This window comes from Symphalangus syndactylus, chromosome 12 (genome assembly GCF_028878055.3).
Source record: "Symphalangus syndactylus isolate Jambi chromosome 12, NHGRI_mSymSyn1-v2.1_pri, whole genome shotgun sequence".
NCBI lineage: Eukaryota > Metazoa > Chordata > Mammalia > Primates > Hylobatidae > Symphalangus > Symphalangus syndactylus.
The window spans coordinates 36,537,838-36,609,926 of NC_072441.2; the positions used below are offsets into that span (position 1 = coordinate 36,537,838).

General features: G+C 35.1%; 1 long non-coding RNA gene across 1 annotated transcript; it reads left to right on the plus strand.

Annotated features, from left to right (window-relative positions):
- Window positions 1-11,539: 11,539 nt before the first annotated feature.
- Window positions 11,540-49,483, plus strand: LOC134733687 (uncharacterized). Its single transcript, XR_010117320.1, has 3 exons — window positions 11,540-11,620; window positions 11,815-11,903; window positions 49,432-49,483. It is a non-coding gene; the product is annotated as an uncharacterized lncRNA (long non-coding RNA).
- Window positions 49,484-72,089: the final 22,606 nt, after the last annotated feature.

Here is a 72,089-nt window from a genome sequence, read left to right on the forward strand (position 1 = left end):
ATATCTGGGTAAATTTGTCCGTGGCCAGGCATTACCTTTAGGCCATGTAGGTTTGTTTTTCCTCTTACGGGTTTGTGAGAATCAAACAAACAAAACATGATTCTTAAGCAACAGTAGCTGACACTTATATGCTACTTACTGTAGTGCTAGGCACTATTCTAAGTGCTTTACTATTGGTGCCAAAAACAAATTCATTTTATAGATGAAGAAACTGAGGCACAGAAAGTAGCTTGATCATAATCATAAAATTAGAAATTGGGAGAACTAAAATTCAACTCATGGCAGTCTGGTTCTTACTGCTCACATCCTTAGCCCCTACTCTACAGAATCTCTCTAACCAAGAGAAGCCTTCTAACTTTTAATGAAAAAGATATTATTACACTGATATTATACAAAACAGCAATGATAGGTAAAAGTGTCTAGAGACTTTTACAGTGTATTAGCAATTCAACTTGTCTCTTTTTCTAGCTATTGAGCATCAACAACAACAGTCTAGCCACTATTCTCCAGACTGTGTTGGACAGTAAACTCAGAAGATCTACTATAATGGTGAATTGACTGTTTTATAATGACTATCCTTGGTGACCCCAAATGTTTCTGCACTTGAGTTCATTTTATAGCTTCTAAAGAAGTGTTAGGTTGGCACTCCCATTGGTACCTGGACATTTATGCACTGATAAAGCATATGCCGGTGATCAATTGTAAGCAAGCCAATAGATAACATTGTAGTCAGCAACTGGCTGAAGTTCAGACAACAGGAAAAGGCTGGGATTAACCATTTTCTAGCAGGAAACGGCTGGGATTAACAATTTTTAAATTGTTGCGATTAATTTGAGCATGAGCATCATTTTTGTAAACTTCAGAGACAAACTTCCTGGACTGGCTCCAAGCATCAGGCAAGCAGTTTCCAGGCAAGTCTGGCAGTGAATCACAATGTCAACCTGCAATCCTTCTGCTGTCAGTGACCATGGTCTGTCACTACCAGAGGCTGCCAAAGTAAGTGCACCATGCCAAAATGTAGGAATTGCACAAATATCCAATGGGCTTCATATTGATCATTTTTTATAGTTTAGTAATGGCAAGGGCCTTTGAAAACTGCTATTGGCAAACCAGCTCTCTCTCTTTCTTCCCCTTAATAACTGCAACTGAGTGACACTCTTCAAAATTGCAAACCTAAGATATTGGAAAAAGTTCTTCAGTGTGCTCGGAGTGCCTGCTTCCACAGACTGCTGAGTTCAGCCATGTTTCAGAAGTACCCTGGAGATGTTTCTCCTGCCCATGGACATGATTTAGAAATGATTAATAGAGAGAGGCTGGAGACCACAGTGGCTTTAGCAGAGTTAAAATGTTCAGTTCTTAGAATAATTATTTCATTAAGACTATAGAGTTTGGATATAGACCTGTCACTCCAAAATGTGCTTGCTTGACTGCTTCCACTCTGATGGGTCTTTGAAAGGCTTCCCTTCCAGAGCAGGAGAAGAGCAGAGATGCCGCAACGATACTTTAAAGTGACAGATCTGAATATTTAGTGTGAATGGAATCACTGTATCCTAAACCCCAAAGTAAATGTGGGAGCAGGGATGAGGTATTCTGTCAGTCTAGGCTTTCAAATAAAATTGTCACAGGGAATTGCCCAGAATAGCCCAACCTAATTACAGAAAAGCACTAAAGCAAGATTAGGGAGGTATGAAGTAAGCCATTTATATTCCATGAACCACTGGTCAGCAGAGTCTATCTATGAAATACTGAAGGTGTTGTCCATGATTGATTTAGCATGGAAATTGTCTTCTATTTGTTTTATTTGATTCTATATATATTAGGCTTGGTTGCTTTATTGAATTTTGCAAAAATTCGCATGTGGAAAAAAGTACAAAATCTCTATATAGGTTATACACAGGTTTTATACAAGTGGTAACTTATTCCATGTAACTGAAAGACTAAGACATAATTGGTGTTATTTCAGGTTTCCCACTAAATGTGTGTTTTTGGGTAGAGGAGGTATTATAAAAGTCTTTCCCGTGAACTCATACTACAAGGTAGATTTTCTTAACATTCCTAGGCACTACTAGGTCTGCATTTGGTTGACACCTATGCAACTTTGCCACATCTATAATAAAAGGGGAAGTGTGGAAAGGCAGGAGTTTAGAAATTGTTGCTGTGTAATAAAAAATCATTTTTATGCACATAAAAGAAAATAAACTATTTTTAGGGATAATGTGGAGGTACTGGAGGGCAGGAGAATGGATGGAGAACTTGAAACAACTTTCATTTTCATTTGTGAGGGATTTGCTACTTCTTTAATGACTGAGAATAGAAAGATTATTGGTTGAAAAGCCTCTTTCATACTGGTGCGTTTTCAGGATTCTGTCCTATGTTCTCTTTTCACCTTATTTCCACCTCAACAACCCTGTCTAAATTCAGTTTTAACTCCATCTATTTGAAAACACCACACACACACACACACACACACACACACACAATACATATAAAATACATATATATTAGTTGCTATATACACACACATAAATGTATTATATATAATACCTATATATTAGTTGCTATACATATATATATATATATATATATGTAACCTTATATATATATATATAAAACCTTGGACTCTGCTGAACTCTAGACCCCATATGTATTGGGGTCTACTACTTGTCACCATCTTAACTTACATGTCATCAAGGCAACAGACAACTCTCAGTATGTTTAAAATTCAGCTCATCTTTCCTTCTCCCAAAATATCTCCTCCATTGTTGTATATTTTATTTATACAAATAGAAACCTAGTTATTCCTCTGAACTCCTCGTATTCCTTTCCTACCACTCCATATGATTTCTCGAGTGTGTATATTCTATCTTCCGAATATCTCCTGAATTTACACAGTTCTCTCCAACTTGGTTTCAATTTCCTTAGTTCACAGGCCCTTCATTTCATGCCTGAAATGCGGTAAAATTATCCAATTGTTCTTACTAAAGCAAGCCTAATCTCTGATATCCCTTTGCCATTCTATAGAGGGTGATATTATAAAATACATATCTATGATCACCATAACTTTAAGGATAATGTTTTTTCAGTAAATGTAATCTCTGCCTACATTACTATTCTCATTTCCAACATCTTCTTTCATATATGTGTTACGTCAAACACATAGTTTGCTATTTCATGCTTCTGAACTTTCATACATGTTGCTATCTCCTGAAATATCAGGTGCCCATTCAGCAACTAATAACTTTTTAAACAGTCCTAGTCAACTTCATCAAATATGGCTCACTAAAAACTTTCAGTCTGATTAAAGTAAACTCTCTATACCATGCATTGTTCAAAGTTCTTGTCTTTTCAAACCATACTCTACTCCTATCATCATTAGTTTGCTTGTCTATCCCCCCAATAAACTGACGCTGCTTTTTATTTTAAAATACAGGCTTGCATTTGGTAAACCTATTCGAGTAATTAATCAATGTAACCAAATAGTAGTTCATTAATTATTTCTTAGATAATATAATTATGACATATATTATCAGGAGCTGAAATGATCGATCAAGTACTTCTAGCCCCTCTTTCTCCTCTTACCTTCTTGAACCTGCGAATAAGTAATCAAGGCTTAGACCCTGGACAATTCTGTTTTATTTTTAATCACACAAACTCATTTGTTGATTTTATCAATTCTCATGCTTTAAAATATAATCTGTATGTTAATGGCTTCCCCCAAAACCTCTCTTTTCTATCCTAGCCCCATGTATTGTACTGCCTGATTGACATCCCACTTGGATATGTTATACGCATTTTAAACTTAACATATCGTAAATTTATCAAATGATATATCCCCTGAACCAGTGTCTCGTACGAACTTTCCCATCTTAGTAAATAGTGACACCATTATTTCTGTTACCCAAGTCCAAATACTTGTTTGGACCCCCGTGAACTCTTCGTCTCACATGCAACAACTGGACCATCAGGAAATCCTATTGGTTCCATCTTCAAAATGTGTTACAAATTCAACTACTTCCCAACACTCCATTAGTATCATCTTTGTCCAAGTTTCTGTTGATTCTCGCCTGGATTAGTTCCATTGTCTCTTATATCATTTTTCTTTCTCAACACTTGTACCCATATAGCCTGTTGTCCTCCTAGCAGCCCAAGCAATCCCTTAAATATGAAGTCAGGTCATCTTACTTCTCTGACAACATTCTTCAGTAGCTGTTTGTCTCAAAGTGAAAGCACGGACTTATAAGAGCCTACGAAGCACTGTGCAATCTGGTGCCCTTGACTTTGTCTCCTGCTATACTTCCTCATACCCACACACTCTGGCCACAGTGGTCTCTCTGCTCTTCCTTCAACAACACAGCCAGGTTTCTGGCACAGGGACTTTGCACTTGCTGTTCCCTCTGGTCAGGTATCCTCCAGATAGCCACATGGTTGGTTCTCTACTTCCTTCAAATCGTTATTCAAAATTGACTTTCTTAGTGAAGTCAATCCCACAGATCCAATTTACAGTTTCAAATACCTCACCCCCCACATTTCCTACTACATTCACCCCACGAAAATAAAACCTCCAGGTAGGAATTTCAGTCTGTTTTGTTCACTGCCAGCTTCCAAGTGCCAAGAGAATACCTGAGAGTAGCAGGCTTTAAATGAAAATGTGTGAAATGAAAATGAGTTTAGAAGAAGAAAGTTTACTTACTAATCTACAAACTGAGAAACAAACAATCCCAAAACAACTGCTAATAGTTGACAGATTTCCTTGTACTTATTCTAAATAACGAACTTTTTAAATGTAGTGTTGACAGAGCCTCCACGATAGAGCTATGAGTCCTTTGATTCTCAAGTGAATCTTTATAAAAGTATTTGGTAGACATGGGAAAGGAAAATGAAACATTTGTCAGATGAGTTTTTATGACTCAGTTTAGTTCGTTTCCGATATGAAAATCATCCTTTTAATGTAATGACCGCTTTGCCTTATAGCAAACCTTGAGATTAAATGTATTTAATCTATTAAAACATACATGGTTTTCCTAAGGAAAAAAAAAAAAAGTAAGGAGAAATGGCCAACGCCTCTTTAACTAAGTTATACAACATGTATCATAGTAAGATTGTCATTCTTGACCAGAAACTTTTAACTTCTGTGTCCTAAGGCACCATCTTCTTGTTATTTTTAGGTATATTCAACAAATTTAATGATTCTTAGAATTCCTTAGCTTAGAATGCTGTATTTTTTCTGAAAATTCAGTTTTTTTCTTTTTGGTTTTGGACCATAAAAAATAATTTTTCTAGTTTTTTTTTTTTTTTTTTTTTTAGCCTCTGAGCAGGTATTGTTTGTTTTTATTTCCAACCTGAAGTCAATATTTTTTTCAACGTTGAGGAATTTTATCAGACTAAGCAAAAAAATGATTCTGGATTTACATGTATAATTATATTTTCTTTATAACAATGTATTATTATTATTTATTTATTTTTGAGATGGAGTCTCGCTTTGTCTCCCAGGCTGGAGTGCAGTGGCACAATCTCAGCTCACTGTAACCTTCACCTCCTGGGTTCAAGCAATTCTCCTGCCTCAGCCTCCCGAGTGGCTGGGACTACAGGCGCGTGCTGCCACGCCTGGCTAATTTTTTGTATTTCAGTAGAGATGGGGTTTCACCGTTTTGCCCAGGCTGGTGGCGAACTCCTGAGCTCAGGCAATCCACAGGTCTCGGCCTCCCAAATTGCTGGGATTACAGGCGTGAGCCATTGTTATTTTTAAAATATCAGGCAATGAAAGTGTTTTAAAGTCATGGTATTTGAAAAGCTGACCTCAGAAGATGAAAATATATCTCTATTGTAATACATTTACGTGTATGGCTCACATAATTGCAGTATTAAGGTATTAAAATCTTATGCACAAATACGTTATTCATTACCATTTTAGAATTCAGTTAGCTGGGCGCGATGGCTCACGCTTGTAATCCCAGTACTTTGGGAGGATGAGGCCAGGAGATCACGAGGTCAGGGGATTGAGACCATCCTGACCAACATGGTGAAACCCCGTATCTACTAAAAATACAAAAATTAGCTGTGCGTGGTGATGCATGCCTGTAATCCCAGCTACTCAGGAGGCTGAGGCAGAAGAATCGGTTGAACCCGGGAGGCGAGGGTTGCAGTGAGCCACGATCTTGCCACGGCACTCCAGCCTGGGTGACAGAGTGAGACTGTCGAAAAAAAAAAGAATTTAGTTGTAAGTTATGATGACAGTGGTTTCCACTGCAGGAAAAAACAAAAACATGCATAGACCACATGGTGTGGATAAACAGAGAAGAGAAACCTACTGTGCATTGTGAAATTTAGGGTAAAACTTCCCACGGTTTCAGCAATAATGAGCATTGATGGATACTATTTAGTAAAACAGCTTTTCTTTTTGTGAAAAGGAGGGTAGGGAACATGTGACATTTGAATAAAGTTTTGCATTTTGAGCAAGTAATAAAATTAAAATTAAAGGTTACATTTCTAGAGTCATGATTGATAACAATTGCTTGGTTTAACTGCATTTTATAGGTTAGGTAAGCAGTTTAAATTAAAAAGTGACCTACACAAATATGCAGTCTTGAAAAGAAATGAAAATTAATAGCTTTTCTTTGCAACTCTAAGAAACCTGATGGGATTGTGAATTTCTAGAGATTTGAGAAATTAGAAGGATATATTTTGTAGTGCCTTCATATGAGACATGTTTGAAGATTTGTTTTTCTTGGAATAATGTTTCTGTTATGACTACTAAAGCATTCCCTTGGATTTTGCAACATGTTTGAAATATAGTTTATTACAATCAATTATATTGTAAGACACCATAGATTGTCTCTAAGGATGTGTTTGTAAAATATACCCTCCTGTCTATTGATCCTCCACAATTAAAAATCCCTCCAGGGAATCACCTGCTTACCTCAATTAGAAGAGCCTGTGATGGTTCTGTAACTCTGAGACAACTTAATATGGTGTTAATATTCTGTGGCATAAAGTTTCAATTGTCTGCTTTTAAGTTGTAGATACTTCAAAATCTAAGGTATTATTTCCATCATGGTTTGCTTAGACTAGTACTACGTTGAACTTGCATTACTAACCAATTATCCTACAGTTTTGAAGGAGGTAACCAGAAGTGAACTAAATAATAGTGCATCTCTCTATATAAATTGTATATTTAAAATCTGTGATGCAGGTATTTATTAGGTTTTCAAAGGGTGTCTCAACATGCCATTTGGCCTCCAACCTTTTTACTTGTTCCTCAATACTTACGCAGATTTCAATCCTCAATTACCAACCCACTTTTTGAAGAGTTTTAAAAATTTTTTTGTAGTTTTATTTGTAAGCTCAACGAACACATTTAGACATTCTGGTATAACTGGATTTCATAAAGGGTGCACATCTTTCTCCAAAGTTAATTAACTACCAAACAAAGCAATTGAGAATGCTGCTGAGATATTAAAATAAAACTATGGTTTGTTTGTAAAAGTTAGACATTTTCCAGATGAATTACCTAAAAAAATTCTGTTTTAAATTGAGTATATTTAAGGTGTACAACATAATGTTTTGATACACATAGTGAAACTGTTACGATAGTCAAGCAAATTAACATACTTGTCATAGCTACCCTTTTACTTTTGATAAGAGCACCTAAAATCTACTTTCTCAGCAAAATTTCAACATACAATACAATATTATAGTTATATAATAATATTATTATAATAATTATAGTTCTTATGTTGAATCTACAGAATTATTCATCCTGTACATCTGCCTGCAACTTTTATACCCTTTCCCATTTCAATCTATGTATGAAAATGGAATCTGCTTAGACTTTCTCCTTCATTCATACATTTCAGGAAAGACACACACATCTCAGATTAAACAAAAGGAAAAAGTGAATTATATTAAGTGGCTCATTAGGCCATTAATTGATTTGATATGTCTGACTTTTTTTCATTTGGGCATAATAGTAAGTACTTGCTTTTATAACTAATTATTGCACACTGTACCTCGTTTTCTTGTATGTTTACAAATGTGTACATATATAATATTAACGTAGATAGTTGATTAATTCTTGGGTCATAAATTTTTCTTCTTAAAGTAAATAGCATGGTCCCTTTTTATGTATTTAATAAAGTCAAGTATGTAAATCAAAATTTTGCATAATAAATTTACTTTAAATGTACTGCACCATTCAGTATTTAAAGTCATCTTATGGTGAACATACTTGTATGACACTAAGTCCTATTGTGTCTTGAATAATTCATATTGTGAATTATGTCTTTTGTATCTTTGACATTTCATGTCTATTACATTCTTATTCTTAAAGTGAAGCATTTCTGTCTGAAAACAATGGTAGAAATAATTTCACTTAGTAAAAACGCTTCTTGATCTTGAAAATATTCAGAATATCTCTAAAAAATTTTCCAAAAGAAGTTTAATATACTGAGCTTTCTGAAAAGCCTATATATGGGAAAAAGGAAAAAAAAAAAAAACACTTAGAAAAAACAATTCCCTTTTTATTTAATGTGGCACAGGAGTTGAAAATTTTAGTTTTGTTTCAAATATGATATCTTTAAATTTTTTAAGAATGAGGAAGTGAATATGTGCCTGAAAGTTGGCAAGTTTTAGTTAATAATTTAATGTAAAATATTATACTACTTCTGATAAACAGCTTTCGTATACCTCCTCTCTACCCCCAAATTAGGAGCAATTCCTAATCTCTCTAGTCTCTCTTACCCTGTACACACTCTTTTCTTGTCATGAAATGATCCCCTAAAATTGCATCCATATGTAGCCTAGGTAGGTATCTGGAAAATCAGAGATGTATCTAGGTTGTCCTAATTAACTAATTAATTTAAATAGTTTAAGGATATATCCTTACCTAGTGTGCACAATTGATCTGCATAAATGATTCCCAGTAGTACCTCAGAAATAGCCATGCTTCATAACACATGCTTTCAATGAAAGCATGCATTTACACGACAGGTAAGAATGGCTTCACTACGTCAAGTAAACAATTTCATTTGTAGAAGTCTTTGAATAAGCATTTATGTGGAATTATATTTTATACAATCCCAAATTTGCAATTATATGGTAATGCTAATTTTGATAAGTCCCTAGATATATATTTGCAGAACAATATACAGATATTAAACTGCAATGATTTGGAAAAGGCATCAGCAGTGTTTATGGTAAATAAATATTCTAATGCAACATGGACTTGTGATAATCATTTCCAAAGTTTAAAATCTATTAAGAAGGCCTTAGAGAAATGAATAACTTTTAATGTAATACAAGTTTTAGGTACGAAAAATAGATTAAGAGCAAAAATCTTGCATAAATGATCCCTTTTAGCATACCATACACACTCTTCTAACACATAGTTTTCATATGATATTCTATATTGAAGATCTTTTTATATCAGTGCACAAATAATGTATTCTTTCCTTTTCATGGATGCATAATATTTATTGTATTTATTTTACTAATTTCCTACCGATGGACATTTGGGTTGTGTATAATCTCTGCTAATTCAAAAAATGATACACTAAAAATTATTGTGCATATGAATTTTGCACGTATTCTTTACCTAATTTCACATTTAACCTTCTCAAACTCAGTAAAAATGTAGACATTATTATCTTCCTCTGTAGATCAAGAAATTGAGACCCAATTAAGTTAAGGAATTTGTCCACATACACATACTTCATAAAAGATAAATGTTGTAGATGGGCCCACGTCTATTTTATTCAAGGAGGGAAAGCTCTTTTCACTGGAGAATAAAGCAAAACAAAATCAGACAGGAGGAATAAAGGTGACATGGTTAATTAAAAGCTGTACAATATTACCACTTTGTATTTATATAATGTATAGGTTATTTTTACTAACTCTTAGGTATTCCAATATGGGTATATTATATGTATAATTGATAGAGGGCTGACTTAGTGTACATACTTAATAAATATTAAATAATGAAGGAAGATACTCATGCATGTATCAGATCAGAAACTTCTAAAAGTCTCTCAATTTCAGTGCATTGCTATTCATTTTAAAAATATTCAAGTGGGAGAAATAATTTCCAGAAACTCCATTATTTAGAAATACTCTAATCTCATTTAGTGTTCATGTGTTTTCTCCTGGGAAGATGCTTCTCAATTATATTGCTAGGATTTAAGATTTTCAAGTAGTTTTCTTAATATAGTTCTGAATATGATAGCTGTTGCTGTTTAAACCTAATCTACATGAATAATTTAATTGTAGTAATTTACTCCTCCAGAATACAGAAAAATAATTTGATTAATTAACTCTTCATTAAATAGAAGCTTTCACTACCCTGGAAGAACATCAGTTATATTTGGAAACATATATGGCTTTTTGCTTTGACAACTGCCAGAGCTACCATACTCAAAGGCTTGATGATCTACTATTGAATTTGAAAGGGAAAAACACAAAAAATTTACAAGCACACTACAGAAAGTGTCAAAATTTCCCAGAAGAGGTAGATGTGACTGAATAGTTTAAATGCACAGTCATGAAATTCTAGACACATCGAACTTAATGCAAACGAGTAAACTCATGAATTGGAATGAAGTAACACTTCTTTAAGAATGCAAATTAAAAAGGAAACATCAAAATAATGAAATCTGCCATTTTTTTCTCCACTGAGAAAATTCTTTACCACATCTCAAAAACAGGCCAGGCTCTTTGGAAAACAATGATAGAAAAAAAGGTATTTGATGTAGAAATGGGTATTGAGAACACTCCCGAGACACTCCGGTTAGTATTTTAATAACCTTATAGGAAAACTACTGTAATTAGTTGTATTCATTATACATAGTTAAATATTCATTAAATCAGAACATATTGTGGAAGAAAAATAAATTTATTTTCAGAAACATTGTACAACTCAATGTCACTGTTTTATTGTCTCCATAGATTGGAATAATTCTTTTGTCTGAATATATGTGTGACAGTTAAACTTTCAATCAGGTATAATAGATGTTTAAGACTGCATATTTCAAATACTTAGAGAAATTTTCAAATTTAAGTTTAGAAATGTCTTAAATAACTTTTTTAAAAAATACAAAGGTAACGTGTACATTATTGGGAATTTGGAAATCACAGGAAATTGCAAATAAGAAAATAAAAGTCCCATATTACCACCACTTATGAGTATCCATCCTTAGTAAGTTAAATTTTCTTCCAGTATTTCTTCTATATATGAAATATCGTGATAAATTGAATTACCATACTATCTAGCACTGTGACCAGATAAAAATCACGATTACGATAAAAAATTTCTATGTAAATTTTTTAGCATAAATCAGTTTCTATTTCCCTAGGATAGATATCTAGAAGCAATTTTGGGGGGCGGGGGCAGTTGGAAATGCATGCATGTAGAGAGGGGTAAAGTAGGTAGTGCAGCCTTGCAGTGTCTTCCTACTCTTTATCAGTTGTGTTCTTGGTCAGCCTGAAGCACTGACTTTCTTCTGTTTTCTCGTTACTTAGCAACAATGCATTCTGTGCCAGTATTTTCTAAGGCAGCATCCATCCAACCACCTATGTCAGCATCACCTTCGGCACTTCTTCAAACACAGATTTGAAGGTCCAGTCAACAAATGTGAGAGTGCCATAGTTTCATTAATATATGGTTTTTCACAAGCACCCTGGATGTTCTCATGTGATGTAGAATTTGAGAACTGCTTCTTGATTAATGGGAGAAATCTGGAGCTTGATTCTTCTTCTTATTATTATTTTGGTCTCTTTTTAACTCAGAAAACATGAGAACTCATTCAGATTTGCTTGGAATAACAGATCCACCACTAACTATATGGCCTTAGGCAAGCTTGTTTGAATTCCTGTGTGTCCAGATGAAGATGACAACACTGGCAACATCTACTAGAGTGAGTTTTGTAAGAATTAAAAGGAATAATGCCTGTGAAACTTCATGGTACAAAGCCTGATAAATACTAGGCACTTAGGGAATGTTAGTCTCCTTACTTCATTAAAAGTGAGAGAGGATTTTAAAAATCAGCCAGACTTATCCTTAACTTTGCACATGGAGAAACTGAGACTCAGAGGAAAGTTGGTTGCTAAAAGTATCAACAGATTAGTCTGTCACTCATAAATTATGGTTGAGATTAGTTATATTGACTCAAAAGTAAAATTAAAAAGTGTGTTTGGAAAGAGGGTTCAACAACAACAACAAAAATCTATCATATGTGTAAGGTAAGTTATGTTGAGTCAAAGTGAAATGAAAATGTGTGTTTGGAAAGAGGATTACACACACAAACAAAAAAAAATCATTACTTGCATTCTATACACAGTGGTAGGTACAAAAAATGTTTGTAAACCACCTGATGGTACATGAATTATATTTATTTTATTGAGTGTGTGTTCTTCTATGAAACAGGTGTGATATACGTGAGACTACACGTTGCAGGTGGGACTCAGAGGCTGCACTCAGAAACCTACTGTACCATTTCCTCTGAGATCATGCTTCCTTCAGGCTGCCAACAGCCAGTGGCTGCATGTGGCAGGGACAGGAGACCAGGGACTCCTTTTTCCTCTGACTGGCTTGGGGAGCACCTGATAGCCTTGTTGAACCTTCCTTATACACCTGGCAATATGCTTCCACCCATCATTCCTTTTCTTGATACTTCATTAAGGTTAAAACTACACCCCAGTCTGATGGTTCTCCCAGCCTTTTAAGGCTCCTTCCCCAGTTCACCTCATAGACATTTTCCCTAATAAAATCCTTACACAATTAATCCCATCTTGGCATTTGCTTTTTGAAGGATATGAATGAGCATATCTCCGCAAGCTCCCAACTCATCTCATCTAAACTAGAACACAACCTTCTTGATGTCAATAAGAATCACTAATAAAATTGTATATTTTCTGTATTTAGGAAAATGCATATTAGAGATTCATTCATTCATTAAATATTTATAGAACAGCACTACAGCATGTAGTTGATAGTGAGTAGATGAAGATGTAAATGATATAAATTCACTACTACCATAAAATCTGTATCAGATGTTATTTAAATATTGTTAGAACAAATGGAGTGTATGTGTAGATACAGTGTGTATGTATAAAACGGTAGAAAAATATAGTCCAGTTACTAGCGAACTGTGGCTCCAACAATATTAGCATGAATGAGTTCAGGTGGGCAGAAGAGTGAGGAGAGGTAGGAAGATAGAAGCGGGGGAGATGGAACCAGGTGATGCCTGCTCAGCTTTTCACAGAGTCAATACATCCTCATTGCTCTAGGCATGCCTGTAGACTGAATACACAATTGGATACATATACAAAGAGCTTTGTCCTTTATGGACAATGAGGTTATAACTAATGATGATATGAACCAACAATGGTAGGATTCTTTGCCCGTAAGCATAACCTCAATTAATGGATTCTTAGAACAACTATCATATGGGAAAAAAAATAACCCTTTGAAATTAAAAAGAGATTTTCTTCAAAAAGTTAAAATACATTGGGAAACACTACAAGCAGATTAGAAATACAAAGAAAGGAGAAATCATGAGTGTATATGAGGATGATTTTCAGGAGACAATGAGATTTGATCTGGGCCCTTAGAAATAATTAGCACTTGTCCGGGAATAGAAAAGATAAAGAGATATCACATGTGGAAGTACCATGGATGAAGTTTGAGCCCCTAAGTGCTTTGTGAAGTTCTAGGTATTTCATATGATAATTTATGTACCTGTTATAACACCAGTATGAGAATGGTCATAATATCTCTATTTTAAATCAAAAATAAAATAAGAGAGCTAATTTAACACGTCCAAGGTAAGAGACCTATTAAACAATGAAGAAGTATAACTGGGGCCAGTAATAGCCCACATCTCTCACCTATCCCAAGCTCCCCAGGTATTGGGGGCTATATCATTTATTATCAGGTCTGTTGGAGGACATTTGTTTTCCTAGGATCCAGTTTACTTTGTTATCCTCATTCTTATTATTCAGTCAGAAAAAAGAAAAAGAGAGCAAAAAAGAAAAGAGAAAGAAGAAAGACTCATCAGCAGTGCACTTAGTGCAAGCCATGGCTCTATATACTGTGATAAAGTATATATAACCTGGGATTATGGGTGCTTTATTATATCCCTTTATTCAAGAAGCAGGAACCCAGCCATGGTGGCCCTGTTCACCATGTAGAAAAAATATGTGCACGTATCTCAAATGCAGAATAGAGGACAATAAGTTCAATACACATACACATATGTAATATTCTATGAGAAAGATTAAATGACTTCTGATGGAGAAGAAGGAGGAGAGACATTACAAAGAAATGATAGTGATTTTAAAATCCAGTAATAATCCAGAAGCTAGACTCAGCTATACCTTAAGCAGAGTATATAGGGCAGAGTTTTCTTCTCGCCAAGTTTTCAGAAACTTTGGGGTGCAGGGATGGGCAACTTTTAAGGTACAGAACATGATAATAAGGATAAATAAAAATAAACAGACAAAACCCAGTTTGGATATAAAGGATTTATCACTTGGAAGTGGTAGACTTTTCCAGGGCAACAACTCCTGAAATACCTTTTATTTAAATGGTCTACCTTTTATTAAAAGATCTACCCTTTCTTACATTGTTTCGGCTGTTTGTAAGCAAGAGCTTTTCAGATTGCTCAGGTTGGACCCACAGTTCCTCAAAACAGGACAGTCCTTTAATCTGTCCCCATATCAGTCAACAGCATTTACTAAATGACCCACATATGAAGAGCAAGAGCCCAGTGCTGCTCTTGAGGAACTTATGGCCCCATGAAGGAGACAAGGTAGACCAATAAAATCAGAAACTTGAGTGACAGAAACATCTGCCAGATGGAAGCTGTAAAGAGACGTTTATGTAAGTGTTCAGTATTCAGGAAAGTGGACGGGAAGAAGTTTAAATGACCGAAACTAAAAGAAGCCAAGTGGGGTTAGTTTGGAGATAGCTTCCAGAAGGAATGCACTTTTTTGGCTTGGTTATGGGAAACATTATCTGGTTGCATAAACTTTATTTCTTTGTAGCATTCCCCAGATGAATACTCTATTAAGCTGATGTGATTATAGTTGTCTTTATTTCCCTTCTTCCCACATTTCCTGTAGAGGACAACCTGGTCACAACTATATTGGCTGAATACTCTATCCCAATAAGAGACCTGGATCACAGGGCTGTCCATTCCAGTCTATTCCTTAGGCTGTAAGGTTTTCACTCTGTTTGCCTTATACCTGAGCCTGCCCTCATCACAACACTGAGGCATGTGGCCAAGTCTCATCTTCTTACTGTTAGTTTCTAACACTAAAAGCCATTCAATTTTCTCTTCTACCCTTAAACACCTCAAGAAAGGATTTAAAAAATATATATATTAAGAATTGCTACTGTGATGGAATTGCATTGTGCAACTTAAACTAAGCTGAACTATATTTTTCAGAATTACTTAACCTGTGTATTGTGGGTATGTGTGGGATTTGGAAAAGGAATGTGAAGCAGCAGCCATATTCATTGTACATTTGGAAGGTTGGACAGGACATGAAACTGTGTTGCAACTGAAAGCACATTCTCCCAGGCCTCCTGGCTTACCCTGTTGATGCAGGACAACAGCCATGCCCGCAGATTCTCCAGCTCTCACCTGATCATCCATTAGTTTCTCTGAATCCTAGGCAAGGTGTGTGTTTATCTCTGTGAGGAAGTGGGCCAACTCTTTCGGTAGGTCACCGATATCATCTAAGGTGGAGGCTTTGAGAAGCTTAGAGGAACAAAGTGTACATTCTAAAATCTTGGGTTCTATCTCACTTTTGTGAGTTGCAGTTTGTCTTTGCTGTTACTTATTTCACATCTATCTTCTCTTCCAAAAGACCTGTTTTACACAGAAGACAACAGCTTCTCACAGACTGTTACACCAACTACCACAATTGTGTAAGTCAAAATCTCCTTAATAAATTCATGTCCATATGTGTATATGAGGATATATGTGCACATACACATTTATATGCATGTATGCATGCATATGTGTGTATGTGTGCATGAATGCATATATTATATATGTGTGTGTTTGTATATGTATATATGTGTGTGTATGTACACACACATATACACACTCATGCACACATATACACATATGTATATATAGTTTGGCTGATACAAGTTCCTCAGATTGTGTTCTAATTGCCAACACTTTATCTTTTTAACCTTGGTCCAGATAATTAAAAGATTACAGCTGTGCTCTCTGTGCCTGGCTAACTCCCTTCCCTTCATTCAGCCTGAGCTCATTGGTCTCTTTCCTTGAGAAGTTTTCCCCAAACTCCTTAAAATTCTTTCAAATGAAATTTGTTCCTTTACTTCACAGAAGTTTTCAAAATTTATATTGTGCATAAACATAAACTGAATTTATTTAATATCAATTTTCCTCAAAAGATGGTAAGTCACAAAAAGACAGGAAACACACCTGTTTTGCTTGTCGCCATCACCCAGAGCCTAACTCAATGCCTAGAATGTATTAGGTGTCCAATGTAAGTTTTGAATGAAAGTTTATTGAAAGTCTATTCATACTCTTTCCTTTCATCATTATCCTCTCTCTACCCTTTACTGTTGGTCTAGTAGATGCATCCATTGATATTCCTCAAGGCATTTGTTATGTATATTCATTCTGTGCCAATAACTGTTCCATTAAGCATAGCACCTGGAAGCTGGTGATTTTTTTTTTTTTTTTTTTTTTTGAGACAGAGTCTTGCTCTGTCGCCCAGGCTGGAGTGCAGTGGCACAATCGTCACTGCAAGCTCCACCTCCTTGCTTCACGCCATTCTCCTGCCTCAGCCTCCCGAGTAGCTGGGACTACAGGCACCCGCCACCACGCCCGGCTAATTTTTTCTATTTTTCAGTAGAGACAGGGTTTCACCGTGTCAGCCAAGATGGTCGTGATCTCCTGACCTCGTGATCCGTCTGCCTCAGCCTCCCAAAGTGCTGGGATTACAGGCGTGAGCCACCGCACCCGGCCCAAACCTGGTGATTTTTAGAGCAGCTTCTTGTACACCCTATGTAAAAGCCTTCCTCCTTCAACATCATGCTCTCCAGCTATAATCCTCTACCTCTCCTCATCCCATTTATTTCCTGATCATCTGTCTGCTCCCCAGTATCACTTTCTGGAATTAGACCTTCATCATGCTTTCCTATGTTCATTTACACATGCATTTATTCAACAGATATTTCTTCAGGGCTTATGATGTGCCAGGCCTTGCGATAGAGTAATGAGGGCCTAGATTTTCCTATTTTCCTGAATCCCAGAGAAAATCTGGAGCTGTTTCCTTTTAATCCAAACAAGGAAAAGTGCTGAGGACATTTCCTTCCACACCAGTACTGTCTTCTCTGGTCATGTAAAATTCCTCTGACTGATTCTTGATGCTTAAGGCATTAGAAGTGTTGGAAGTTGCTGGGGTTTGAGTAGAGGGTCAATTTATATGGCATTTAGATGAGTTGAGAAAGCCTTGAACACTCATACCTGTGAGACACTACAGAGGTGAGATGCAGCTGACAGCTCATATGGTGCCTTTGCCAGAGAGCCTATAGGCTCCTGCCATAGCCCCTCAGCAAGGCACAGCTATCCTCATACTGTGCTTGCTTGTGTTTGCATAACCCAATACTTTATAGGTTTTCTTCTTATTCTGCTAATACATTTTGGTAACATGACAGGCTCTTACTGAATTATGGTTTTCCATTTGCAAAATGGCTTTGGCGGTTGTCCTCTTACTTAAAAGCCCTGCTTTTATTATACAAAATTTGTCTTCATTTTCAGAACTATCTATTTATTTTTGAAATGAGCTTCAAGAGCCTAATTTTAGGTTAAAAGGCTAAATATTGATTCTTTCTTTTTTTCTCTTTACAACCTACTTATCATCACTTGTAGGTGTCTGCCCATTAGGAAGACTGTCATCACAAAGAAATTCTCAGAAAGAAAGAACATCAATATATTTTTAAATATGGTATCACTACACTATATTTGATGCATTGTACCATAACTCCAGCTAAGGTTGAAGGACATGAATTTGATGTAACAAAAATCTTTAGGGTTTTGAGAACTCTTCTTGCAGCACTCAAGATCCTGCATAGGGATGGTATAGTTTTGGATGAGTTAGGAATCAGGTCTTTTCTAGATAATTAGGCTTAAGGATGAACACGCATGGTTATTGAGTGACTGAAATGATAAACCATGCAGTCTAAGATGGATAGAGAAGTAGGAGAGGCCAAGACCAAGCACAGCTGGGAGGGAATAAGGCAATCTATAGGCTGAATGTCTCCATAGATTTAAGAGAATACGAGAGACGATGAAGGAATGAGAAAAATAAATGAATGTCAATGAACTGGAGAATAACAGTTAAAATTTCTGGCAGAGAACAACTTGGGAATCTAAGTGTATGGTCAGGAGTTTGAGTGGCTAAAGTAGAGTAAAAAGCATGGTCATTGCAGTTCAGAAAATAAACTATGAAGTTAAGATGCATGATTATTATTGTTTATTTACCTTTCTCTTAAATTTTGTGAAGAGAAATACCATGCTTGTCTTACTCACTGTAATATCCCTAGTTCCAACACAGTGCCTAGTAGAGAGTTGACACTCAATAAAAATTTGTTGGAGCAGTATCCAGGTCTGGCCATGTTAAAACATGCTTTCTCTTACCAATAGGATTTTGCAGGATCTTTGTCCTCTGGCTGGGGAAAAAAAAAAAAAGTGTCCAAACTTTATCTTGTTAAATCATATAATCATTTGGGTCTCAGCTTAGTCATCAGTTCTTATAGTAAGTCTTTCTTATATCACCATGCTTTAGTTATATATCTTTTCTTTGAATTTTCATAGCACCCTGGACTTCTTCTATTCTCAGACTTATTCAACTTGCTTCAGTGTAACTTCTTTTTAATTTTCTGCCTCTTTCAATAGACTGAAATTTCAGCGGATCAAAGAGAGTGTCTTATTCATCATCATTTTTCCTCTCATTATAAAAGAAAGAAATAACTTACTATTTTCTTCTCTCCTGCTAGTGAAACAATTTAACTTTATGTATTGCCCAGTCTTTATGAGGAAACTCAGTAACAAATTCACAAACATTGTAGATGTGAATGTAGATTAGTGCGTATTTGTAGAGGATAAGTTAGCACCAATCAAAATTTAACATAGAAATACTGCTTGATGCTAAATTTCAGTTGGAAAATTTGTCCTTCAAATGTATGTACATAATTAAAACAAGAGTGAAAGACTTTGCAAGCTTTGTTTGATTATAAAAAACAATGAAAACCACTTAAATGGCCATCAATAAATAACTGGATATATAATCACTATGATGCATCCATATAATGGTATTCCATGTCAACATTAAATAGAGTGTAATAGATATCAATATTTTTCTATGTAAAGTTATGGAGATATTGGAGATGTATATTGTGCTGCTATTTGTGTCATTTTTAATAGTACAGTTTACTTTTGAAAAACAAAGGCTTGAACTATGTGGGTCTACTTATGTGCAGACTTTTTTCACTAAATATATTGGAAAAATTTCTGGAGATTTGTAACAGTTTGAAACAACTTGCAGAAGAACTACATAGCCTAGAAATATCAAAAAATTAAGAAAATTTAAGTATGCCATTGATGAATAAAACATATGTAAAAACTAGTCTATTTTATCATTTACCATAAAATATACAAAAATCTATTATTAAGAGTTAAAATGTATCAAAACTTAAGCACATAAACACAGACTATACATGCCACTAAACACAGGCAGGAGAAATATAAGCAAATGTAAAAATGCAGTATTAAATCATAGTCACATAAAATTAACTTCAGTACATACTGTACTACTGTAATAATTTCATAGCCTCCTCTGGTTGCTATTATAGTGAGCTCAAGTGTTGCGGGTATTTACCCAAAACACCATGTGACACTAAATCATCTCTGCTTGAGCAGTTCACTCTCCAGTAAATTATCACAGTAAAAAATGATCTCTAGCAGTTCTCATGTATTTTACATTGCGTTTAGTGCAATACCATAAACTTTGAATAAAACCATGGAGAAAAGTCATGACATTACAAGAAAAAGTTGAATTGCTTGATATGTACCAAAGATTGAAGACCACAGCTGCTGTTGCTCATCATTTGAAGATAAATGAATCCTGCCTAAGGACAATCGTAAAAGAATAGGATATTTCTAAAGCTGTTGCAGCAGCTATGCCAGCAGGTGGGAAAACCTTGCATTTTTTGTAAAATAGTTTTTTTATCTAGTACTGAAAATGAAGCTTTTATGTGGGTGTTCGGTTGCTATAAGAAAGGCATACCTGTAATATTATTTGAGAAAAAGTGAAGTCATTATATGACAACTTAAAGCAAAAAGAAGGTAAAGAATCTAAAGCTGAAGAATGTAATGCCAGCAAAGGATGGTTTGATAATTGTAGAAAGCGGTTTGATTAAACAAAAGTCAACATAGCAGTAGAAGCAGGTTCTGCCAACCAAGGGGTGGTAGATGAGTTCCCAGATGCCATTAAGAAAGTTGATGAGGAGAAAGGTTATCTTTCTGAACTGGTTTTTAATATAGACAAAAGTACCCTGTTCTGGGGGAAAGAAAAGAAACAAAGGACATTTATTAGAAAAGAAGAGAAGCAGCCGGGTGCGGTGGCTCACACCTGTAATCCCAGCACTTTGGGAGGCCGAGGTGGGTGGATTACAAGGTCAGGAGATGGAGACCATCCTGGCTAACACGGTGAAACCCCGTCTCTACTAAAAATAGAAAAAAAAAAAATAGCTGGGCATGGTGGCAGGCGCCTGTAGTCCCAGCTACTCGGGAGGCTGAAGCAGGAGAATGGCATGAACCCGGGAGGTGGAGCTTTCAGTGAGCTGAGATTGTGCCACTGCACTCCAGCCTGGGTGACAGAGCAAGACTCCATCTCAAAAAGAAAAAAAAAATAAAAACAAAAAACAAAAAGAAAGAAAAGAAGAGAAGCAAGAGCCAGGATTTAAGGCAAGTAGGGACAGGCTGACTCAGCTGTTTTGTCAAATGCAGTTGGATTTATCATCAGTACTGCCCTTATCTAAACAGCTTCCAACCCATGAACTTAAAAGGAAAAAGATACACACCAACTTCCAGCCTTTTGTTTGTACAACAAGGTCTGGACAACAAGAACCCTTTATCTGGATTGGCTCCAATGATGCTTTGTTCCTGAAGTCAGAAAGCACCTTGCCAATAAGGCACTCCCTTTTAAAGTTTTTTTGATATTGGACAATGCTCACTGGGTACCCAGAACTCCATGAGTTAACACTGAAGGTGTCAAAGTGGTCTACTTACCCTGAAACACAATGTCTCTAATTCAGCCTCTAGGTCACAGGGTCATAAGGACATTTAAGACTCATTACACATTGTACTCTATGGAAAATATTGCCAGTGCTTTGGTAGAGAACCTGATAGAAAGAACGTCGAGAAACTCTGGAAGGATTACACTTTTGAAGATGCCATCATTGTTATAGAAAAGCTATCAAGCCTGAAACAATAAGTTCATGCTGGAGTAAACTGTCCAGAAGTTATGTGTGTCTTCAGAGGATTTATGAAAGTGCTGATACAGGAAATAATGAAAGACTTGGTGAATATGGCAAAAAAAAAAAAATAAAAAAGATGGGGTGGGGAAGGATGAGGGGTTTTAAGAGTTGGACCTTGGAGAAATTAAAAAGCTATTAGACACCACAGCAGGGAAATTAACAGAAGATGACATGATGTAGATGAGTGCTTCTAATCAGTGCCAGACAATGAGAAAGAAAACACAGAAGAAGCAGTGCCAGGAAACAAATTGACATTAGACAATCTGCAGAGGAATTCCGATTATTCAGGACTGCTTTTGACTTCTTTTAGGGCATAGGCCCTTTTTTGAAACTAAAGCAAATGATGGAAGAAAAATTTGTCTCAATGTAGAAACATTTTCAGAGATACTAAAACAATTAAAAAGTCAGACAGAAATTACCATGTATTTCTGTAAAGTTTCACAGATCATCCCTGCCTCTCCTGCCTCCCCTTCCACCTCCTTCAACTCTTCCACCTGTCACCCCCAATAGAGCAAAATCAACTCCTCTTGTTCTTCCTCAGCCTACTCGACATGAAGACAAGGAGTAAGACTACTTTGATGATCAACTTCCATTTAATGAAGAATATATTTTTTCTTCTTTATGATTTTCTTAACATTTCTTCTAGGTTGCTTTATTGTAAAAGTATAGTATATAATACATATACAAAATATGTGTGAATCAGCTGTTTATGTTATCAGTAAGGCTTCCAGCAAACAGTAGGCCATTTTTTTCTTTTTCCTTTTTTTTTTTTGAGAGGGAGTCTCCCTCTTTTGCCTAGGCTGGAGTGCAGTGGCGGGATCTCAGCTCACTGCAACCTCTGCCTCCTGGGTTCAAGTGATTCTCCTGCCTCAGTCTCCCAAGTAGCTGGGATTACAGGTGCCTGCCACCAAGCCCAGCTAATATATTTTGTATTTTTAGTAGAGACGTGGTTTCACCATGTTGGCCAGGCTGATTCAGAACTCCTGACCTCAAGTGATCCACCCGACGCAGCCTCCCAAAGTGCTAGGATTACAGTGGTGAGCTACTGTGCCTGGCCAACAGTAGACTATTAATAGTAAAGTTTTGGGTGAGTCCAAAGTCATATGTAGATTTTTCAACTGTGTAGGGGTGTTGGTCCCTTAATCCCTGTGTTGTTCAAGGGTCAACTTTATGTATGTATTATTTATACCAGCAAAAAAAAAATGTATTTTTAATGAAATGAGATTAAATAATTTTTGGTGGTAATCTTTTAAAGTAACAGACTATGAATTAAAAAGATGGCATTTTTTAATAATTGCCAAGACTCACTATGACCATGCTTTCAGTGCAGCTTTGCCAGCCAGAAACCTCTGTGGCTGCGGCACCTCTGACTGGACTTTGCTTGGGCCCTCTGGGCTTGCTCCTCCTATTTGGTCCAGCTGACTGCACTCAGCTTGCACTACCTGCCAGATCTCACACCCATGCACCAACTGCAGCTCTGTGCTAGGCTCACAGCCTGTCCAGTCATGTGACCAGCTTCCACCTTGGGCGCTGATGTCTGGATGAGGGGGATGCAGTGGCACACAAAATTTTGGAAATGCCAGCAACCACGGAGCCCCAGATTTTGCTCAGGGAATCTCGAGGTCTGAGTCCCAAGAAGAATTCCAGTGTGTTACAGCTTGTTCATGTTACAGCTCGTTTGTTCCGACGGACCACATGCTTCAGGAAATGGGGGCGTGTCACAGCTCATTCAGTCTCACAGCCTCACTCTGGCCCATGGCTCCTCGCCTGGCCCAGCCCCATAACCGCTGCTTCCTGTCACATGTGATAACCACCTGGTGCTGGAAGAGGGCAGGAGGGTTACGGTGTTACAGCTCCTTTTGCACCCACCATTCAGTGGGTTCTGGGTTCTTGTCCCACAACCAAGAAGAATGAGGTTACATGGATGCCTGAGAGTGAGCAAGTCAGGGAAGAATTGTATCGAGTGACAGAAAAGCTCTCAACAATGAGAGGAGACCCAAAGTGAGTACCCCTCTGTGTGAGAGAAGGCCTAAAAGCATGTAGCCCATGTGTGGCTGAGTGCTGGGTATTTATGGGCTCAGAATGGGGGAGTGCATGCTGATTGGTCCATGGGAGGACCTGGAAAAAGCACCATTTGATTGGGTAAAAGAATTGAGGAAGTTCTCACTCTGACTGTGGACTGGCAGCTCGGTTTTCAGGCTTTAAATTGTCTTTGGTTTGAAGGTCAGGTTTCAGCCAGGACCAGCTTCTGTCTGCCTAGGAATTTGTCTGTCTGCTGCTGCTATCATTATGAGTAATTTACATCATCTTTTTTATGTTATACTACTCTCCACTGTTTTTTTTTAGACCTCTCAATTGTTTGTTTTAATTATCTTAGCTTTTACAACAGATGTGTATCTGCATCTGTAAACATTTCCTCCAATATTTTCTTTGGCTTTTAGAACTTGCATTCACTGAAGGAAATATTTCTCATCTTCACTACTCTCTTCAAAACTGATCCCTAACCTCTTCATCGGCTGTTGATTTTGCCTACTATTTCCTCAAGAAATTAGGGAACTCAGGGTCCAAATGGAATTGCCCCAAATATTTCTCCTATCTCCTAAACCCAGTTGTATTAGTCTGTTTTTACATTGCTGATAAAAACATACCTGAACTGGGAAGAAAAGGAGATTTAATTTGACCTACAGTTCCGCATGGCTAGGGAGATCTCATAAACATGGTGGAGGGTGAAAGGTACTTCTTACATGGCAGCAGCAAGAGAGAATGATGAGGAAGCAAAAGTGGAAACCCCTGATAAACCCATCATATCTCATAAGACTTATTCACTGTTACGAGAATAGCACAGGGAAGACCTTCTCCCATGATTCAATTACCTTCCCCTGGGTCCCTCCCACAACACGTGGGAATTCTGGGAGATATAATTCCAGTTGAGATTTGGGTGGGGGCACAGCCAAACCGTATCACCAGTCTTAGAAGACAAGGGGCTCTTCCTCTGCTCAAGGCCAATGCTGTGGATCTGATCTATCTCATAAATTACCTCCTTTCTCTCTCTCTCCCCACTGGATCTGTGCCCTTGTACTATAAGCATGCTAAAGTCTCTTCCTTCATAAAGAAAAATAAATACATTATTAACAAATAATCCTCTTCTGGCCTGGAGTCAGAACCCCCTTTTCTGGGACCAAAGTAGATGAAATATGCCAATTCTATTTTCATGATTAATAATCACTCCTAAATTTACTGACATATGGTTTTAGTTATCAACACTCCACTAAAACTTTTTCTAAAAATCACTGAAGCACACATTTAAAATTGAACTGAATCAATTCACTTTTTATCCTATTCTCCTCTTACTATACTGAACACTGTTTGCCACTCACTCCTACCTGAAAAACTCTGTTCTCTTAGCTTCTGTTGTTCTTGAACTCCTAACCATTCTTTTTCATTTTTTTGTAAGTCCTTTCTCCTTGACCAACCTGTCAAATACGAAGTGCAATATGTTAGCCATTGCTGTTTCTTTAGGTCTACGTAGTATTTAAAAGGGACTCAAAATAATTCTAAATATTTAAAAATTGTTCGATTTTACATACAAAATTGGACTTTACAATTCCTCTTGAGAAATCAGAATATTTGTTAGTAACACGTTGTACACATACCTCATGCAAAATTGGTAGAACTGTGTAAACACTGCCTCAATACACAAGCCATGCACTACTTCTCATTAATTTTAACTTGCAACCAGCCTACTCCACTCCTTTATATCACTTGCCTTATCTTATAAATCAGAGAACTCTAAACATTTTGATTACACAGCCCTGCAGTAAAAATGTTTCAGCATTGATTTCCATATATGTACAATTTTACATATAAGTTATATTCCAATACATTTTTAATTTCTAGAAGTTCTATTCTATTCTTTCACATATCTTCTATTTTCACTGTCTTGAGATTTTCACTTATTTTCTTCTGTTATTTTTATGTTTCTTTAATGTTTTTGATAATTTCTTACATACTTTCTTCAATTGTTTTATTATCTGACGTTCTTGGACAATCTAATCCTTCTGTTTATATCTGCTGACTTTCTGTCATGACTGAATATTTTTTCATGAGATATATCATTTTGATTTTTATGTACATCTCCAGTGAGACATTTTCTATAAAATCTTGTAAAACTTAAGTGGACAACATGTCTCTCCAAAGCCTGGCCTTTGCTTCTACCAGAGTTCCAAACATATAGCAGGCCTGAGACAAACTTTTTATGCTGCTTTCTTGTCTTGGGAGATTCCATGATTACTAGGTAGTAAAAAGTCCAGACAATGTCAGATCATAGACCTTTTGTATTGGGTGGTCTGTGGTTAGAAATTCTCAGGGACGAATTTCTATTTTCTTCTAATACACGGGTTTTAAGACAGACAAGTTCCCTTATTATCTTTCTGGAATGCTGGTCATATTTTTTTCAGTTCATTCTCCACAAAGTCTTAATTTCATAGGTGGTGGCCTAGATTCCTGTCCCTACACAGGCATTCAATCACCTGCTCCAAACTTACAAATAGTTGGTCTAGCACCTGCCCACCTGCTATCTTCTCTGCTTTTAAGAACTTGCCTCACTTTTTTTTTTTAACTTGAAGTGTTTTTTAGTTTCCAGGGGAATAGAGCTATACATGTAACTGGATATTTGTCTCATAACATCTGGCTTTTCCAGACTTCCTATAGAAAAAATCTTTTCATGTTATTTTGTCCACCATATGTGCAAAACCAGAAATCCATGTTTAAAAACTATATGTAGGCACTATGGTGCTAATAGATTATGTATCTTGTAAATCACACACAAGATGAGAAATTTCAAAAGGATTCCTAAACTTAAAAAATAACATGCCCATAGTATTTTGGCTTTTTTTAAAATTGTGTTTTATTGTTAGTAGCATAGATGAATATGCTTATTTTAAAAAATTCTGGTTTAAATCTTTCTGAAACAACGACCTAATCCAGTTTGTTTCAAAATGGCTGTCATAGCTGGAAAGGATCCTTCTAAAACTCTATAGATACAAGTGGGAGAAAGACATGTTTAGTAAATTATCCTCCATTTCTTCTCAAAAATTATTCTAGATATTATTTTTTAAGTTTCATTGTAAACGTCTGTCTTGTTTGATATAAAACAGTTCTTCCTGCAAAGGCTTCGGTTATACTTAGTAAAACTATTCTTTTGGAATATTTTCTAAAAGGAGCTTAAAAATTCTGCTTTCAATTTTTTAAAGCATTCATGTATGAACATTTTTATTTACAAATCATATAATAAAGAAAATATTTCCAAACTTTCTTAATGCACTTTCCATAGTACAAGTTTCATACTCATTGTTAAAGTATCATGTTTACCTTGAAGTGAGTATCTATTATTTTTTAATAATATGTGAAAATGCTCTTGACAACTACTTATAAAAGTCATCAATTTGAAGTTTTTTAAAAAGTAAAAACATTAAATGACACTATTTAAAAACTTTCTATTGTGGAAAATGCTAAACTTTCACAGAAATAGAGAATATAGAATAAAGAACACTATTCTATCTTTCCTTGTCTTTCATAACCTTGACACTTACAAAGAGAACACGTCAACTGTTCAATTGAGAATGTTTCTCAATCTGGCTTTTTGTGATGTTTTCTCATGATTAGATTAAGGTTTGGGATTTGAATGAAAAATACCACAGAGCCACAGTAGTCCTATGCCATTCTTGACGCATTGTATTAGGGTGTGCATGATGTTGGTAAGTTTTATTACTGATAATCTTAATCACTTGTATAAGGTGGTATTTGCCAGATTTTTCTACTGTAAAGTTAACTATGATAAATGTTATTAAATGTGTTTTTGGCATCTTTGGAGATGATATCTTTTCCTTTTGCTCTATTAAATGATAATTTATATTAATTGATTTCCTGATATTGAATTACCTTTACACTCGGAATAAACTTCACAGAGTCATGATGCAATAGCACATAACAGTGTATTTGCTGACAAGAGAATATATAAATATCCTACTTTAATAGTTGATGACAAATTGTTTCCAAGTAGAGTAGTTATACACATCGCAAGGATAGATGAGAATTCCTGTTAACCCATATTCAAGCCAATGTCAGAATTGTTCAACTTTTAATTTTTCCAATGAGTAGGAAATTTGTATGTGTAAAAAATATATAGATACAGTTGTAAATTCTGATTACTAACCAGGTGGAAAACTTTTTTCCATATGATTAAGAATCTACAGTGTTTCTTCTTCTGTGAAATGCTTATTCATTCTTTGCCCAATTATTTATAGGGTTGTTTGTCTTTTTCTTAATGACTCATGGATAGTAATTCTCTGTACTCTATCTGTTTAATGAATACATTTCCTTAGCTTGTCTTTTTTTTTTTTTTTTTTTTTTTGTCTTTTGGAGACAGAGGCTCATTCTGTTGCCAGGCTGGAGTGCAGTGACGTGATCTTGGTTCACTGCAACATCCACCTCCTGGGTTCAAGTGATTCTCCTGCCTCAGCCTCTCAAGTAGCTGAAATTACAGGCACCCGACACCATGCCCAGCTAATTTTTGTATTTTTAGTAAAGACGGGGTTTCACCATGTTGGCCAGGCTGGTCTCAAACTCCTGACCTCAGGTGATCCACCCGCCTCGGCCTCCCAAGGTGCTGGGATCATAGGCATCAGCCACCGCAGTCAGCCTTCAATAGCTCTTTTTAAGTACTTTGCCATAAGACAACTAGAAAATCTTTTTTTTTTAGTACAATATGTTTTTAAGGTCAATTTTATCTCACGAGGTGGGATTATCATTATTTAAAGTAATATATTCTAGCAACCCACTTTAAAAAAACACTGCTTTCGTAGAACAAGCTGCAAACACATGAATAAGCCCAGTTCCACTGTCAATTCCTCATTATTGTAGAACACTCTCTCTTCTCTCAAGTTATGTGATGTGGCACACCTGACATCTGATCTAAGGACCAGATGAGTAGGATGGGACAAGCTTCATGTTTACTATTAATGACATTTAACTTAATCATATCACTCCCTGCAAAAAACTCTTCTGTAGCTCATAAGGGTCCTTACTGAACTTGGCTGGCCATCAGTGCCATCCCAGGCTATCTAAAAGTGATCCTGTATTACTTTCTCAGTCTCTTCTCCCGTCTTTACCAGCTTTAGAATCTCACAATCTTCCAAAGGCCTCATGCCAGTCAACAATATATTTTTCTTGGGTGATTTCTTCTCTCTAAAATCCTCTTCCCTCCTCGCTTTACCACACTTGCCCCTCCTCATTCTGCAACACATAGTTCAGTCATTGTTGCCTCTGGGAAATCTACAAATTATTAAACTCTAAACACATTTTTGCAGTTGTCTGTTTCCCTTATCAGACTGTAAGATCCTAGAGGGCCAGGCTTGTGTTTTATTGATGGTTTCAAACCCAGATGCCAGCATAATCCTGGTACATAAAAAGTAGGTATTTAATAAATGTTTCCTGAATGAAATTGAATCAAACTTGACACTTAGTAAAGTTTGGTGGATATGATTTTATTTGATATGACGGCTTTTATGAAACCGCCAATTGACTGGGAAAAAAAAAACTCCCCTCAAATAAGGAATATTTCTGGCATTCCTTTCAGTGAACATTTGTCTTTAATTGACTAATGTAAAGCCTTCTTTTAGTTAGTTATTTGCTCCAGAAAAGGCAAGTCCCTTGACAGCCAAATTCCTTTTAATTTCATTTTCTGAGTCGGGGGAAAAAAGAAAGCTTTTTATTTATGAACCTTACAAAACATTCTTATAACATCTGATGCACAAATATTGATCCAGGAAGGTGTTACCTCCTGTGGTTACCCTGTGGGTTTCCACTTTGAATTGCCAGGGAACTCACACTGAAATAGGAAAGTAATGTCATGTTATACGTCCTTTTTCTAATACTTAGTCTTGAAAGTCAAATATTTTTTAAGCTCACAATAACATGTACAGACATCTAACATCAGAAAAATAAAACAGTGTAGTTTAAGAAAACTCCTGCCTTTTTAAAAAAAACATTTTTTAGTTGGCACAGAAAAAATTAGTTAATAATCCATGAATAATTAATAAGACTGAAATTTAAGTTGCAAGATAGTTGTATTTGTTCCTAAAGAATTGTTGTAATGATTCGATGACTCATTATTTCCTCCCTACAAAACAGTACTTTGTTCTTAAAATTTGTGCATTTAAGCTGAGAAAAGAAGAATAATATTTATATTCAGAGACAGGAACAGAAATTGCAAGAGATTTAATTTTTTTATCTACTGCCAATATCCATTTGACAACTGCTTGGCCTTTGGCCAGTCACAATCGAACCCCCCATCAAGACTGTCAAACTACTTTAAATTTATTTCCAGATAAAAATCGTGTTATAAGTTTTTTTTAGTGACATTGAAAGAAAATTTAAGAAACATTCCAACCGTAGTTATTATAAATTTAGATATATAATAGCTTCATCCTAGAATAAAAGACTTTATCCAACCAAGTGATTTGAGGCAATAAAGTGTAGAATTCTATACATAATTTCAAAACTCCAGTTATATAAAAGTGTCAATGGAGTGAAGGAAAGAGAGGCAATAGTTTAGCAGCAACCAACAATATAACATGCCTGCCCGTAAAAGAAATATTCAATTAATTGTTATTGATTAATTCATCCAGTAAACTCTTCCCTCACTTAAGTGAAGGGGCCTGAATCTGGGGATGAATACTATAGGGAACAAATTTTGATTCAATATGAGAAGATACCAATTACTGTGCCTGAGAAAGGATAGGGAGGCGTCCATTCATTGGAAGAAAAAAACTGCTTGAGGTATAATCTCAGAATTCATCAGTTAAGGCAAAATATTGTATTCAAACTTTTTGTTTTTTAAATATCAGAACCACTTAAGTCAGTCTTAAATATTATAGACGACAACCCCCAAATTTTGTTTTTTTTTATGTTATATCTATTGATATTTACCATATTATAAAATAAAATGGAAAAAATTTAAACTATATTACCTATTTATTTAAACAAAATAATAGTAAATATAAACATTTTTGAAAATGTATCTAAAGTTTTTAAAAAATTAGGGAGAAGAATGGCAGTTCTTCACATTTTTGCAAATCACTTTAATATCTAGTGTAATAGAACAAAGCTGGATTATCATACCTATTTCTGCAGTCTGCCAATTGCACTATTACATGTATGCGGTCTCTGGAAAAGTCCACAGCTCACTTACAAAGAAATGAAAGTTAAAGAGCAAATAACATCCTACTATTATTGTAAAAAATAGTTTTGTCCCTGAAAAGATCAATGTGACCTTAAAGGGTCCTGAGAAACAATGCACTTTAAAAATCTAAAAGGTCTTTTAAGGTATCTGATTCTATTCAAAGCAAATCACCTTCCTACTTTCAGTTCCTAAACCACAATGATACATAATTATCTGATTATTTTCTAAAAATAAAATTAAATACAGAGATGAGTAACTTTGGTTGTTTTTTTTTAACCCTCATGGTTTTTATAATCTGTGGATTTAGCCATGAGAAGCAAAATACATATATAGGCATGCACATACATATACCCATTTAAAGTTGATAAAGGGGATTATGTCTCAAAAAAAAAAAAAAAAAACCCTCAGAGTTATAGTTCTGTCTCCAAAATTTGTTAGGAATATGACCTCAGAAAAGCCAGTTAATCTCAGTGACTGCATACCTCACATCATTCTTGGTAGGATTTTTAAACAGATAATAATGAAGGACAATTTCATTGATTCGTATTATTTTTGTGGTCCTTTTCAAATGTAATAATCATTTTGTAATTTCTTAGCTAGGTTTGCCCTTTGCATCTTTGTTTCGTGTGTGTGTGTGTGTGTGTGTGTGTGTGTGTGTGTGTGTTTTCCAACTGGCCAGTAAATACTTGGACAGACAGTGGTATGGCCCTTAAGGGTCTGGCACAAGGCCCAATTATACTTTATCGAAAGCCAAAGCATTACTTCTTATAAAAACTATCAATAAAATGTAACATAACATTTTCTATTTTAACCACGAGCTCTTGAAGGACAGAAACTTTGTCTATGTTGTATGTTTGTATTCAAAATAACGCCTCACACAGTATAGGTGCTAATAGCATGTTTGTTAAATGAATGAGTAAAAAATTGGTAAATTAATAAAAAAAAATCCTCAAATCTCTATATCTGTTAATTTCTGAAACTTTGTCCTAAAATTTTCTAAATATAAATACTATTGTCAACTTCAAAATAGTATACCCTAGTAGTATTTCAAGTGTAAGAAGGAGTTTAAAGGATACCTGTTTTCTTGATTAAGAAATACTCCCTGTAATAACCCTTAGAAATGTCATCTTTTTTCCTGTTGAAAACGAAATAGTGGGAAACTCACTCCTCATGAAGCAGCTCATTCCACTTGATAAACTGATCTTTCTTATGCCGAAAATGTATCCCGCCTGTTTCCTAATGCCTAAATTTTAAGTCCCTGTTTTTTTCAGATGTGCAATCCTGAGTAGATAAAACCGTCACGAGCATAACCTCCAAGCACAAATTGACTATCCCGAATCCATAAAAATCATTACTGCCTGACTATTTCTGATCTGTCTATGTTGCCTTTCTGTAACCACTACAGAGGCAGAGTGAGCTATTTATGTACTCGAGGTGAGACTCGCTTCCTGCACTATCCCGTCGCCATGACTGTGCACTCGACAGGTTTTCTCTATATTTCCATTCATTGCCAGCCACTCTCATCCGTTGGAAAAACTGAATGCATGTAAATTTGAAGAAGAATGTGAAGAAATTGAAATTGATCTAGACAACTTTTTTTTTTAGCTCTACCATGTGTCAGATATAGCATAGTAGATAGGCAAAGGCATAGTTTGTGCTCTGAGCTATTTACTGGAAGAGACAGACATGTACAAAATAGAATTTTGTTTAAGTCAAAGCAGACTTTCAGAAATAGTGTAGCAACTGTAAAGGAAATGAGTGCCAAAGACAAGGGCTTAATTCTGATTGGAAGGATGAGGAAGAAAAAAGTTAATGGATTGGAGAAACTGCTGGAATTAAGTATGAATGTCAAGAGAGTACTGATATTGATTAAAGTAGGCATCTTTAAAACCATCCAGATAATAAATCTAATCTATTCCTATCAATTTTCATTCCAGTGGAACTTCTTGTATGATTTGGTGTGTTGACTTTCTCTTCCTTCCTATTTCTTGAAATATTTCTCCATTTTAACTCCCAAATCACTTAATTACTCTTATCTCCCACCTCTTTTTTATAATAGCCATGACTGTCAACTCCATCAATCCCTTAGGCAAAGGAATTGTCTTCCCTAAGTGGTCTCAGTGACATCACAATTCCTTCAAATTCTACTCTGTTTTTGAAGTATGGGTAGTGTTTTTCTAGAATATTTTTATTTTCTTGAGTTGTCAAGGAATTGCCATGTGCAAATTGGTTAACGTAAATTACAATATGGACCACAAAAAAACTTATCAATAGTGAGTTTAAATACCAATGTTCTTAAATAATTTGCTATCTTTTTAAATAAATTATGAGAGACATGTTTATCTCTACAATACCTTTACTCACTCACACTCTATGCCTTAATGAGTGAGAAATGGTCTGCATATAAAAATTACACAGAACCTCTCAGCCTGCCTCATTTTGTACTGCATAATTTGCTTTATTTTCCTGAATATTTTAGGAAAGATTCATCAACACTCTGGGGATGTTGTACACATGTTTGGCATTTCTCACATGCACACCCACTGTATGGTGGCATCAATATTTCCTACCCTCACAAAATGGATCTAAGTTGGAAGCTACAACATTTTCCATGGCCTGCTCTTAACAGTCGTAATCTATTGTACATAATGAGGATGCTATAAATGATTTAAGACTAAGTTAGTTTTATTTAAGGGAGCAGATGACGCTATGACATAGCTGAAACATCGTTCATATTCAACCACCTCTTCTTTTTAGTGTTCCATGTTGCTAAATATATTTTCTAACCCTTCCTAATTCAATTAAATGAGTTAGCTGCCATCCAATTAGTCAACTACTGTCAAAAAGTCACAAACAGTCTGTTTGGGGTCTTCTGCTCATTAATAGAGCTCACATCTACCCAAATTATTAACAGAGATAGATCTCTAATGGCCACTTTCAGATAAAATAAAGATCATATAACGAATGAAAGAAAACAATCGGGAAAAAATAATGTTCTGGAGTGGAATTAACAAATTGGGATTCAGTTCACTGCTACCAAGACACCAAAATGCCTGCTACTGTCCGTGATCAGTTGTACACATGTGACTCTATCTAGCATCAATAGTTGACAAATTGACTTTTTTTTCTGCGTTTTCTCCTTTGCCTTATAGATAAAATAACTGACTCCTTTAGACTATATGTAATTTAATATTTACTAATACAAATATAAAATGTGATCTTTGAAATGTTTTTAAAACAATAATTCAGTGTCAGTTACGTTTTTAAAAGTGAAGTTTTTAAAGTATTTTAATCATTATTTTAGTAGCAAAATTTGCTAAACAAGCAGAATTAACTCATTGCAAATACAAATTTTAAAATTATATTTTTAATGTTGTCAGATTCGAAAAATTCACATTTCACCTGAGTAAATAAGTAATAAAGATGTCATTGTCTTTTTTTAACCACTGACAATTTCATATAGCAAAATAAGTCTCTATATGTATATCGTAGAGATGTTTTAGTGTACTGTTTGTACTGTTTGATAATGAACACATCAATAATTTGAGTATAATAAAAAGTATAATTTTCAGTATAAAAGAACTGTTTTAATCCTTCATAGATTTTCCAAAACCATGAAAAATAGCATAAATCCAATATGATGAGGTGAAACTTATTACCACAGGGTTGCTGAAGCTGAATGTATTGTTTCTGGAAATGGATTATTACTCTGCAGCCAAATAGATTTGATATTTGTATATGTCTACCCAGTATAATATGAACTGGAAATTTAGCCAATATATGGTTTATTTGATCAAGTTAGACAACTAATCTAGAAAATGAAAGGTCTTTAGTGTCCTATTTCACTTGACTGTCTCCGCTGGTCCTATTATGGGAGAACTGCCAAATCTCTACTTCATTTCCAGTGATGGAGACAGCCCTAAGAAAAATGGATGGGAGTTATTTCGTTGTGAGTTTTTAATCTTTTAAGTTTTCCACTGAAACTTGTTTCATTAAAATGGGAGAAACCTGTCAGAGAGCTGTCTCTGTAGTTTGTATTATTCCTTTAGATTTGGTGATCTGCTTTATGTACAGATTTCCCCCCGTGACGGGTTATTGTGCTTTCTAAGCCATACGCTTTTCTGGCCATGTTTTAAATTTGTGATGACATTGTTTTGGTTTAATTGACATCTAATGTATGTTTTAGATTAGTTTGATTCTCATTTAAGGTAACATTTAATAAGAGTCTGAGAATTTGAAAGTTTTTCCACCACTCATAATGCAGAATAGTTACTAGAGATGCCAATTTATGCCACACAAAAAAGCTATTTATTCCTTCAGTATCTGCTAATTTGTTCTTTAAAAAAAATGAATATTTTGACTGGAGGCAGAATCTGTCCTTTTCCTTAGTGAAAAGCTATTTTCAAATTTTACCTTTGATCAAATTCACAAATACTTTAAAAAATGGATCACTTTTTGTATGGTAATGTTATTCTCTGGAATATAAATGTGATGCTTCCTTTTGTGACATTTTCTTTGGGAGTGGGACGTTGTGGCATGGAAAATGGAACTTTCTGGGCTTTTTGACTCCTTCATACTCATTTGCTTTCTATTGTTCAAGATTGGATTTAAAACTAAGCTTGTCTTTTTTGGTACATTTTTTCCGTAGGCAAAAATTCTGGGCCTTTGAGATGCCAGAAGCATACAGGTTAGGGTTAAAAGCATTTTTAGTTATAAAAAGTTTAAATATTAATAATAATTGGAATGGTTCTCAGTTTTGCAATCCTTAACTCTTGAGAGGAAAGTAAACTGGAATGCAGAGACTAATCTCAGATGATTAATTCAAGGTCACACAGGGAAGCAAGAATGGGAATTGTGTGTTCTTAATGCTCTACTCATCTTAATGAGCCTTCTTAACAACTATGATTGATGGAATACACTTGTTAAACACTTAATATCTATAGTAAATTATCCCAGCACTTGGAATTTAGAATGAAATACAATAGATTTTAGTCATGGACTCTATTTTTAATAAGATTTTAAGCTGATCAGTAAAGGAAGATATGTTTTTCCATTTAAGAACCATAAACTAAAGATTCATAGGATGCTAGACACTGTGCTGAAATTGAGGATGTGAAGATGGGTGAGACAAGGTATGACTCTTACCCTCAAAGACAGAAAAGTCTAGTTTAAGAGACAGTCATGTGATAAAAAATTATACTTAAAGATAAAAGTACGATAAAAATTATACTTAAAGAAACAGATAAGAGATAAGAGAAACTATGTTTAGCAAGACGAAAAGTTAAAAAAAAAAAACTGTGAAAATAGCGTATTGTCCATATTACATCAAAATGCTATTTTATCTAGATGATAAGTTTACTGATGGCCGGGGCTATACCTCACAATGCTTTCGCATCTTCCATAGGATCTATAAAAGCGTCATAGCGTATATAGCTGTCCTTGACATCTGCAATGGATGGTTCCGAATAACTTCAACAATTCCAAACTTGAAAATACTGTACTCTCTAGAGAACACATTTTCCACTAGAAGTTAGTTATAACAATGCCACATGTTTTCTAACCAGTGACTCACTGTCATTCATATGCTGGTCTCCCAGATTAAATAAAAAAAAATCCACAACACAGAAAAAAATTCACATTTTATACACCAAATATCTTTCTTCTCATTTATGATAGTCAAAACTTGAATGTTATATTATTGATGGTACAGATAGGAGATGGTCAGTGAACATTTGATAAATAAACGGAGGTACTCCACAAAAGGCCACATGTTCAGGAATGATTTCCATAATTACGAGAAAAGTATAATTGAAAGTATGAAGCACAGAGAGATGTATTTCACTGGATTAGCATTTCTGACTAGTTTAAACATTTTTCTCCAATTTATTTCACTATTAAATTCCCTGAGATACTAGGCACTACATCTAAAAACATTACTTACACCTCCTGCCCTACCCTCTCAGAGTACCAGACACCCTGCTATTCTCAGGCCTGGTAAAAACAGATTCATTACCTGAATTCAAACCCAGCTTTGCCATTAGTTAACTCTGTGATCTTGGACATGTAAAACTTAAAACTTCCTGAAATTCATCTTCTTATCTGAAAAATATAGACAGTAACACAGATCTTACAGGGTTGTTTTGAAGATTCTATGAGAGAACGTGAAAAGCAAGCAACAGACTGCCAGCCCATAATGGGTGGCAATTTTTTCCTGGTGCTCAGGCTATAGTGATATTCAGATGAATGTACTCAAGTTAAGAAGTTTAGGTGTGTTATCCAGTTTAAACTCTATCTCACAATGTTCAAAAGTCATGTTGTTGTTTTCCTTTGACACAAGGTAGGTGCTCAATAAATTGTTTTGAATGAACAAATGAATAAATGAGTGTGGACTACTAAAGAAAAATCTTCAGATTACACCTGTAATCCCAGCAATTTAGGAAGCTGAGGTGGGCGGATCACTTGAGGCCAGGAGTTAAGAGACGAGCCTGGCCAACATGGTGAAACCCCGCCTCTATGAAAACATACAAAAATTACCTGGGCATGGTGGCGCGGGCGCATAATCCCAGCTACTTGGAGGCTGAGGCAGGAGAATCGCTTTAACCCAGGAGGTGGAGGTTGCAGTGAGCCGAGATCGTGCCACTGCACTCCAGCCTGGGTGACAGAGGAAGACTCTGTCCGCCCCCCAAAAAGAAAAAGAAAAAGAAAAAGAAAGAAAACTCTCAACAAAGTGAACTTTGTGTTCAGTATTAACCATCACGTTATTTTCCTTCAAACTACAAAAATAACAAATAGTATTGTACAGAACCTCACAAAGTTTGGAGATAAATTGGATATATGTTATCCTTCCAAATGCAACCATCAAATTCTTAAATTTGGGTGAGTTTGTATCCAATCAAATTGTGATCTAGTGAAGGGCAGTATTCTCCTCTAGAAAAGCTCATACTGTTTAATATGATACTAAAAATAGTCTCATTGCTTTGACTTTTCTTTGGAGCATCCAATTATCCACTTAATCTTCACCACCTTATAAAAACCAGTAAGAAAAATCAGGGTTTTTTTTTCTAAGTACTTACCAGAGGGCAGTAAATTGCTAGTCATCTTATAAGATTATCTTGTTAGATTACATGGTCTAAACCTAACATCAGGCCTACAAACTTTAAGGGTAAGAATCGCAATCCCAACTTGACACATAGAGGGAAAAGATTCAGAGAGGTCAATCTGTGCTACTTTAGGAGGCAGAACTGAGAATCAACTTCATTTGTCCAGTTCCATAGTCCATATACTTAGCACCACACTCCACTGTATTTTACAATCAAGACAAACAAGCTGGTGGATTTCTGGTTTCCAGAAACGTTTGCTTTAGAAGGCAACCCTCTCTGTGATAGTACTGCAAGTATGGTGGCTCATTATAACTGCACAAGGTTCTTGCTATGAACTTTATAACTTAGTGCTCTCATAGTGATAATGACTATTATCCATGATGGGGTGTTTGTTTAACTAGTTTTGTTAAAACTGAAAGGCCAAGGGTTATAATTTAATGCTGTCTATTTCTAAGACAACTGTGAGAAGAAAAAGAAAATCTGTTTCAAATACAAATCTAAATGAATTACAAGAGACTAAATTAAATATATTCACTACCCCATCTTGGATGAGGTCATTCCCAGAGAAATTGTTGAAAAAGAAACAATTTAATATCTAACTTCAGATGATATGCTAATTATTTTTTCCTGTTTTTAGAGCATACTTAGGGAAGGGGAAAAAAGTTTATAAATCCTCAAGTGACCAAATAGAGGTTAGTGTTTTCAAATATTAATAGCAACTAGAAAAATATGACATCACCGTGTAGCACAGTTGATGTGCAAACTTTAGCATCACACTTAAAAAGCACAGAACTAAAATATGAACACTTCCATGCTCCCAAACTAAGTAGTCATGTGTCTTATCTCAAAACCCAGTTATATGCAGCTTTCCGCTGTACTGATTGGGGAGGACAACAAAGCTGAAGGAATTTCCTGAATAAGAAAGAACAAATGGCAACTGTGTTATGATACCAAGAGTGAAAAATAATTATCTTAATAGGAACCTTGATATTGTGGAAAATGAAAAAGTAGCAGACTTGCTTCGAGCATGTTTGTGAAACTTTATTTGAAATAGTAATTTCCTGGCATTCTGCTAACGTAGGTGGCATTTGCATATAGAACATTTTAAATGTCAATACAGTGCTTCACACAAGGCATCAGAGTGCCCTCAACACATAATTTTTAAATAAATAAAAGGATAAAAACACGAATACAGTGAACTTTTCTTATTTTCTACTAAAATTACATTTCAGACTATGTTATATGGTTCTGATAAGTTTTTTTTTTTCCCATGGGACATATTTTGAATGTTTTGCTCTCTTTTGTGGCAGAAAAGGCCCATTTTGTTTTGTTTTGTTTTATTTCTGCAGTTTGCACATGTTGAACATCTGGATGTTATAGCATCAAAGTCAGTTGACACAGCAAGCCAATAGACACTATTTTTGCTCATAACCAAATGAGATGCATGATTGCCTTTTATCAAGCTTCTTCTTAACTCAGTGAGTAGAATCAGTCTCTGATCAATAAATAACAAATCATCTGTTTCATAAATCAGACCTGTCAAAGCAAAGCAGCTCCTCGTGCTGGGTATGCTCTTCTGTGTTAGTTCAGGCCTGGTAGCATCTGGTTAGTAAAAAGGGCTTCTTATACTTTTGACAGTTGTTTGGATATTCCATTTCAGTGCTGTTCAAGTTTACTAGCTATGTAGACTTACTATCTTTCCTCCCCCTTCCTTCCTTCCTCTATACCTCTGAGCTGAGACTCATATCTCATGCAAAGGGGAAAAAAAACTGAAGTGGAGAAGAAGGAAAGACCATAAATAGGTTTTCAGTTGCCAGTTTGATTTTCTTTAACTGAAACTTTTGCTAAAATCACTGTATTTCTTCTAGCTACATACAGTTTCCTACCACTGAAATTACTGACATGAATCAAGTGGTAATAACTTGTAAATCCATCTTATAATTTTTTATTTAACTTTATTTCTCTGCAAATAATAACAACAGCTAACATTTATTAGTACCCTTCTTGCCAATCACTATTGGATTTCAAAACTAAATTCATTTTTTAAAATTCTCATTAAAATCTTTTGAAATACGCCGGGCGTGGTGGCTCACGCCTGTAATCCCAGCACTTTGGAAGGCCGAGGCGGGTGGATCACGAGGTCAGGGGATTGAGACCATCCTGGCTAACACGGTGAAACCCCGTCTCTACTAAAAATACAAAAAATTATCCGGGCGTGGTGGCGGGTGCCTGTAATCCCAGTTACTAGGGAGGCTGAGGCAGAAGGGCGAAACCCGGGAGGTGGAGCTTGCAGTGAGCCGAGATCATGCCACTGACTCCAGCCTGGGCGACAGAGTGAAACTCCACTTAAAAGATGAGAAACAGAGATTTACTTACTTGCTCAAGTTCATGTATGTAGCAATAGAATCCAGAAAGTCAAATTCCAGAACCAGCACTCTAAATCATTGCTTTTGCATATCCACTCTGTGTTTCTGCCTAGAAAAGTCTTCCCTCCCATCCTTTCCAATGCAAACCTAATACTTCCTCCAATGCCCAAACTATTTCCTTAAGACATGATCCCACGCGTTCTAGATTCATCCAATTTCCTTAGGTCTTTACAGATGTGATATATGCCCAACTACATCTTATTTGCTCTTGAATTGTTCCCTAGTTTATTCATGCATGAATCCCAACATACACTGTACATTCTTTTTAGGCAAGAACCACATTTAACTTCCTCAGTAGCCCTGCAGCACCTGAAAGAAAGCAATTCATTACGTTTATGATTAAAACGAATTTATGTGGCATTTGTATTTCCTATTGCTGCTATGAAAGGCCTTGAATAAGTAGTTTGGTTTTAGAGTATGTGATTTCTAGAATACTTAGTGTTCTTTACTCTATATGCCAGGCTTTTCAAGCATTTCTAGACCAGAGTTATATTAATGAGTTACTAAATACAATGATTTTAACAATATTAATTCCGTGGTTGAGAATGGGAGTTAATGAAGCACTCTACCCACATCGCTAAATTTCTGTTATCATGAGTGTTTGATATTGTTCATCGTGACTGAAGATTAGCTAAGCTTTTCCCTCTTTTCCCCTCCTTTCTAGGCATGGCATACATTTTTAAGACTCATATTCAAATATTTTAGGGATGACAGTTGCATATCTTGTTTCCCTGCTTTACTTATTCTAGACCACAAGTAAAACTCTTGCAGATATTCAAAAGGAAAGACAATCATTTCTTTTTTCTCCAGGGTGACCGTCTTTTGTTTTTCTTCTGTTACATCTCTACTCATTTCTCATTTCATTCTTCATTTCAGTTTTCTCTAAAACCCTTTCTTATAACACTTCCTTGCCAGATTTGAATATAAGTAGTGGATTTCCTATTAGCAATATCTCTCTCTCTCTCTATATATATATATATACATATATTGATATATAGCTACATATAATATATATTATATATTATAGTATAATATATAGTATTATATATGGTATTTTATATATAGTATTATATATTATATATTATAATAGATATATAATATATATGTATAATATATATATATTATAGTAGCGGTTAAGATCATGGACTTGAATCAGACTGCCTATTTAGCTGTGTGAATTTGAATAAGTTATTTAGCCTTATTTTGCTCAGTTTCCTTCCTAAAGTAAGGATTGTAATACCCACCTAATAGGATTGTAATGAGAATTAAGCAAGCTAATATTTTTAAAACATTTACATCAGAATCTGACACATTGTAAGTGCTATAGAAGTGTTTGCTAAATGAATAAGTAATGTTAACTTTGTATTGAGAATTTATTCGAAGCCTTCTATGCACTTATAATCTAAGCTTTATAATACCAGTACACAATAATATTGCTTTATGTTTATTTCATAGTAAGTGACAAAGCATAAATCTAAGAAAAGACTTAGAAAAATTTCCGATTTCTCTCTGTTGTTCCTCCACTCCAGTACTCTTACTGCACGACTAAAACACTATGTTTTTGAGAATATGCAGCAAATCATCTTTTCTTCGTAGTTTTATCCATTCTTTTACATCAAAACAAGCAGTTAAGTTTGATAAGCCTGTGTTTATGTATCTTAGTGTGTTTATTGTGTATGAATCTGGATTCACCCAATGTCCTATTTGAGTACGGAGCTCAAAAGGGCTTTGGGGTTAAACACTGTATTGTATGAACTCTGAGAGGCAGCTAATTGTACCTGGCATATGCTCCTTGTCTTTTTAGCTTTCTGGTTTTGGCATTATTGGGACTGTCTGTTCTTTTTCTCTTGAATGTAATCCTTTGGAGAACAACACAGCACAACTATTTCCTACAATTTTATTGTATTCTTTGAACTTAATTTACTTCTTATTATATTTGGCTTCTGCCTCATTCACTCCATTCATTGACTTCTCAAGTAATAAGTCACTTTAAGCAACATTATATTCACTGTGCTTACATAATCAAAATCGGCCAGGCGCGGTGGCTCATGCCTGTAATCCCAGCACTTTGGGGGGCCGAGGAGGGCGGATCACGAGGTCAGGAGATCGAGACCAAGGTGAAATCCCGTCTCTACTAAAAATACAAAAAATTAGCTGGGCGGGGTGGTGGGAACCTGTGGCCCCGGCTGCTCGGGGGGCTGGGGCAGGAGAATGGCGTGAACCCGGGAGGTGGAGCTTGCGGTGAGCCGAGATCGCGCCACTGCACTCCAGCCTGGGCGACAGAGCGAGACTCCATCTCGGAAAAAAAAAAAAAAAAAAAGGATAATCAAAATCAATAGTTGTCCTTCCTAAATCATAGAAGGTTTCAGGTATTTTTTTTTTTTAATTTGGAAAACTTCAGAGTTAAAGTTGATCTCAAATGGCATTCACAGAGCAGTTTCACACAAATGACTCATGGCAGGTGCATAAATATGGGCTCTCTTCATCCAGCTCAATGTGCCAGAGCCCATTTTTCTTATCGCTTATAGTGATGCTTTTCGACTGAGCCAATTTGTTTAGCATGTCTTCATTTAGAGAGACTGAAATTTCCTCTCCCCACCAATTGTCTGGGTCAATGTTTTTCAAAACAGAATCTTTGGCTTTTAAAAATTCACCTCATATGTATTACACATTTGTATCTACATTGAAAAATTTTAAAACATGTAATGAACCCTAGTAAACTATAAAAGGGACATATTATTATCATATTTCAGTTGTTTCAGGATGGTACATTTAATGATTAGAAAGCCAGATTGGGAACACTAGAATCTAATAAAGATGGTAGAGTTGGGATCTTGTTTGAAAAAGGCATATAATCAAACTGAGTCATTTGTTATTAGAACTAGAGGTCAAAGAAGGACAGTACAAAGATTTTTAAATTTTTCATCACTTTAAGCTTCTTTAGGGGGGTGGTATAAACCTTGTAACTTCCTTTCCTGGTACTTTAAAATTCCTTTTATATCCATATTTCTGCTTTTACTCTTCACCACAAAGTCTCTAAGTTCACCTGATTTCTACTTTCATTATAGAAAAATGTCAAAATATCAAAAAGTTTAAAGAATAATTTAATAAATGCTGGGATGCCAACACCAAGCTTTATAAAATTGTAATGTTTATCATATTTTCTTCAGATTTTTTTCTTTTTTCTTTTTTTGAGGCAGAATCTCACTCTTGTCGCACAGGTTAGAGTGCAGTCGTGCGATCTCGGCTCACTGCAACTTCTGCCTCCTGGGTTCAGGTGATTCTCCTGCCTTAACCTCCTGAGTAGCTGGGATCACAGGCCTGTGCCATCACACCCGGCTAATTTTTGTATTTTTAGTAGAGACAGGGTTTCACCATGTTGGCCAGGCTGATCTGGAACTCCTGACCTCAGTTGATCCACCCGCCTCGGCCTCAGCCCCGCAGAGTGCTGGGATTACAGGCATTAGCCACTGCGCCCAGCCTCTCCAGATCTTTATAGGAGATAAAACATTACAGATATATTTGGAATCTATTATGTGTCTCTCTACAATCCATTTCCCTTTCTTCCTTCCTCCAACATTCTCATCATCCTGAATTTGTTGTACACCATTCCCATGTGTATGTTTGGACTCTTACCATACATTTGTGTAGCCATCATAAGGTATATTATTGATTTGCATGTGCTCAAGTTAAGATAAATTGTATCATAATTACATAAATGTGTTATTTCACAAATTGATTTTTATTATTCAACATTTGATTTGTGAAACATCCATTTGGATATGTGTAGCTCTAATTTGTTCATTTTAATAGCTTTCTGATATTCAATTACATGCATTTACCACAGTTTACATATTCATTTTCCTGTTGTGAGATAATTCATTACAATTTTGACCTTTGTATACAGTGTTACAAAAAATGTTCTTGACTGTAGAAATACAACAGTAAAGTTTTTCTAGGAGTGGGGTTATTGGGTTGAAGTATACACCTTGGTTCTCCAGTAGATTGTCAAATTCCTCACTAATACGTCTCTGTCCATTTATATGTTTGTTTTCTGGCTATGTAAGTTTGTGTTTCTTAACATCCACACCATCTTATCTTTGTTATTTTCCAAGCTGGTGAATATAATATTGTCTTTTCTAAGTTTGCATTATTCTAATTACAGGAGAAGTTGACCGTATCTGTGAAATGCCCTTCCTTTCATCCTTTGATCATTTCTTGATTGGATTCGTCTTTTGATTTTGACTTGGAGAATTACTTTATATATTCTGGATATTATCCCTTGGTTGTTTATATAACTTGCAAATATTTTCTCCCAGGCTATACCTTTGTTTCTGGTGCATTAATAAATACAACATTTCCTCTTGTATGCATATATATCAATCTTTTCCTTTATAGCTTGTGAATGTAGTCAAATATATTCTCCCTTTCTGGCTTGTGGTTTCTGAGTCCTGTTGCAAAATCCTTCTCCATTACCAGTTTTTAAAACACTCTCCTAAGTTATTCTAAAAGTCAAAAATTTTGCCTTTTGCATTTACAAATAAATTTATTTTTCTTGTATGGTATGTAGTACAGAAAATCAATCGCTCCAGAGCATTTATTTAATCACCAGTGCTTTCTCCTCTGTTCCCTCCATCATATACCCAAATTTCATATGTGTGTGATTCTAGGTTCTTTTTAAAGTTCTACTGATCTGAAACTGGGTTGACAGTAATTTCCTTATTTTGCTCAAGATTTTTATGTGCTCAAGATTTTATATGTGTATGATTCTAGGTTCTTTTTCAAGTTCTACTTCTCTAGTCCTCTATCCCAGAAGAAATAACATACTGTTTTAATCACTAGACCTTAAATTTCTTAGCTACTTTTAAGTAACTCCCTTCACTTTATCATTATTATTATTATAATTATTATTGAAAATCTTTCTTGCTATTGTTCATTTTTTCCTTTGGTATGAATTTTAGGATTGACATAAAATATCACAAAATAGCTATAGAAATTTTGATTGTGATTGCATTGAATTTATGGTCTAGCATCAACAAATTTGATATAATTAGAATATTTTGTTCTTCCATCCACTAACTTGGCATATCTCTTTACACATTTAGATTTTCTTTTATGTCTCTCTATAGTGTTTTATTTTATAAAGGAGAAATGTATTTTTAGAATTATTTTTGAATGCCATTTAAGTTTCATTGCTATTGTCAATGTTATTTTTTCTCTCACATTACCTATATATTTTTAAACAGTACAGGAATCTTTTTGATTTGTTTTGCAAAACTTGCCAGACTCACTTATTACATTTACTAAGTTGTCTGTTCTCTTATATTTTCTTGGTAAAAAATCATATCAACTGAAAAAGGATTTTTGTCTTCTTTTCTAATTATCACTATTTTTTTCTTTCTCTTCATTTATCATTTCAAGGGCTAGGACTTAGAAGCAGTGTTCACTAGAAATGGTGACAGTAATTTCCTTATCTTTCTCCAGGTTTTTATGTGGTTGCTTTTGAGTTTCACATTTATAGTATTAAAATAAAATTTTGGAGACCTGAGTCTTTAGAAGAGCTGGATAATGATTTCTGATAATAGCCTCCTTGGAATTATTCTCATGAAGTTTGTGTGGTGACATCTTTGGTGTAGGGTGACTGGAAATGGTGGTCTTACCAAGGGCAATTGCAAATCTGTGCGATTATTTTCAATTATATTAAAAACCGGAATTGTGTTAAGCTGTCAAGCCTCTAAAAATTTAGAGAAGTGGATATTAAAATAAAATTTAAGGTGGGTAATGATGAATGCTACAAGCTTAAATGACTTGGCTGTGGGCATGTTCAAATTTTGGGACAAACTCAGAACCCTGTTCTCAACTCAAACCCTGCTACAACAGAGGCCAGAACTATACTTTGTACCACAAATATGCCTGCCACATAAGTGACTTTCTCTTTGCTACATAGTTCTAAGTAATTAAAGGGTCATCTTTGTCTCCCAAAACTGGGCAATCACTTTTGTTTCATGGTCTTTTACCCAATCTCTTCTGCAGATCAGTAGTAGATAAATCATACTCTCTCAAAAGTTCAAGTGAAGATAATTTATGATATTAAAGAGACTTCAAATTTCTTCATATTATCTCCTTTTTAAAATCTTCTTATTCAAAAGGATATACAGATTAAAATAAAATGGGTGCCTGTAGCTCTTGCTTTATCTGTAGAGCATTCTTGTAAATTTACTGAACTTAAAAGTTTATTCCTTTTTCTATCAGACTAGTCTTTCCATCTTATGCTTTTCAACCCATTTTTCAGTATTTAACTCTGTAATTAGTACCTTTATTACATTTAACATATCTGTCAAATTGGGCTACTTACTTTTCTACAAATAATTCCTGTGTTTAGCAGTCTCCAAAATCTTAAAATTCTAAGTTCCTCACCCCTTGGAATGGTTTTGCCTTCCTTATCTGCCTGTCAAAATTTATCGATCTTACAAAATCCTATGAAATACTACTCCCTTAAGGAAAATATTGCATTCTCATAGAATTACCCCATAATGCCCTTCCATTAGCCCTTTATTTGTATTTCACTAAATTTCCTATTCATATTTATGGAGTGTTGATTATTGGGTATATTTTTACTCTTTGCTAATAGGAGAAAGAACTCAGCTCACATAGGGACCACTTGTTCAGAGCAACTACACCGTCTGTGTGTGTGTGTATGTGTGTGTGTGTGTGTTTGTGTGTTTAACCGCTTTATTGAGATAATTCATCTAACATAAAATTAATTTAATGGGTTTATTAAGAATATATCCAGAGTTGTGCAATCATTGTGAAATCTAACTTTAGAACATTTACCACCCCAAAAAAGAAACTCTATACCTATTGGCAGTCATTCCCCATCTTCCCAATCCCTAGGCCCCAAGTAACTACAAACCCACTTTCTGATGTAGGAGGGTATTGTTTAATTTTCACCCCCCTTGTAAATTTCCCAGATTTCCTTCTATTAGTGATTTCTAGTTTAATTCCATGGTGTTCAATGAATATACTCTACATGACTTCAGTTCTTTTAAATTTATTGAGGCTTGTTTTATGGTCAAATGTATGCTCATTCCTGGAAAATATTTAACGTGCACTTAGAAGAATGTGTATTCTGTTTTTGCTGGGTGGATTATTCTGTAGATGTCTGTTAGGTGACCTTGTGTATAATATCTTTGTTGATTTTCTGTCTAAGTTGTATTATTCATTCTTTTCTATCTAGTCAGTTATTTGCTTCAAATATTTTGGGGCTCTATTGAGATGTATATGATAAATTAATCCTTTTATTATTATAAATGTCCCTCTTTGTGATTATTAAATATTTTCGTCTATTTTGTTTTTTATTTGTTTAGCCATTCCAGCTCTCTTTGGTTAGTGTTTGCATGGTATATATTTTTGAATTTTTTATTTTCAATTTTTTAATTTTTTCAATCTAAAGTATGTTTATTGTAGACAGTAATGGATCATGTGTTTTGTTCATTCTGCCAATGTTGTTTTAATTGTAGTGTTTAATACGTTTAAATTTAATATAGTTGCTGATAAGTTTAGATTCACATCTATTATTTTGCTCTTTGCTTTCAACATTTGATATATCTTTATCTATTTCTCCATTACTTCTTTATTTTGTGTTCAGTAGATGTTTTCTAATATGCCATTTAAATTACTTTATTGTTTTTTCATTATATAATTTTATTTATTGTCTTCGTGGTTGCCTGGGGATTAAGTTAGCATCTTAAAGTAAACTACTAATACTAATGTATTTTCAAGAGTATACAGAAACTCCGATCCTGTCTCCTTCCTTTCTGCTATTATTGCCATATAAATTGCATCTTTATACATTAGGAGACCATCAACACAGTTTTATAACTACTACTTGTATTATACTTGCATTTTAAATTAGGAGAAGAAAATAATTACAAACAAAAATGTAGTTATACTCTTTTTCACATTACCAATGTAGTTAACTTTATGATGTTCCTTATTTTTATGTGTGGATTTGAGTTATAATTTAGCCTAAAAAGTTGCTTTTAGAATTTCTCTTTAAACAGTTCTAGTTAGGACAAATTACCTGTATTTTTCTTATTTTAAAGAGTTTTTGCTGGATGTAGAATTCTTGGTTGCAAGCTTTTTTTTTTTTTAATGTTTAGAATATTGAATATGCCATTTTCTTGACTTATGACCTTTATATTTTCTGATGAGAAGTCAGCTATTAATCTTATTGAATATCATTTTTATGTAATGTATCTTTTTTTTTTGCTTTCTGCTTTCAAGCTTTTCCATCTTTGGCACTGACAGTTTGACTATCATGTACCAAGGTGTGGATGTCCTTGAGTTTATCCTATTTGGAGTTTATTGAGCTTCTTAGAAATGTAGAATAATTTTTAAAAAATTCAAATTTATAAAGTTGAACATCAATGAATTTTTTTAAAAAAATTATTTATTATACTTTTTAACTCCAGGACTTTTATTTGTTTCTTCTTTTATAATTTCTGTCCCTTTATTGTTTTACTATTTGGTGAGACATCACTGACATAATTTCTTTTAATTCTTTAGACACAGTTTATTTTAGTTCTTTGGTCACATTTATGATAGCTTATGTGAAGTCTTTTTGTAGTAAGTTGAACATATAAACCTATTCCGAGATAGTATATATGTATTTCTTTTTTTCCCATTGTATGGGCCATACATTCTTATTTCTTAGTAAGTTTTGTATTTTTTGCTTAGAACTATACATTTTAAATATTTGAGATATTATAATGTGATAACTCTAGAAATTATAACCTTCCCCGCCAACCAGGGTTTGATGCTGTGGCTGTTTTGTTGTTGTTATTGCTGCTATTTTTTAGTTATTGACATTCTTGGACTAACTCTGTATAGTTTGGGTTCCCTGTAGTGTGCATTCACTGAAGTCTCTACTCAGTCATCTTAGCAATCAAGTAATTATTGGTCAGATTTTCTTAGTTGCCTTGAACCAATAGTCTTTCACCTTTTGTTGAGGAATTCTGTTTGTTGAGCCCTGTCATCAGTGCTCAAGGGTTTTACAACCTCTTTATTCTTTATTTTTTGCTTGGGAAGGGCCTCAAAATCAGCCAGTGGTGAGAGATGGAGACTCTCTCCTTTCCTGAGCAAACATCCAGACCTGCATCTCTGCATAGACTTCTGGAACTCCAGGCAGGTATCAGAACTTTGCAAAGCCCCTACGGACATCTTGTTCCCCAGATCTTTTAAAACTTTTAGTCAAGCTCTTATTTATCTAAACTGAAAACTGCAGCCTTAGGCAGCTACAATGTTAAACAATTTTTGCTTAATATTTCCCACAAAGACTCTGGAGATAGGTCTTTTCCTATAGAGGTAGTTCCCAGACAGATCAAATAATGACAAACTGCTATGAATGGGGCTTTTCCAGGGGCCTGCTGGACAAGTCAAATAGTGACAATTCTCTATCGATGAACCTTTTTTTTGAGGTCCAAACCTGGTTTATTCGCTCTGATAATTGAACAGCTTCTGGTTTTCACGGATACTATGATTACAAGCCTGCTAGTTTTCAAGAGTTCTATAGAAGTAGGAAGAGGAAGAAGGGAATATGTAAAGTTAAAATGTTACAAATTCTATTGTTCTTACTAAGAATTAGCAGTTTTTCTTGAATAAACATTTCTCAGATCTTTTTCAAGTCTTTGGCTAATTTCTAGAATTTGAAAAAGTTATTTTTGGCAATGTTTTGTCAATGTTTCTGTTACTTTTTTGGAGGGATGGGTTTGTGGAAGACCTCACTCCACCATTCCAGAAGTCCTATTTTCCCATCTCAGAGTTTTAACAGCACTAAAAATTTTGTTTAACTCTATCATCTATATTTGGAATGAACTACATTTAAAAGCATTTGTTCAGAGACTAATAACGCAAAGAAGTATAAAAGCTTAGTAATAGCTTTTAGCAAACAATGTTCTATGGATATAAGTATGACCTAAATATAAATAGTTAAATATGAAAATAAGAGACATATGCCAAGTCCACACACACACACACGTCTTGTAAATTTAAGCTGGACTAACATGAATATTAGAGTTCAGGTTATACTAGCTCTCTACAGTAAAAAACCAATCAAGGTCGAAGATAAATTTAGAAGAAAATAAAGGTCACAGAACACCTGAGGGAGGTTATCACTTGGTTAGCACTGAAGCACTACAGTGTTAATGTAAATATGGCCATGTGTGGAACTTGTGACTATGGGTACTGGGGCTCAGAAAATAATCTTCCAAAATGAAAGCTTCAGAAGCAGTGTCTGACATTCTCCTGCCCTCCTGTCTCTTGCCCCTCATTCTCCCTTCAAGCAAGCTGTAGAAACTAGAATTCCTCTTTCCCAAGGCAAGTCATGGAAACCAGAACCCCTTTACCCCAAAGCCAACCATAAAGCCTAAAATTATTACTCTGACTTTCCCTCACCTTTCTTTGTAACAGCTGGCCATAAAGAAATTAGGACTGTCCTTCCAGAGGGGTCCTGACCCATACACAAGAGGGAGGAATGTTATACAGAGAAGCCAAGAAGAATCTGAACAGACAGGGCTTGCTGGGTTCCCCACTCTATTTCCATTAGTTCATACACTTTGTCCAGTCACATTTCTACAACAGCTGTCCCTGCTTTATAGAACCTAAACATAAAAATTGATAGTTTCCCCTGTATCTTTAGAGTCTCTATTCTGAAGTCTCCTCTGTCATGTAAAACTGTGATCAAATAAATTTGTTATGTTTTTCTCTTGTTAACCTGTCTTTTGTTATAGCCATAACCTTAATCATAGGGACAAAAGGAATTACCCTCTTTCTGCCCCAATACAGGCATTCTGAATTATTCCTGAGTTTATATAGTAAGTCATACAATTTCACCTCACACAGTTCCCTATTTCCAGTTTGTAACATAACAGTCACTGGGCAGCCCACAGAAGAAGCAATTTTTAATAGAAATCACAAAGGAATTTTGTTTCAGAACACAAGGTGTAGTTTTACCAATTAGGCTAGAATTCTGTTTCAATACTATTATTCTTAGATAGAACATTGGAATATTCTGCTATGAGAAGTAATGAAGACACTACTATTAATCATTTTTAAATAATTTGAACAACATTTCTGCTAATATTATTCTTGTTACAGACTAATGTGCTGTATTCCTGGAGTCACCAGTACCTTGTTTATTACAAACTTCTCTTCCATCCAACACTAATTTTTTAAGCAATTATTTTCTAAACATAATGCTATATTTTAGCTTTCTTAGCAAATTGGCAGATAAAAACTTGTCTAAATTCATATTTTTCAAAGAATTAAAGGCCTAATATAGATTCAAAATTTTGTTTCAAATGGTTCCTTAGTTGCAACTAATCAAAAATGATGCTAACAAATGACTGGCCTTTATCTTATGTGGGTAACTTAAACACCAGTTTTGCTAAGTTTAGGCACGTATTGATTCTTTGGTTTGAATTTATTTTCTTTATATCACAAGTCATTTGTGATCTTGAAAACATCTGGCAGTAGCTTTTAATTTTTATAGCTTTTAAGAGCTAATCATGTCAATGAAGTGACATGAATTTTATATAATTATAGAATTCAATTATTCAAAATTATAGAATTTTATAATTCAAGAGTTTGTAGAGATCACGTAATCTAATTTACTCATTTCTTCTATGAGATACTGCTGCCTGGAGAGCTTAAGAGATCTGCCCAAGGGTATATAGTGCATAAAATTTCCAGGCTAAAACCAGTTCCTCTCTCTCAACTGCATCCTAATAATATACTTGTTTTTCAGAGTAATAATATTTATTTATTATTATTGAAATTGAAAAGGCTGAAAGCTAAACATTTAAATAATAGTTGTTTAGGTCCTTAAAGAGGGCTGGAATTATACTGGAAATAGTGGAAAGCTCTTAGTAAAATTGTAATAAAATAAGTTTTTTAATTATTAGGAACAAAGTGGGTTTCATACTCATTAGATTGTATGACACTGTTGAGAATTTAAAAGATTGAAATGCTGTTTAGACAACTTTGACTTTTACTATGTGGTAGGAGGATAATGAACCCCTAAAGGTATTGACAAGTTAATCCCCAGGCCCTATGTGTATGTTCCCTTACATAACAAAAAAGAATTTTCAGATATGATTAAAATTAAGAAGCTTGGGATAGGGAGATTATTCTAGATTATCCAGGTGGTGGCCCCAATCCTTAAATGTGAGAAGCTTTTCTGGCAGAGTTCAAGACATGGTGTGGCAAAGGAAGAACTTGACCTGATGTTGTTGGTTTTGAAGATGGAAGAAGAGGCCACAGACCAAGGCGGGTGCCTTCTAGAAGGCAGCAAAGGCAAGGTTAGGGATTCTCCCAGAGATCCTCCAGAGAGGAATTAAGTTCTGTTGATACCTATATCTTAGTGCATTAAGACCTGTGTTGAATTTCTGCCCTACCCAACTGTAAGATAATACATTTCTGCTGTTTCAGCCATAAGTTTGTGATGATTTCTTACAGTAGCAATAAAAAACTAATATATACCACAAAGCCTCATTCTATCAACATGGCAGGTACACTGACTGATTACATTACATTTATTCCAGATTTAATTCTATTCATCAAATAAGAAATATTTTATTTGAAACCAAATTTCAGAATAATGCAGGAAGAAAAAGCAGTGTGGTTACCGTTGGGACAGGTGTAATTTACAAATCTGTTAGCTTATATGGAACCAAGACAAACAAATAAAAAATAATATGTACAGTTTGAGGTCGTAATAGAACTAATTAAGTAATCATGAAGGCTCAGACAACATGAAGAAATGTAAACTTTCACCTTTTTACTCTATTTCAGGCTTTTATAGAACGTTCCAATAAGCCAGGACTGAAACAGTGAAAGCTTGAAGAAATAATTCTTGGCTTGCAGTGAGGACTGTGGCATGCCCTTGACCACATTCTCAGTAGACAGTTAAAGTCAAGAGATGTGCACATGTCTTGCTCTGAACTCCTGATTCAGAGTGTGTTTTACAGGTGAGCAGGGTCACAACAACATTCTTAACCTTTAAGAGGTGACATTTCGAAATGTTTGAGTATAAGGGTCACTTTGTTTAAAGGGCTAATTTGTGCATTTGAAATTAAAATGCTCATGTTTTAATGAAAATTCATATTTCTTTCCATGAAGACGTACAGAGTGAAGTTATGAAAGATGTGGATGTTCCAGAATTTTCTAACTTGAGGTTTCTCTCTCTCTTCTTGTTTAACAAGAGGAATGAACACAACTATATTGAATCATGCCCTAAGTGGATAGCTGTGTGGCACTTTATGCCAAGCTACTGGCCTTCTTCAGTCTCTTTTGATCTATTTTTTCACCTCTCTTGTAACCTTTATGAACAGTTGAATGATGTGTGGAAATTGAGTTCATCCCAAAATCAATGCCATTGAGTATGCTATGTGATCTCTCCAATACTATATAAAAAGGAGAAAATCTCAGAGTTTCATTACCACCAGCCGTATATGTTCTATTTAGTAATATTCAGATTGAATTCCATTTTCACCGCAAATATGAATGCAGCTAAAAAGTTATGATTTAGCCTATCAACCTGCCAATTATTGCAGAAATGGGACTGTTTGCACTGCTTTTTTTCTAATATCTACAATAATACTTTACACATTCAGGTCATTTTTCACCAAGAGATCTCAGAGCTTTTTATAAATATTTATTTCCATATCTCACTGCCTGTCCAGTGACTTTAAAATTTGTAAACAACTGATGAAATTGAGACATTATTTTAACATTAAGATTCCATAGTGAGTTGGTGGACTGGGCTAAAATATAAAATGTCTCAATACTTTCATCTAAAGTATTGATACTTTGTCACAGAGAAAAGTGTTTTTTAAATTTTTAAAAAATTTTTGTAGGTGCATGGTATATGTATATATTTATGAAACACATAATATATTTTGATACAGGCATGCAATGTGAAATAAGCACATCATGGAGAATGCACTATCAAATAGTAGGTCTTACTCATTTTTTCTATTTTCTTGGCACTCATTAATCATCCCCACCTCCCTCCCAACACCCTACTACCCTTCCCAGCTTCTAGTAACCATCCTCCTACACTCATTTTCATGAGTTCAACTGTTTTGGTTTTTAGATACCACAGTAAGTGAGAATATGCCATATTTATCTTTCTGTTCCTGGCTTATTTCACGTCACATAATGATTTCCAGTTCTATCCATGTTGTAGCAAATTACTGAATGTTATTTTTTTTTATGGCTGAACAGTACTTCACTGTGTTTATGTACCACATTTTTTTAATCCATTCATCTGCTGATGGACACTTAGGTTGCTTCCAAATCTTAGCTATTGTAAACAGTGCCACAACAAACATAGAAGTGCAGATATCTCTTTGATATACTGATTTCCTTTCTTTCGACTATATGCCGAGCAGTGGGATTCCTGGATCATATGATAGCTTAGTTTTTAGTTTTCTGATGAACCTCCAAACTCTTCTCCATAGTGGTTGTACTAATTTACATTCTCATCAATGACTTACAGGGGTTCCCTTTTCTCCACATCCTCACCAGCATTTGTTGTTGCCTGTCTTTTTAAGTGGGGTGAAATGATAACTCATTGTAGTTTTGATTTGCATTTCTTTGATTATCAGTGACGTTGAGCACCTTTTCATATGCCTGTTTGCCATTTGTGTGTTTTCTTTCAAGATATGTCTATTCAAATATTTTGCCCATTTTAAATATCAGATTATTAGATTTTTTTTCCCCATTGAGTTGTTTGAGCTTCTTATATATTCTGGTTATTAAACCCTTGTCAAAAGGGTAGTTTGCAAATATTTCCTCCCATTCTGTGGATTGTCTCTTCACTTTGTTGACTGTATCCTTTGCTGTGTAGAAACTTTTTAACTTGATGTGATCCCATTTGTCCATGTTTGCTTTGGTTGCCTGTGCTTATGAGGTATTTCTCAAGAAATCTTTGCCCAGACCAATGTCCTGGAGATTTTCCTCAATGTTTTCTTGTAGCAGTTTCATAGTTTGAGATCTTAGATTTAAGCCTTTAATCCATTTTTATTTGAATTTTGTATATGGCAAGATGTAGGAGTCTAGTTTCATTCTTTTGCATATGGATATGCAGTTTGCCCAGCACCATTTATTGAGGAGACTTTGTTTTCTCCAGTGCATGTTCTTATCACCTTTGTCAAAAATGAGTTTACTAGAGGTGTGTGGATTTGTTTCTGGGTTCTCTACTCTGTTCCATTTGTCTATGCATCTGCCTTTAGGCCTGCACCACGCTGTTTTGTTAGCTATAGTTCTGTAGTATAATTTGAAGTCACCTAATGTGATTCCTCCAGTTGTGTTCTTTTTCTTAGGATAGCTTTGGCCATATTGGGTCTTTTGTGGTTCCATATGAATTTTAGGATTGGTTTTTCTATTTCTGTGAAGAATGTCATTGGTATTCTGATGGAGAGAAATGAGTTTTAAAGATTCGGTTGCTAATTTTTAAATTGTTTTCCTGTTTGATCTCTCTGCATAGTACAAAGACTGAGTGGGCACTAGAATAGCATTGACCTACCCAAGTCAATTGGGCAAGAGGAACATGGCTGACATCCTAACATGGGTGAGATGTCAGCCATGAGAGGGAGGCTGGCCAGGGTGCTAAGCAATTGGAAAGAGCCCTGTTTTGCATTTTTTAAAATTAAAACTGTCACCTTCCTTCCTCTCTCTCTGTAGCATTCTTCACATCTTTTATGATCTAAGGTCTAAAACTTGGATACAAGATAACTCAACCACAGCATGCACGTTCAGTGGTCTTGGTTATGTTCCCTGTATTTAACTTTCTCCTTATAGAGACATTGACCATTTAGATTTGCTCAATTACACACACACACAAATGCTCAGATATATTTCTGTTTTTGAACTGCTGTTGAATTGTAGTCACAGTATGAAACTAGTTGAGAGCTTTCATAGAGAAAGTTTGAATAAACATGAGCTATTGACTGGATTTCCCCCAAGACTTGTTTACCACCCAAATTCACATTCACATATTTTGGTGTATTTTTGTTTGTGTCTTTTTCTTTTTTTTGCTTTGGCTTACTCAGAAGAGGAGCCCTATCAATATATGGAGCAAACGATATTGAGTAGAAGTAGAAAATCACTATGGTTTTGCCTGCCTTTTACAGTTTTGTTTTTATTTCTTTGTTTTGTTTTGGTTATAAATACATGCCTCTCTTTACTTCATTCGTTCTGGTTTGGTTTGGTAATGTTGTCATTATGAACAGCCTATCTGAGTTTTAAATAGAAATCATTCAATTATCATATTTGAGAGTTTTTGTTTAATATTGGCCAAAAATAATTCTCATGTTTTCCCTTATCCAAATTTGGTTTCTTAGAGAAATTAAACCTTACAGAAAGTTGGTTTAGCATGTATTTATTCCCTTCTTATGCATTTTCATGGAGTCATCTATTTTCTAGGTACTGAAAAATGATTAGAACTCTGTTTTTGTTCTCCAGTTACAGCAATCACCTGTTGATGACTAAGAAGATAAATATGGCAAGGCAATGAAATAAGCAAAATATTCTCCAAATTTATTTCTTAAAATAAATTGGTAAGCCAGAATCCAGTTTCTTTTACTTGCACATGTGGAAAATTTCTCTCTCAAAGAGTATGAAGAAGGTATGCTAAGAACAAAGAATATTTCATACTTATTAAACATAGTCAAATTCAAAATCCCTATATGTCACAGAATATTATGGAAGAGGTGCTAGGACATTTTAAATGATTTAGTCACCAAACATATGGTGTTTTATTGGTCTCCTTACTGCACACAACACAAGTTAATATTTTATGGAGTTCTAGTAAACTAATGGGCAAGCTTTCAAGGAATGGCGCAAGTGTGAGTACCTGAATACTTTCATTACCAAAATTGGAAAAGTTACTAAGAATGAAGGGTTTTACAACATCGGAGTCAAAGCAATCCAAATCTCCCATTAGAAACTGATCCAAAGTGAATTCCAATAAAAATGAGTAAATCAACTTACAGTGCTTATGCTTATCATCCCATGTTAAATTGTGAAACCACACCTTGGGAACTAGAACTACCATATTTACCAGAATCTCTTTCATGATTCATTGTGATGACTTCATCATAAATACGTTTTCACTTATATCAGGTAAAATGCCACCGGACAAAGGTGTGTAGCAAAATTGTTAGCTTTTCATTTCATGTCATAATATGCTTTTAGAAATGTGGCATGAAATCCAGAATTCTTTTTCTCTCAAATGCCTTTTAAAAAAGGAAATTAAATAAATGAATCCACAGAAGAGACTTTTTAAGATGCTATTGGTAGTCACTAAATATGCAAATAATGTTTATGGTTTGAGAAGGTGGGTATCATTCACATGATTCTCATCAAAATAAGTCTCAACGATATGGAAGTCTCAGGTAAAGAAAACTCTTTTTAATCTAAATTATCCATGCACTTATATTACTTCTTGATTTCACTTGAGAACCTTTTGTGATTGAAAATATTATTATTAAAATAGAAAATGGGAATACAGGTTAGTGGTATGATTGCTCTGTGGTCTTCATTGCAAGCTTCTAGGAGTAAAAAACTAAGTTTGATTCATTTACTAATGAAAGACTTCAGACTAAAATTTGAAAAATAGTCTTTTACTTTTTTACTAAGTATTCAATCCTACTAAAGAGACTTTGTATATATATTTATACATATGCTCAGAACTCCCTCCAAATCTTACAAATGTTGTAATGAGATTTCTTTAATATTTCTGCATTTGAATATCTGTTAGTGAATGTAAAAATGTACTTATGTTTAGAGTGATCTATTTCTACCGTAATACCAAAAATAAGTCTTGGCTTTGTCCACAACGAACACTACAATATTTTTGTCTTTGTCACTCGCTGGGGAAGGGTTTCTACCTGGTTTGCTTTGGAAAACTTGTATTGAAGAGGAAAGTCTTGGATGCAGGTTTTCCCAATGTCTCATCATGTTCTTATTGTATTTATGAGTCTCTGAAAGTGGGTTGTGCTGCAGGATAAATGTTTTAGCATCCTGGAAGAAAGGTGGAGCATTCTCAGTGTCACCCTCCAATCCTGGAAATGTGATTTTTACAACTTTGTCATTCCAAGTAAAGCTTACAAGAAACCTTCTGGAGAACATTAAATATATATTACATGCCATGTTATCAGTGATCTATTTGTTATCAATTTTGTTTTAACCTTTCAATTTAGCCAAAAAGTTTCCACATTTTGTTTGCCTTACATGTTCCTCTTGTGACTGAGATATGGTCTTTAATTTTGCATCTGTATTTGCTAACACATACATGCTTATATCATGATTTCCATTCCATTGAAACTTTAAACATATTGAAGATAGTTCTGTACTTCGTGGGAAATGCTTTAACAGGAGTATAGACATGGATGCATTTTTCTCACATGAGAATTTCTCATGACCTACAAAGTACAGGGCAGTATAGGGCAGACTGAGAGAGATGGCACTGCCAATAAGCTAATCACTTTCTACTCTTTCAAACGGACATTTCTTAAATATTTACTCACCACTAATTTAGTGCAGTGGCTGAATTCTTTGTGAAGGATGTAGCAAAGGAGGACTAATGGTGAAACCTGCTCCCTTGACCCACACGATTTCACCATGGTCCCGCATGTGCATATCCTATTCTTGAAAGCACTGAAAGTGGCTTTTCAAATATTTCTTCCAACAATTGCAACCATTGACAGTTTCTTTGTGAAATAGAATTTTCTCCATCTCAATATGTTCCCAATGTTATCTTAGCACCAAATTAATATTTTAAACCTCTTATAAATTGGCTCATAGAGGCAAGTGGCCAAATTTTTGTCTCTTAATTACCCTGCGGCAGTGTAACAAAGTTGGAAGACCATGTGCTTTAGAATCAGATACTTTGATGGAAAAACAAGTTCTACCACATAAGAGCTGATTACTCTTGGAAAATTTCTAAACTTATGTGGCCTTATATTGACACTTGTGGAAAAATCCTCAATAAGTTTTTGTGGAGACATGACTCATCTTGGCAATTAATGACAAAGAAGAAGAAGAGGTCTGGAACACCTTGGGTTTGTACGGAAAATAAAGTATTTTTAGAGTAATAGAAATAAGGGCAAGGTGAATAAACAAGAGTTAGTAGGAAAAAATAAGTCAAGCATTAAAATGAATGTCTGATGATAAACCAAATCAAGGAATATTTAGTCTTGGTGTAAATGTAATTGTAAAAATTTTACTTTCTCAAGTTTAGAAACGAAGAATAGTATACTAAATATTGGAGAAAGGAGGAGAGTATAGCATAATAGAATAAGCAAAAGGAGCTTTTGATTCACCAAGGTTATGGGGAAAGAAGGTCATGAATAAAATAAAACCTGGATTAAAACTGGTCAAATATTAGGCAAGTAAATATAGTGAAAACAGCAATAACATTTACTCTAATGCTGTCATTTTCCCTAAAGAGCTACAAAAATTGTTCCAAAGACCATGTTTAAATAAGTCATGGTCATGATAATCAATATTTTCATTAATTTTGTCAAAATAGACCCTGTTATCTTTTTCCCAAGATCCCCAAGTGTTTCTGTTTTTCTCCCTTAGTGAAAACAATTCAAATTTGGACCCATGGAACCCAAGATGCAGTTGAATATCAGCCAGGAGCTCAAGAGAGGCTCCTGGGACTCATGGGCATGCAGCTCAGTGGCCAGACACCTTGTGAATTGACCATGGTATAAGGCAATGTCCAAATGCTGTGTCACTGGAAATGTTCATTCTTGCAGGCAGTTTTGGACCCCTGGTAAATAAAATCGTGAATTATTTGATGAAGAGGGAATGTTGGGAAAAGATTTCTAAAGGTGACCATTTTTAGACAACGGGCTGAGGAACAGGTCATAAATGAAATGAAAGGAGAAGTTAGAAAGCTGTATTGCAATATTTCAAGAAAACATTCAACTTAATGAACAGCATTAAATATAATTAAACAGTAATACTGCAAGAGTTTTAAATATTAAAGTACTGATTATCCTTAATGCCACCACATTGAGTTAAACCTCTATTAGTATTCTGGGTATATGTACATTTTTCCTTCAAGAAACAGGTCCTGGGGATCCTTCAGTGAACTAAACTTACATGACTAAGTATAATTCTAGGACAATAACCAAACAAGGAAATCTCAGCAAGTGCTTTGGAGGAACTTGAAAAGGATCAGAAATAGAGCCTCCATGGATTATTCCTTGGAACCCCGAGAAGGTCTCCATGAAGCCAAGACATAAATATGAGGAAGCCGGCCATACACAGGGGTAAGAGTTCAGACAGCAAGATAGCAGTTAGTGCAGAGGCTTTAAGGATTGTTAAAACTTAGCAATTAAAAAAAGCTTGTGTGGCAGGAGTTTGTATAGATACATATTTTTCTAATCCATTATTGATAAGATAGACAATTCTGAGTATCAGTATTATCAAACAGAATGAGGAAAGCCGTGGGGCCTAGGACAAGAAAATTAAAAACACAGAGGTTGGGTATAGTGGCTGACACCTGTAATCCCAACACTTTGGGAGGCTGAGGCGGGAGGATTGCTTGAGCCCAGGAGGTTGAAGCTTCAGTGAGCCATATTCATGCTACTGCACTCCAGCCTGGGTGACAGAGCAAGACCCTGTCTCAAAACAGGGGACCAAAAAACACATTTACAGATATAAAATGCATCTTCACGTGATGATTCAATCAAATAGTGTATGTAAAATGCAGTGACTGGCACTTAGCTTTCAATAAATCTAAGCTATTGTAACCCCCAAAATTCCTCTTTATGATACAAACCCCACAAACCACTTTTCAAGTTAAGATAGCACTGCAATACATTAGTAATTTTGCTCTTAATTTCTGCATTTCCTTACTATTATTGATCACAGGACAAATGTGCCTGAATATGCACATGTATTTAGGTATACATTAACAGTTTGAAGCTTTAACCTGCACCCTTGATTCCTGAGCCTCCTTACTCTATTCTATTCTCTTTCTTGTAGTATTTGTAACTTTCCAACGTGCATTATACATTCACTGTGTTACTGTGTCTGTCATTGTCTTTGTCATAGCCATGGTCTAGCTGGATTGCAAGCTTCATAAGGAATGAGATGCATGTTTCATTCACTGATGCATCCCAAGTACCTAGAACAGGGCCTGACCTTTAGTATTGTACAGTATGTATTTGTTGAATGTAAAATAAACAATAGATGATAAAACGTAAAAAACTCAACATTAAAAAGCAAGTAATCATTAGAAAACGGACAAAAAAATGATTACAGATGTTTCTCTGCAGAGAATATATGGATGGCAAATAAGCATATGAAAAGATCTTCAACAAAATTAAATCACCAATGAGGACAACACACCTGTCATAATGACCAAAATTAAAACATAGTGATAACATAACATTATTCAATTCTTGCTGGAAAGAATGCAGAGGAACTGGATCATTCATTCATTAGTGATGGAAATTTAAAATGTTAACACAACTCTGGAAAGCATCTTGGCAGTATCTAAAATACTAAATATGAAACTACAATATGACCCAACAATTGCACTGCTGGACATTTACCCCACAGAAATGAAAGCTTATATTCACACAAATGCCTATACACAAATATTTATAGAAGCTTACTTCATAATAGCCAAATACAGTAATAACCCAGATCTTCTTCAGCAAACAGAGAATCACTAAACAAATGGTGGAATATCCACATCATAGAATATTACTCAGCAATAAGGCTGAAAGAACTGTTGATAACACACAACAATTTGGATAAATCTACAGAGAAATATGTTAAGTGGGAAAAAAAGCCAATTCCAAAAAGTCACTTACAGTGTGGTTCCATTTATAAAGCAATATTGAAATGACTGAATTATAGTAATAAAAATAGATTAATGGGAGCCATGGGTTAAGGAAGGATTGGAAGTAGGTGTAGCTATAAAAGTGCAAAACATGAGTTCCTGCGATGATAGAAATACTCTGTTGTGATTGTATCAATATTAATATCCTGGTTATGATATTGTACTATAGTTGTACAAGATATTACCATTGGTGGAAACTGAGCAAATGGAGCAGGTTATTTCTCTGTATTATATCTTAAAATTGTATGTGAATCTACAATGATCTCAAAATGAAGTTTAATTTAAGAAGTGGACATGGAAAAACTTGACATGGAATGCATAATATTTTTAAAAGGTAATATTTGCACAGTACCTTCCATGGTACAGACAATATTCTAAGTGCATTATACCAATTAACTCATTTAGTTCTGAAAACAATCCTATGAGGCAGGTATTTCTTATTCTCTCTCAATTAAATGATAAACTGAGTATTAAGTAATTTGCCTCAGGTTACAGAGCATTATATGATGAAACAAGTTTTGTTCTATTTAATTTCAAAGTTCAAAAAGAAAAGAGAACATAGCATGAACTCATCATCTGGTTTCAATAATTATCACTTTATGAACAGTCTTGTTTCATTCAAATCCCTATACTCTCCCCATCTTCTGGTTTATTTTGAAGCAAATTCCCCGTATCATATATTTTAACTATAAGTATTTCAGAATCCAACTCTATGAGATAAGGAGTCTTTTTAAAAACATAACCTCAAAGCCTTGACCACACCTAAAAAATAAACAATAATTCCTTAATATTATCTAATATCCTGACCAGATGTTTTAACCCAGGCCATATGACTCCAGAATGATGTTTTAACCAATAGGTTTTCTCTGATGAAAGTACAGATCTAATACCTTATAGTCATCTAGAGCTAGGAAGAAAAATGAATGTTGGTTTTAGAACAATATTATGGCAAAGGATAGCCTTATACAAGGTTAACATATCATTTTATTGATAAGCTAGGGTATAATTCTGAATTTAAATCCTTTTCTGCTCTGATCTTTGATTCCCTATGTGTTTCATTGATGATTATTTTTTCCTAGTTAGCTTCAGATAGTCTTATTTAACAATTATTTCCCTTTCCAAGTGATCTCTTTGAGGTCTCTTTGTTGTCTGTCTTTTGAGGTTTCAAGCTGCACCCTAGTTATTGATCTTGAAGCACAAAACTCCAATATTTCATTTTTCTCTGAGCTTTAGATCACTGTTAGGCCTTATATGCCATATCTTATATGCTTAATAAATTAGTTAAGTGGTGTGCTTGTGCAAGGTGAGAGACTGACATTTTGAAAATTCATATCTTTTAAATTTTGGTTTGTACTCACATTTATACATTCAGAAATAGCACCATATTCTGAAACACCAACAATAAAAATACAGAAAAACCCCACACAGTCATGGCGTTTCAAGACATGATCTGTTTTTAAGAAAGTCAGAAAAAAGTTTTTAAGGCAAATTTCACAGCTACAGAAATTGAAGCTTAGAGTGTCAAAGAGAATGATTAGTTTCCTAGGTGACAAAATACAACAGTGTTGTTTTAAAACATATTCTTAAAAATATTAAACTGAAAAATGTTAATGGTGATTGGAAACATTAAAATACAGTTCAAAGAAGAATAAAAACTGGTACTTAAGATTTAGATACGATTTACTAGAGCTATACTAAAAAGTGCAGAAACTTTCTAGAGTCCAATAATACAAAATATCCACTTCTATTAAAGCCAACCATTGAGCTGCACTTAGAGTGCACTTTCAAGTTAGTCTTTCTATAAATAAAAGCTTTATTTATCAACAAATCATTGTCCAAAGGTGTACTTTGTATAACACATATATACTTGAAAATCACTTCATATTTTTTGCAAACTATACATTTAGATAAAGGATACTACTATTTGTATTTAAGTAGTGAAGGAAGTAGTTAGTTATTGGATTATGTTCCAGATAGACAAATAAATACCATCTTTTTTTCAACAATTACCACTGAGATTTCTCTTTCTAGAGAGTTCATGAGACATAATCCATTGCTAATTGCTTTGATTATGACTTACCTAACCTCTAATACCCCATGACCTTTTCCAAGTTCATTTTCAATTTAGTGAGCCAAACTAGTAAAGTTTACACTGTCCTTTTAATAAGGGTTTCTAGGATGTCGTTATGAATAAAATAATTTTTTGCTCAAACTCTGCTCCTTCATACTAAATGAGGTGGAAGAGCTGATGCCTTTTCCTTAAACTTTGCCATCTATTTACATAATTATGCCTTGAAATATGTTTATGTCTCTGAGGATTTAAAACTTTCAAATACTAAGGTTTTTTGTTCTTTCTTTATTAATTTTATATTGCATTTCACTGTTAATATTATAAAGATCCACTGCTTAACAATTACTAGTTCAAATAACAACCAGAACTGACAGGCATTTCAGATTGTGGTACAAAAAGAGGGGAATCTTGTGGTCTTCTCGAGTCAAGGAGACAACTGGAAATCCAAGGAAGACAAAACAGTGAGGTCACAGAGCAGAGTCTCAGAGATGAAAGAGCTGCACAGAGAAAGAACTCTGCAGATCTGCAGGGGGTCTTTCTGGAGGATTCAGTTGAGAGCTCATTAACACAATTATGTAAGGAAATTATCATAGGATGGAAAATGAGCCACTACAAAGAGAACACTGCTCAGAGATCCCACAGGGACAGAAATAGTGTGTGTTCCCAACAGTCAGTATGGAAAACCTCATAATTCAAGAGGTATTGGTAAGAATACTAAGAATCGCCTTGCCTTCTTAATATGGAAGCTGGAGATTAACCCCATATTAAACACAGTTCCAGTCCCACATAACAAAGTTTCAGTAAAAGACCTGAAAGGATCACACTGATTCCAAGTAGCTTAACCACATCCCAAAACAAGGCTTGATAATATTTTTATGAATACAAGCAAGATAATATTCACAATGTCTGGTATCTAATCAAAGATAACAAGAAATGCAAAGCAGCAGAAAAATACTAACCATGTGAAGGAGAATAATCAATCAATAAAATGTGGGGCAGCTACAAGTGGCCAGCAATATGTATTGGAATCTTAAAGGAATTGAGGCAAGACATTTGCAGGAATAATGGTTAAAAAATTTCCAAATTGGAAGAAAAATATAAACTCAAGACTCAAGAGGCTCAACACAGCCCGTGGACAAAATCATAGGGAGAAAGCTACACCAAGACACATCATTAAACAATTTCTTAAAACCTGTGATGAAAAGAAAATATTAAATCTTAAAAGCAGATGGAAGAAAAAAATGTTATTTACAGAGAAAAAAAGATAAGGATGACAGCTGATTTACATTATAAATTATACAGTCTGTATTCTTTTGGATCTGCCATTTTTTTTGCCCAAAATTTTATGAGATTCTTCTACTATGTCATATGCATTCTAAATGATTATTCCTACATTTTATTGTATTTATGTACCACAATAAGTGTGTTTATTTTAATATTGATAAACATTTGGTTACTTCCTGGTTTGAAAGCTATTAGGATTGGTGCTGCTGTGAACATACTTGTGCAAATCATTTGTGAACAAAGAATGGGTTTCTGTTGGATACATACTTGGGAGTAGAACCACTGACTATGCTTACATCCAGCTTTCTTTGAAACTTCCAGAGTTTTCAAATGCAATTAAACAACTTACATTTCTACTAGCAATGAGCATAAGTTCAGTTTTTCCACATTCTAGTCGACACTTAGAAGGAATCTCTCATTCTAACCATTCTGCTGGGTGTGTAAAAGTATTGCACTGCAGTTTTAATTCACATATTCCTGATGACTAATGAAGTTGAGCAGTTTTTCATGTTTACTGGCCTTATGGATATTCTCTTTTGAGAAGTGCCTGTTCTAAGTCTTTTAATCATTTTTATGAGACTATCTTCCTTTTTATTGATTTGCAGAGGTGCTTCATATATTTTGGATATTTGTCCTTTGTCAGATATATGAGTGTATTCCAACTATTTTCTCTTACTCCTTGGCTTGACTTTCAACTGTCTTGATGGCATTTTCTGATGAATCAAAATTCTTAATTTTAACATAATACAGTCTATAAAATTTTATTTTATTTTAGAGTCAGTAGTTTCGTGTATATTGAAAAAAAAATTTGTATACCCAAAGCCACATAGATGCATTCCTTCATTTCTTTCTGGAAGTTGTATTGCTTGAAGTTTTGCATTGAGGTCAATATGCCTGGAATTGAGTTTTTTAATATGGTGTGAGAGAGGAGAGGTAAACATTTATTTTTTATCCACATGGAAAGCAGACAGTGACCTTAGAAAATTCTAGAAAATGATCTGATGCCAAAGGATAGAGCCTCATCTTGAGGGAAAATTGCTAAGAACCAAATCCAAATAGAGTAGAGAAGGAATCTTGGGAGTAAGGTAGAAAAACGTTTTAGATAACTGAGGGGAGCTAATAGTGGTCCAGAGGAGATCAATTCTAGAAAGTATCTTAAAAGAATACGTGGTATAAAGAAGAAAGCACTATCTGGTGGTGCAAGTTCTAGGAAGCACAGCATTGAAACCAGAAAGCCTTTTTGACCCAGACATAGCTCTCAGAGATGGGACTACAGACAGGCTATTTATTTTTTACTGTAGTCAGAACATTTAACATGAGACCTCTTAACAAATTTTTAAGTGTACAAAACAACATTGCTAACTTTAGGTATGACGTTGTACAACAGATGTCTAAAAATTATTTATTTTATATAACTGAAACTCTAAACTTATATATCCAACTGCCTACTTACATCTTTGCCTGGATGTCAAATAGACATTTCAAATTGGAATGGTTCAGAGTATTTCATTCTAAAATACACCACATATTGGTTATTTCAAGCTGAGGGCACTAGAGAAACAGCAGATGCAGGAAAGGCTCTCTGATCTTCCGCTTTCTACTTACAACAAGGTCATAAAATTTCCCATGAGAAAGGTGTTCTCTCTGTACCAGGAAGAGAAGAACATTCTTATCACTAGAGACTGGAAGTTGATGCCAAAATAGATCTGAAGAATAAATCTACTAAAATAACTTATCGTTTCATTTCCCCCATATATTTCTTAATCACTGTCCCACAATTTATTGCCCTCAGCTCAAATCCCTTGGTCTTCTCACATTGTTAAAATTTATCATTTTTTACTTAAAAAGGCATATGAGCTTTTGACCCTAATGGCTTCTTTGGGTCTTCATTTTTCTTTTGAAGATTCCCCTCTGCAAGTAAAAACATTAAATAACCTCGCATATTTTTCTCTTGTTACTCTGTCTTATGTCAGTTTAATTCTTCAGTCCAGTCACAAAAACTAAGAGGTAGAGAAAGTTTTTCCTCTCTCAAAGTTCATCATATTCAAGGTGTAAGGAAGGGATCCAGTTGCAGCTTTCTACATATGGCTAGCCAGTTTTCCCAGCACCATTTATTAAATAGGGAAGCCTTTCCCCATTTCTTGTTTTTGTCAGGTTTGTCAAAGATCAGATAGTTGTAGCTATGCGGCATCATTTCTGAGGGCTCTGTTCTGTTCCATTGATCTATGTCTCTGTTGTGGTACCAGTACCATGCTGTTTTGGTTACTGTAGCCTTGTAGTATAGTTTAAAGTCAGGTAGCGTGATGCCTCCAGCTTTGTTCTTTTGGCTTAGGATTGACTTGGCGATGCGGGCTCTTTTTTGGTTCCATATGAACTTTAAAGTAGTTTTTTCCAATTCTGTGAAGAAAGTCATTGGTAGCTTGATGGGGATGGCATTGAATCTATAAATTACCTTGGGCAGTATGGCCATTTTCACGATATTGATTCTTCCAACCCATGAGCATGGAATGTTCTTCCATTTGTTTGTATCCTCTTTTATTTCATTGAGCAGTGGTTTGTAGTTCTCCTTGAAGAGGTCCTTCACATCCCTTGTAAGTTGGATTCCTAGGTATTTTATTCTCTTTGAAGCAATTGTGAATGGGAGTTCACTCATGATTTGGCTCTCTGTTTGTCTGTTATTGGTGTACAAGAATGCTTGTGATTTTAGTACATTAATTTTGTATCCTGAGACTTTGCTGAAGTTGCTAATCAGCTTAAGGAGATTTTGGGCTGAGACAATGGGGTTTTCTAGATATACAATCATGTCATCTGCAAACAGGGACAATTTGACTTCCTCTTTTCCTAATTGAATACCCTTTATTTCCTTCTCCTGCCTGATTGCTCTGGCCAGAACTTCCAACACTATGTTGAATAGGAGCGGTGAGAGAGGGCATCCCTGTCTTGTGCCAGTTTTCAGAGGGAATGCTTCCAAATTAATTCAAGATGGATTAAAGACTTATATGTTAGACCTAAAACCATTAAAATCCTACAAGGAAACCTAGGCAATATCATTCAGGACATAGGCGTGGGCAAGGACTTCATGTCTAAAACACCAAAAGCAATGGCAACAAAAGCCAAAATCGACAAATGGGATCTCATTAAACTAAAGAGCTTCTGCACAGCAAAAGAAACTATCATCAGAGTGAACAGGCAACCTACACAATGGGAGAAAATTTTTGCAACCTACTCATCTGACAAAGGGCTAATATCCAGAATCTACAATGAACTCAAACAAATTTACAAGAAAAAAACAAACAACCCCATCAAAAAGTGGGCAGAGGACATGAACAGACACTTCTCAAAAGAAGACATTTATGCAGCCAAAAAACACATGAAGAAATGCTCCTCATCACTGGCCATCAGAGAAATGCAAATCAAAACCACAGTGAGATACCATCTCACACCAGTTAGAATGGCCATCATTAAAAAATCAGGAAACAACAGGTGCTGGAGAGGATGTGGAGAAATAGGAACACTTTTACACTGTTGGTGGGACTGTAAACTAGTTCAACCATTGTGGAAGTCAGTGTGGCGATTCCTCAGGGATCTAGAACTAGAAATACCATTTGACCCAGCCATCCCATTACTGGGTATATACCCAAAGGACTATAAATCATGCTGCTATAAAGACACATGCAGATGTATGTTTGTTGCGGCACTATTCACAATAGCAAAGAGTTGGAACCAACCCAAATGTCCAACAACGATAGACTGGATTAAGAAAATGTGGCACATATACACCATGGAATACTATGCAGCCATAAAAAATGATGAGTTCGTGTCCTTTGTAGGGACATGGATGAAACTGGAAAACATCATTCTCAGTAAACTATCGCAAGGACAAAAAACCAAACACCGCATGTTCTCACTCATAGGTGGGAATTGAACAATGAGAACTCATGGACACAGGAAGGGGAACATCACGCTCCGGGGACTGTTGTGGGGTGGGGGGAGGGGGGAGGGACAGCATTAGGAGATACACCTAATGCTAAATGACGAGTTAATGGGTGCAGGAAATCAACATGGCACATGGATACATATGTAACAAACCTGCACATTGTGCACATGTACCCTAAAACCCTAAAGTATAATAAAAAAAAAAAAAAAAGTTCCTCATATTCAAAACTGAACACGTGCTCTACTGAATCCCGCCCTACCTTTAGTCTTCCCTGTCTCCATTAACTGGCCATGCCATCTTCCATTTATTCAGGCCCAAAGCACTGAAGTCTTCCGTCACTTCCTCTTTTCACTCATACTTGACAACCAATTTGTGGAGAAATTTAATGGCACTACCCTCATAACAAATCTAGAGTATGCCAACATTTTCTCAAGTACACTGCTACCCAGCCGAGGTTGTTACATCACACACACTGCTACCCAGCTGAGGTCGTTACACCACAGACACCCTACGCAGCTGGGGTCATTACACCGCCACATGCATTGCTGTTCCAGCTGAGGTCATAACGCCACATATACTGCTTCCCAGCTGAGGTTGTTACAGCACATGCACTGCTATTCCAACCGAACCACCACCATCTCCAGCCTGGAATACTGCAATAACCCCGAGGTGGTCTCACTGCCTTTACCTTCACTACCCTCAACCTAATCTCAACTCAGCAGCCAAAAGAATCCTCCTCTGAAAACATGACTCAGATCATGTCATTCCTTTTGTTAAGACCCGCACATGGGTTCTCATTTCACTTAGAGCAAAAAAACCAAAGCCCTGGCCTGTCTGATTTCATCTCCTACTCCTCTCCTTGTCACTCTACTTCTGGAAAAATGTGGTTGTAAAATGAAGAAGAAGGTAGTGTTAAAGTACAATATTATAGTTACACAGTACCTGATATTCATATTTTCAAACTCATGTAATCTTGTTTTCTTTATTTAACCCATTGGTTCGCATTTATGTTACAATGGCTTTGAATAGGCACACATTTATATAATTGCTTGCCTTTTCTTTCTCCCATTATGCTAATTGCATCATAATACATTGAGTAATTTGGGGGTCAATTTCAGCCACTTAAGAGTTAGAAAGAAACTCAAAGTTGAAGACTGTAAAGTATATACAGTCCAAATAATTTAAATTTCTGATCATAGCCTATTTTTGACATTAGAAGGATGACGTCTTGATCTGATAGGAAGGATAACAAGAGGGCCTATACTAGTTTGTTTCACCTTTATTCCGCTTTCTAATGTTCTAAAATTGAAAAGATAATCCTAATATTTTCTCCTCTTCCCTCTAGGAAATTAGGATAGGCGTTCAGGGCTTTGGAAATTCTACTAAGGATATACTTACCTCTTCCTCCAAGTCAAGTTTAACATGTAACAAGAAATCTCTCTCTTGGCATTTTGAATGTTATGTGCCCACGAACTCTACCAAAATTCTACCTCCCAAACATTTTTTATTACTTTATGTTTATCCGTAACTCTAAGCATAATGCTTCACATACACAATCACCAACAGGAACTAGATGCATCCCAAAATTACATGTAACAAAGGGAACAAATGATAGAAGACAATCAATGATGGCCTGCAAAGACACGAGAACGGACAAAGAGGAATGGTCAACTCAGTTATGTTTTCCCAAGAAGTTGTGAAGCATCACTCTTATATTCTACTTAATAGTTATAATTTCAATCTAAAAAGTACCAAAAGCAAACTGCATTACCATTACTGATGTTTCTTTTCTGCCACTTTCTTGACTTGACTTCCTTAGTTTACATCTAGCTACATCTTATCGATTTTCCTCTTGCTCTACACTGTTTAATGCCAAAGACCTGGAGTAGCCAGGTAAAATTAAAGCAGACGTGTAAAATTTATATCCTCTGTCTTCAGATATGTAAAATTTCTATCATCTGTCTTAACAGAAATAAAAAGGCTTTATTCCTTTTGCTCAGCTGAGGATGAAATAAAATATCTCAAAAAGTAAACTCCAAGGTTCTTGGTTTTCAAAAATGGAAAGAAGAATTGGAAGTTAATTTCCTTAAAACTCTCTATACTCTGTACCTCAGAAAGTCTGAAGTACAAAAGTCCCAGTTTGAAAACCAATTAGAGAGAAATTGCAGATATCATTTTAATATGTAATTCCTTTTTTCAGTGAAAGTTTTGAATTATCGACTTTGTGTATTGCTTATTTAACGTTATCAAATGTATGTTCTGTACTTTAAAAGCTATTTACTAACAATGTTAAAAACTCTACCATTCACTATTTAGTTTATTAACATTCACAGTTACAATAATTATAGTTTATCTTATAGTACTAAATGTGTTAAAGAATTATTCTAAGTCATAAATTTTTGTCTCTTTTAAATAATCAGTCTTTAAAACTATAATCTCCCATTTTGGTACATCTGTAATTATTAAATAGTTGTATCTTCTCCTTCTGTTCTTTCTTTGCCTTTATCTTTTTTCTTATTCCTCCT